Source organism: Hakea prostrata, chromosome 1, assembly GCF_041222555.1.
Source record: "Hakea prostrata isolate BN-2017 chromosome 1, UWA_Hpros_2, whole genome shotgun sequence".
NCBI lineage: Eukaryota > Viridiplantae > Streptophyta > Magnoliopsida > Proteales > Proteaceae > Hakea > Hakea prostrata.
Genome location: NC_142600.1, coordinates 34,297,086 through 34,369,174, shown reverse-complemented (window position 1 = coordinate 34,369,174; position 72,089 = coordinate 34,297,086). Strand labels below are relative to the sequence as shown.

The 72,089-nt window shown below is 37.9% G+C and overlaps 3 long non-coding RNA genes across 6 annotated transcripts; all 3 read right to left on the bottom strand.

The window, feature by feature from the left end:
- Positions 1–15,606: 15,606 nt before the first annotated feature.
- On the bottom strand, positions 15,607–20,234 carry LOC149028811 (uncharacterized). The gene is made up of 4 exons (XR_016170626.1): positions 20,055–20,234; positions 18,913–19,029; positions 18,773–18,831; positions 15,607–16,673 (listed from the first exon to the last, which is right to left on the bottom strand). It is a non-coding gene; the product is annotated as an uncharacterized LOC149028811 (long non-coding RNA).
- A 21,423-nt stretch (positions 20,235–41,657) lies between these two features.
- On the bottom strand, positions 41,658–46,987 carry LOC149028810 (uncharacterized). Its single transcript, XR_016170625.1, has 4 exons — positions 46,799–46,987; positions 45,608–45,724; positions 45,468–45,526; positions 41,658–43,389 (listed from the first exon to the last, which is right to left on the bottom strand). It is a non-coding gene; the product is annotated as an uncharacterized LOC149028810 (long non-coding RNA).
- Positions 46,988–61,175: 14,188 nt separating this feature from the next.
- LOC149028809 (uncharacterized) lies at positions 61,176–65,093 on the bottom strand. Of its 4 annotated transcripts, none has more exons than XR_016170621.1 (5): positions 64,901–65,093; positions 63,726–63,842; positions 63,583–63,641; positions 62,129–62,423; positions 61,176–61,422 (listed from the first exon to the last, which is right to left on the bottom strand). It is a non-coding gene; the product is annotated as an uncharacterized LOC149028809 (long non-coding RNA). The 4 variants fall into 4 exon arrangements; XR_016170622.1 differs by lacking the exon at positions 61,176–61,422 and having other exon boundaries at positions 61,432–62,219; positions 62,318–62,423; positions 64,901–65,088; XR_016170623.1 differs by lacking the exon at positions 62,129–62,423 and having other exon boundaries at positions 64,901–65,081.
- Between the last annotated feature and the right edge of the window lie 6,996 nt (positions 65,094–72,089).

Below are 72,089 nucleotides of genomic sequence, written 5' to 3'. Positions count from 1 at the left end.
GAACAGTATCAGGACACCAAAAATCAAGGAATTAACATAATCCAATGGTCTAAATAGAAAGCCCCAAATTGAGCTACTAAGTTCAAGAGACAAGCATCATAGCATGAATTGAAATTGATTGCATTGACAATGAAAAGGCATGCATTAGCTAAGGAAACTTGTAGAAATTCGATTAGGATCATATGCTAGTGATAAACATGTACATAGCATACTATATATCTCAATTTTGTACAAGATGGCATGATGTTAAGAAGAAAATCAAAGAATGTATATGCTAGGCTTGAAATGGGGGCATATCATCAATAGATAGGTAAGAGGATCATAGGTTAGGCAAGAGTGGACACTTGGAGTGATGGTTGCAAGGTTGCAGCACCATCTCCAAGGTCTCAACAGCAAGAGAGGGATGGAAAAGAATAGAAAAAGATAGAATAGAGAGTGGAATGATGAATCATACCTTGTAGTTGTAGATGGAGACAAGAAACAATGATTAACAATGAGTTTTGGTGGAGTATCCTTCACAAATGCCTAGGAGTTGCTTTGGGAAGCTCCCCCCACGTTCTCAGGAGTGAAAATGATTGCAATAGGGCTCAAAACACGAGGCTAGTATAAATATAATAGGGAATATTCCAAAGAATCATTAACTTGTTTGACTGGGAAACTTTGGTCGATGGCATCGACCAAAGAGGATCGACCAAAATGTTTCTCAGCAGAAAATTAGGTTTAGTTCAGCAACTTCAGACAAGGACTTGGAGGGCTATACAAGGTCAAATTGAATGGGGTTTTCTTCTACAATTCAATCAAGAAGTCTAGTTTTGGGGAATACCTTTGGATTGTGCACGGGAGTTCATTAGGTACTTCAACTAAATCATTCTTCTCCGATGCGTAGACTTTCATTAAACACCGACAATGAACTCAAGTAAAGGTTATCATCATCAATGTCCATGGGCTTGGTCTCCGACTCATAATTATCAATCAAAAGGGTCCATAAGTCTCTTCTACCACCGCTCCGGGTCTTCGGACCTAAAAGCAACAGTGGATCCGGGTTAGGGTTAGGGTTAGAATAGGGCTAGATATTACAGTTATGACAGTGCTAGAGACATCAGCAGGCATGTGTCCCATACCACAGCCTTTTGATATCCCAAGCTAAGATATCCAAATAGAATACCTATTCCATGAGAACCACGTACTATCAACCAACATCATATCACATTCATCATCGACAAAGTGCATGTATAAACAATACAAAGAGCAATCATATAACAAGATTAGCAAGTGAAACATGGTTACAACAACATATGAAATGAAAGATTAATAATAACAGACACTGGACTAGCATGTTCAACTCAATTCATAAAGACAGGATTGTATGCCCTTACCCGCATATAAGTAGTTTGTCCGTAAAAAGTAATCCGTAAACAATTACAAAACTTTCTCTTCAAACAGAGGACACCTATATACAAGGTTACAATAAGGTATAAGTCAAATGAATCAAATTGGATCAAAATAGAAGTCAATTGGTCATTGGAAACCAGCCGATCGCTCAGGCCGGTCGCTTAGGTTGAGCGACCGCCACTAGTGACATCCCTAAAAACAGAGAGTTTCAATCCAAAACTCAGGCTTCTAATCATTTGTTTTCAATCCAAATTTTGAATGATCATAGTCCGAATCTCAAATCTATTACTCCCATAACCACGGGTGATACTAAACCTAAACAAAGACATCAAATTGGTTATCTAGAAACCTCCCTTTTGATTAGATCGGCCCTTTTCACAAAAGCAGGGTTTCGTTTTCGGATTTGATCTCACCAAGATTAACAAAAAGGTAGATGGTGCAATAGAAGGATCAAGAACAACCAAAGGGAAACACTAATCTACTTTTATCATAGCAAGTGGTGAAGCATGAGTGAACAGGGAATCACTTACCTCAACCAGATCAACTATGAATGACAGTAGAACCTTTTGGGACTCTAACAACACTTCTCCACAACCGTCTAACCTCCAAAAATGGTAACCACGAATAAAATATTCGTAAAATAGGCAAGGGTTACTATTTATAGGAGTCAGGGGGCAAAATAGGGCAAAATCCCGCAACCAAAACTAGGCGGTCGCTTGAGGCGGTCGCTTGGTTCAATTGACCGCCACTAGCAACCGCCCCCATGTATTTTGCTATACAAGGGTGCTTTGCTAGGAGGGTTGATGTCCAAGTGCAACCTAACCCTAAAGAAGGCATGGGGGAGATTTTACCTTCATTTTTGACATCTCAGACATCACTTGCCTTCCAGAAGTCCAACTACCAAGCAAGGCAGACTCTTCAGTCAGAGAATCCAGATCCATGGGTTCAGGGTATGGATCATGGACTTCTATCCGGACACTTCACAAATTTACTCGACTAGACAAAAAAAAATACGGGGGGTTGTTACATTGTTTCCCCATGCTCAAATCCGTAAGCTGCCCGATATTGGATCGGATCACAATCCAATCATGCTTAGTGTAACAAAAAAAAAACTTTTGAGGGTGGAAACTTTTTCATTTTCAAAACGCTTCAAACATTCTGGTGAGTTTGAATAAACCTAGGACACTATGGTATACTAATACTTATTTGATATGTTTCTTTGAGTGATGTGCCATTCTGGCCTTCTGGGAAGGTTTTTAGTTTGGGGCTCACGCATGCAGGTATATCACCGGTCGCACAACTCATTTTGCTAGTATGACTTGTGGATGTTAGTGTCTGGGACACAGGTGGTCTATGTATCTGGGATACATAGTGAAGAGATCAATATATATATATATATATATATATATATATATATGGGATATACATGTGTGTCTGGGACACATTGAGAGATTAACACTTGCCCTAGTGCAAGTGGGAGATGTAGGAATTTATTAATATAATTAATAAATTAGATGCCCAAGGGAAAATCTGAAAACTCACAATTAGGGCGGTTACAGAATATAGGTTATATATTTGTAACCACCGCATCACTTGAGTGAGTGTGATTCATTTGTACAAGAGCTTTTCCAGAAAACGGCGGCTCCCATCTCTCTCTCCCTTTCTCCAAGAAATGCAGGAAGGAGAAACTCATTGGAGGTTTCCTTCCTTTGCTTTAGATCACTCATCCATCCTTTTTTCCACACGGCATTTGGGTTGTGGAAATAGTTCCCTTTCCTAGTGATTGTGGAATCGCCCCGGTAGAGCTTTGGTGGTGGAAAGAGAACGTGGATTCAAATTTACTTCTGCTGCGTATACTTTATTTTTGGGAAAGCGAATCCAAGTAAGGATCTTTCCCTTATCAATTATAGATTTGAATATATATGGAGTATTACCAACAGATTATCAGGTGCAACATCTACAACTTTTTGATCATGTGGTGCTAAAGCAACATCATTAGAAGTGACTTGAAAATCAACTACTTCATCTGCCGGATTTTCTTGGCTACCAATTTCAGCTGAGGGTTGAACTTGGGGAAGGACTTGAATATCTGGAAGAAGGGGAACATCAAGAATTAACTGAGCATCAGGGAAAACAGGAAAATTAACAGGAATATTAACAGGAATATCAAGAACATCAATAGGAATATCTGGAACATCAGCAGGAATATCTGCAGCATCAAGAATGTCTAGAACATTAGTAGGAACATCTTCTGGAACGTGTTCAGGTGCAAGGGATAATCCTTCATGATTATCTTCATTAAAAAGTTGATCAGCAATTTGCTCAAGAACTTCACCTGCAGCATAAGCAGCAATTTCTTCAACCACTTTCTTGATTTGGTCAATCAAATTAACTGAAGGGTTCTCACCTCTTGTTTCCTCCTCTAGATTTCATTTGGGAGAATTGTGACCTTCTCAAATGACCTTACCAAAAGGGGTAATTCAGACACATTTGTTTTTGCCAAAAATTCTAAAGAACGAAAGGCTAGAACTTCACTTTCACTGTCAAAAAGATGAACTGGGGAAGGTAGAGTGGAGACTTCACATTTGGAGGGTTGGATAGGCTTGGCAGTCCCCTCTGTATTTCTCTTTTCCCCAAGATTCTCATTAGAGGGAGATGAAGTTCGCACCTTCTTACTTTTTCTCAGAGAAGTCAAATCTTGACTGGAGGAAGGTCCCATGGACTGAAGTTGTCACACCCCGCCCGCCAGGCCCGGTTAACCGCCCGACAACCCGCGGATGTGAACCGTCACAGGATCCATGGTTTTAGTCTATCAATAATAATAAATACAAATACAGATAATCAAGAGCAAGAATAGTGCAATAATTAATAAACAGGGTTACGGAGTCCAAATACTCCGATAAATATCCAAGAAATAATCAAAGGAAAGAATCAAGAATCAAATGTAATATCGAGTTCAGCGGAAGCAAAATAAATAACTAGATAATCTTCATCTTCAGGAGGCTTCATGCTCTGCAAGTCCATGTACCACTGTCTATGCCACATCAGCTTCAAACGAGAAGGCTCTTTCATATGAATCATCTCCAACTTCCGACGTTGTGCAACCATCTGTACAGTTTATATAATACATACAATGAAAGGAATGAGTTCCAACGAACTCGAAGAGAACAAGCAATTCTCATATATATGTCAACACAATCCACGAATGCACATATGAAATGATATGGATGATATGCGAAAATATGAATGCTACTAAGATCTAACTATGCAAGTCTCTAATGGCTGACATGCTTTAAGATATACACCAGCCCTCCTTTGGGTAAGTCTCATCACTCCGATCCGGCAAGGACTGGTTACCTCTGTAGGGATCCTAGGCAAAGGGGTAAGTCCACACTGGCTCTCAAAACCGTGGCTGGGGGTTAAGTCAACACTCTCTCACCACGACCATTGGCAATGAGTACTTGGCGCATGTCGGGGTTTCTAATCCAATGCAAGGTCATAATGGTAACATACTATATGAAGTCCAGATACTTCCCCTATGGCACCAACCAACTCGGTTCAGTATCCTTCGCAACCTAGGAGTAAGAATCCTCACGGACCGGGCTACCTCTGTTGGACTCCACTCCTTAACCCTATGGTCATCCACATATTATTGGGGCGGATGCTCTCATGACTCCTCGCGACACCCGGTCCGCTCCTTGGACGTCCATGAGCCCAACCCTAACATATGCAACCCTACCATTACATGACCAATAGTGGACCACTGAGTCTCCGCACGGACTGGTTACCGCTGTTGGATGAAACATAGTCATGTCACCATTGTCACGGGTCACCCGGCTTCAATTCCCCTGCCGAAAGGGTAATAGCATGTGGGGTACCTAGCCATGCAATTCTAGACTCCCTAAGTATGTCATCAAGTAATCATGATAGTGCTGGAGACATCAGCAGGCATGTGTCCCATTCCACAGCCTTCTGATATCCCAAGCCAAGATATCCCAATGGAATACCCCTTCCATCACAATCACACTACATCACTCTTTATCATATCATGAACAGTTGTGCAATATCATAAAAGATGAAGTACATCAATGAATACCACAAACAACAAGTGTACAATAAGATTCACATACTTTATACAATTACAGCAAGTTACATGATCAAAGAATAGTAAATAGAACAACAGAATCATCATGTATATGTAATTGCATATAAATAAGAATGCATGTCCTTACCTGTAATTTAGTAGAAGTCCTCTAACTTGCAATCCAAAAACTATTATAAGACTTTTATTTGAAACAGAGAACACCTAGGCATAGGGTTACAAGAATGTATAAGAGTCAAGAGTCAAAACAATTCAAAAATCAAACCTACACGATTCTTTCGAAACCAGCCGGTTGCTTGTGGCGGTTGCTTAAGTTAAGCGACCTCCACAAGCGACCGCCCTGTTTCAGACAGTTTCCAACTCCGAAAATCAGACTTTTTATCATCCGATTTCAATCCGTTTTGGGATGATCTTAGTCCGAAATTCAAGCTTAATAAGTCTAGAACAAGGGGGTAACAAGAAACCCTAGAATTAACAAAGATTTATTACCCAAATCATTCCCCTTGATGGGATCCATCCATTAAACAAATGCGGGGATTCGTTTCTGGACAGGATCTCATCAAGAACATTGAAAAGGGAGATACAACAAATCAATTGGGTAACCACTACAAAAAAGGAGATGGGTTCACAACAATCAGAGGTTAAAAAGAAGAGAATTGCAGATGGAGATTCATTACCTTAATCAGAATCATCAAGAATAGAAGAGAAAAGGTTTCATATCATTAACAGCACTTCAGAGATGAATCCCGCACGTTTCCACTGCCGCCTAATCGCCCAAAATAGCAATCCCGAACAAAATAATGCGTTAATAGGGCGAGGGATGCTATTTATAACGAACAGGGGGCAAAATAGGGCATTTTCCCGCAAGCAGAACCGGGCGGTCGCTTAAGGCGGTCGCTTGGTTTAATCAACCGCCACTAGTAACCGCCCCCAAGTATATTGCTATACAAGGGTGCTTTGCTCATGGGGTTGAAGACCAAGTACAACCTAACCCAAATGAAGACATGGGGGAGATCATAGTCCGAAAAATCAATCATAATAGGTTTGTAACAAAGAGGTTAGGGTTTCATCATAACATAAGGTTCATGAAAAGGTTATGATCACGGAAAGAGAGCGAATGATTGTTATCAAGAAATCATAGGAAATCTAGTTTATGTTAACAGAAACATTACCCATGAGGTTTCCCTCACATGGAAGGTTACAAGAGGTTTCCAGAAAGATCATAAAAGGATTAGGGTTTCAAGGAATTTATTTGACTAGGGTTAAGATCATGATGATGATCATAGATCTCAAAGAATAGAATGAGATCATGGAATAGATGGTTGCAAGGATGCATCATCTTTTTCCTGATCTCAAACAAGAACAAGAATGAAGAAAGAATAATTAGAAATCCTAATTAGGTGAAACATGGATCATGAAGAAAATATAGTGATCAAGTTTAGGTTAACACAAATATCACCCAAGGGAAAGAGAAACAAAGAATCAAGATTCACCCATGGGAAAGAGAAACAAAGAATGCACAATCAGAAAAAGTGTTGGGAAGTTTCCAACAAATAAAAGAACAATAGGGTTTCATATATGGTTACCTCTTATAAGAGTTGGTTACCTCTCATGAGCGTTACCCATAATTAATTCTCACAAAAACAACCCGAGATAGATAAAGGAACATCTCATTAGTATTTTAAAATAAAGAATGGAATTAGGAAGGGTCTACTAATGAGAGAAAATAAGGTTCTCAATTAAAGTGAAGGGAAACAAATTCAAATCATACAATTAGGGATTTACTAACAAGAATCCGTGTATCCCACGAAAAGACTAAGGAGAATAAAGATTCACCCTTAGGGCAAGGAATTTACAATCAAGAAAGGTTTTGGGGAGGGTCCAATGAATTAATAGAAAATAAAAGGGTTGCCAATTGTTCCAAAGAAAAACAAGGATCAACTCCTCAATCATGAGGACACAAGGGAAGGTCATGGTAATAATATGAGACCTTCCCCACAATAATAAAGATAGGTAGGAAATTAGGGAAAGTATCATTAAGAGCTTTGGTGGAATCAAATTCAAGGATCATCGCCATATGGCTTCAAGATCATAGAGTGAATTGGGGGATTCACTCTAGGGCTAAAAGAATTAAAGAAGAGGTTATTACAGCAGTGTAATACCCTTCTCATGATCAGAAAATCAGAAGTAGAGAAGAAAGAATGAATTAAAGAAGAAGCGAATTGAATACCAACCTTTTAGAAGAGAAACCGCTGAAGAAACCTGAACAGATACTTGAGGATCTGTCTTGGCTTCGAAGGAGAGGTTCTAGGGATCTTCCCACGTTCTCCCAAGGCTTAGAAACAGATTGAGAGTGAAACACATGGAGTTCCCCCTTTTAAATAGCACAAAGAGTTCAAGAGTTACTAGGGTTTCACCAAACTGACCAAATTGACCCCGATGGTTGATTGGTTGCAAAAGAGGAAGTTCAAAGGTCGATCCCACGCTATCTAGAGGTTTAGAAACATGGTGGGAATAGTTTACCACGAAATTAAAAGAAATAAAGCTTTTGAAAACCTTAAAAACAGATATTTACCAAAATGCCACTGCTTGGACAACTTGTTCAAAAATAGGGATTTAATGGGCCTAACTTCAATATTTTTGGATGGGCTTCTTTCAACACATCATACTACTTACCTAGTATGGAGGGAAGTCTTCAAACCAGGTCCAACTAAGCTTTAGGTCCACCAACCAAGTTCTTCTTCACAAATAAATAGTTCAACACCAAATCAAGTAAGGTTTCCATAAGGAAACACCATCATCAATATCCATGGGTTTTGGGTCAAACACCATATCTTCTACTAAGATGGCCCACAAAGACATCTTCCTAAGATTTTCAAAGATAGTAAAACTGAAATCACGGTCAAACTTCGAAGTCAACATTAAATAAAACCCGACTTCACGCAAAAACGATCGGGTTTCCGGGCTAGATTTGGGCTGGGTGTCACAGAAGTCCTCATCTTTTTTGAGGCCTTTTCTTTACTGGTCTCATCAACTTCTTTCTCCTTTTCAACAAACTTTCTTCTCTTGCTTTTGGTTTTCTTTTTATTCAATTTAACATTAACATGTTAGGATTAGATTGGCATCTTGGAACATAGGATCTCTAACTGGTAAGAGCTTAGAATTGATAGATGTTATGAGGAGAAGAAGGATTAATGTAGCTTGCATTCAAGAGACTAGATGGAGGGGTAAAAAAGCCAAAGAGTTGGATGACTTTAAACTTTGGTATACTGGGGATAAAACAAATAAAAATGGAGTGGGTATAATAGTGGATAAAGATTTAAAAAATGATGTGGTGGATGTTAAAAGAGTGGGTGATAGGATTATTGCTATCAAGCTTGTAATGGAGAAAGAGTTCGTAAATATAATTTGTGCATATGCACCTCAAGTAGGACTAGATGAAAGTCTAAAGCTAGAATTTTGGGAAAATATGGGTGGATTACTGCAAGGAATTCGTCAAGGAGAAAAGATTATCATAGGAGGTGATTTAAATGGACATATTGGAAAAGATCAAAGAGGATATGAGAGTGTTCATGGAGGATATGGTTTTGGAGAAAGGAATGACGAGGGGATTTCAATTTTGGATTTTGCTACTGCTTTTGATCTATCTATTATAAATACTTACTTCAAAAAGAGTGATGAGCATTTAATTACTTTCAAAAGTGGACAGCATAGAAGCCAAATAGATTTCTTCCTAACTAGAAGGACTGATAGATTGTTGTGCAAGGATTGCAAGGTGATACCGGGGGAAAGCTTAACTCACACAACATAGACTTGTGGTCTTGGATATGTGCTTAGTCCCAAGAACACATAAAAGGTCTAAGGTAAACTATCCCAGAATAAAATGGTGGAATTTGAAAGGAGAGTACTCTAAATCCTTCGTTAATGAAGTAGTCAAACAAGGAAAATGGAATTTTAAAGGGGATACCAATGCAATGTGGAATGAGATGGCTATGTGTATTCAGAAGGTGGCTAAAGATGTTCTAGGTGAATCAAAAGGAAAGATCCATTCTTATAGAGAGACGTGGTGGTGGGATAGTGAGGTTCAAGCTGCCATTAGGAATAAAAAGGCTAGTTTTAAGACATGGCAAAGAACTAAGGATGTTGAGGATCTTCAAAGGTATAGGTTAGATAGAAATGAAGCTAAGAAAATTGCGGGAAAAGCAAGGGAAAGAAAGTATGAAGAGTTATACAATAAGTTGGGCACAAAGGAAGGGGAAAAATCTATTTATAAGATAGCTAAGATGAGGGATAGGAAGAGTAGAGATCTTGACCATGTTAGATGTATTAAAAATGGAGATGGTAAAGTATTAGTTTGTGAGGAGGATATTAAGAAAAGATGGGAAACCTATTTCTCTAGTTTACTAAATGAGCATTCTTCAAGCACTTATGTCTCGGACGATTACACTTTTCACCAAGGCACTGGTGTCCGAACTTATATACGTAGAATTTCGATGTCCGAAGTAAAAGAAGCTTTAAGGAGGATGAAACTTGGCAAAACACAAGGTCCTGATGAAATCCCAATTGAAGTATGGAAGAGCTTAGGAACCCATGGACTAGTTTGGTTGACTAAGTTGTTTAATAAGATTATGAGCACGGGGAAAATGCCGGATGATTGGAGGAGAAGTGTTGTGGTTCCAATTTACAAAAATAAAGGAGATATTCAAAGTTGTAATAACTATAGAGGCATTAAATTGATGAGCCATACGATGAAATTATGGGAGAGAATAATTGAAACCCGGTTGAGACACTTAACTACGATTACGGAGAACCAATTTGGGTTTATGCCGGGAAGATCTACAACGGAGGCTATTTACTTAATTAGGAGACTTATGGAAAGGTATAGAAAATGTAGGAAAGACCTTCATATGGTATTTATTGACCTAGAAAAAGCCTATGATAGAGTCCCTAGAGCGTTAATTTGGCAAGTACTAGAGAAAAGAAGTGTTGCAAGTAAATATGTAGATATAGTTAAGGATATGTATGATGGTTCGGTGACTAGTGTTAGAACAAAGGGGGGACAAAGTAAGGAATTCCCGATAACAGTTGGGCTTCATCAAGGGTCAACTTTAAGCCCATATCTATTTGCACTGGTAATGGATGAATTAACCAAAGACATTCAAGATGAGGTCCCCTGGTGTATGCTTTTTGCGGATGATATTGTGTTGATTGATGAGACCCAAGTGGGGATTAATACCAAATTAGACTCATGGAGAGTAGCTTTGGAATCAAAAGGCTTTAAACTTAGTAGATCGAAGACAGAATATCTAGTTTGTAACTTTAGTCATGATCGGGCGATGATGAAGTGGTGATACTTGACGATAAAGAGATTCGTCGTAGTGATTGTTTTAGGTACCTAGGTTCAATCATAAGTAAAAGAGGTGATTTAGAAGATGAGGTTTCCCAAAGAATTAAAATAGGGTGGATGAAGTGGAGAGGTGCATCCGGGGTCTTATGTGATCGGCGTATTCCATTAAAGCTTAAAGGAAAATTTTATAGGACCGTTGTCCGACCAGCTATGATGTACGGTGCGAGTGTTGGGCTGTTAAAAAGAATCATATCGATAAACTCGGTAGCAGAGAAATGAGAATGCTAAGATGGATGAGTGGCAAAACTAGGATGGATAAGATAAGAAACGATCATATTAGAGTTGGTCTGGGAGTTGCTCCCATAAGTGATAAGCTTAGAGAAAGTCGTTTGAGGTGGCACGGCCACGTTCAACGGAGACCTATAAATGCTCCTGTTCGGAGAAGTGATATAATCCATATTGAAGGAACTAGAAGAGCTAGGGGTAGACCTAAGATAACCTTAGGAGAAGTGGTGAGAAAGGATATGTATAGCTTAGGCCTTGTATCTAGCATGGCCTTGAACAGAACTGATTGGAGGGCAAGAATCCATGTAGCCGACCCCATTTAGTTGGGAAAAGGCTTATTGTTGTTGTTGTTGTTGTTGTATGTTCTTCATGAGACCCATCATTGTCTTCATCAAGTCCTCTGTCTCCGACATTCTTTTTTCTTTTTCTTTTCTCAAAAGCAATTTTAGCTTCTTTCTCAGCATGAACCTCCAGCTGAATGTCAGCAATGCTTGGGGATTTCCAAGTTACAATCCCTGGATAAAGTATGAAAGTCAATATGAAAAACTCAAAAAGAAATAAAAGAAAAAGACAAGGAAAAACAAGGAAATGTACCTGGCAAGAGGCCATAACGGGCTAACCCATCATCAGTCTTGTATTCATTAACATCTATTTGAATGCAAGAGGGAAACAAATCCCATGTTTTATGATCAGATTCATTCAGAGGAGGCCTCTGATTTAAAGGAGCCATGGATGTAATGGAATGGAAACCCCATCGGGAGAGATAATTTGGGAAGCGGATGGAACAAAAGAAATATTTTTCTCTCCAGTCCTTGTTATCATGCGGAATGGACGAGTCAGCAAAGACAGAACGATCATCCAGTTCAGCATTGATACTGGTTCTCCTTGAAAATGCAGAAAACCACACTCACTTCCAACTTTTAAAGTGTAATAATTCCTGAAGAGGTTAGCGGAAGGATTGCGTCCCATTTTCTGAACAAATGCCCAAAAAAAATTAACAAGTGTCAAACTGTTTGGGGTTAGTTCGCAAGGACAAATTTTATAGTAGTCAAGAAGGGATTGAGCCCAAGGACTCAGAGGAATCCCAAACCCAGCTTCTAGAGACTTGATATAAATGGAAATAACTCCAGGAGCAATCAGGTGGGCACGATCAGAAGGTTCAGGAACCCAAGCCTTGACTTTTGGAGGAAAGCAGTAATCTTGGAGATAGGAGGATACCTTGGCTTTCTTAATCTTGGCAGGGTACCATTCAGGGGCAATAGTTTTTGGGTTCTTTTTTTTTTTCTTTCTTAGTATCAACAGCTTTGTAAGGAACCAATACCTCATTGTGAGCATATGGAATGGAATCCCAATCTAGATTGGGGGCTTTACTAGGATTGATGGCGGAAAGATCAACAATATGTCCTCTCAAACAGGTTTTGAAGAGGTCTCAACTTCAGGAACAAGACTGGGATTAGTAGGGTTGTCAGGATGATCCATAAAGAAGCAAAATAAAGAAAGATGGGAAAGGAAGGTTCATAAAAAGTTCGACAAAATAATGAAAAAAGTTGCAGGCAACAAAAAAGGCAAAGGCAGAGCTGCGAAGAAAATGAAGAAGAAAGGATGCAATAGAGAAGGAGTAAATATAGGGAGTGCAATGATGTGAACAGCTCTAACTGTTCTTCGTCAATTTTGCAGGTCAAAGTGGATACAAGATCAGGTCAAACCAGATTTGGAGAGATTGGTGTGATTTATGATTCATAACTCTGGCAAATTCTTCTCCAACAACTACAAATGCATTTGAGGCTTAACAATCGCTCTCATACATAGAACGTAAGCTTTAACCGAGTCCACTATCAACACTCCAATGTTAGTGGAGCCATCAACATCTTATAAAAAATCACTGATAAACCTGACCACTAACAAAGTTCACATCATAAACGACAACATCAATCCCTTTAATATAAATGCATTCGAGGTTTAACAATCTCTTTCATACATAGAACATAAGCTTTAACCGGGTCTATCAACACCCCCAATGTTCTTGGATCTATCATCCCATAACTATCATTTCTAATTTCTTCATTTTTTTTCTCTTTGCATCAATTTATATGATCACAACACCTCACATTCTTCTATAACTTCATCATACAAAGCTAATGAGGCATTCCGTGCAAGTGACGTGATCATTCCACCTTTGGTTGAAAACATAACTTTTGCTTCCTTTCCAATTAAAGTAATGGAAGGTCCAACTTAAGATGCTTATCTGAAGTTTAATGCGTGGCCTTCACTTTATTACCAACTTGACCTCCTACAAGAACCAAAGAGAAGAATTTACCCTCGAAGTTTAATGCAAACCACTTGATGTTGTGGATACTTCTAAAAATTGGTAGGCCTAGGGTGCTTATGTCAGATGAGTGTGAGACATAAAGTTGGGCAGCGGGAAATAGGAGTAGGAAATCCAACTCCCTCCCATGAAGGTTGAATACATCTGAATAATAGCTAGAGGTATAGAAATCCTCTCCACCCAACTTGACCGTGCCTTTGTCCTTGTGTCGGGCCTTATTTGAGTGTAGGGGATGGGGTCACGGGCATGTTGGGTGGAGACGATCTGAACTTGTATCTAATCTAGACATCATACAAGTTGCCTTTTGGAGGGCTGGGTGGGGTGGGGGGATCTAGACAACATGAAAACAATCCTTGACTTATTTTTGACAAGAGATAGATCATTCTCATGCATGTTGATATACTTCAGATTAAGCTCATCATTAGGGAGACCAACACCAAGGAAGTGCTAAGAAGACATCCCATTGCCAGGTTGGACCTAGAATCTCTAATCTATTTAACTTATGAGATGTGTATAGCACAACTTAGTAATGAATGCACATTATAGAGGCCTAGTACCTTGAAGATGAGATAAATCCTTAATACTATTGATCTGTCCAAAAACTATTTAGCCTATGGATCCCTTAAAGCTTGCCTGCAAAATACAGAAGCCAATTCCAAAGGTTAAGTTAGCAATGGATCACCACAGAGCTCTGGCTAGTTGCGGAGCTTAATTGAATAACATTAATGAAGGGAAACGATTCAGATACCTTTGCTTTGTGCAGCTTTTAGTTTATATAGGATTTACCTATCATTCTCAATTGTTGGATTTGTTCAAAGCTTCTAATTTCAGTTTCCATTTCCCCATTCCCAATTCGGAGATTTTGTTTTGGCTCTTCCAAGATTTGTCCTCATCTTTACCATTTTTTGTTGTCTCAAATAATGCCTCTTGCTCAAATTGAACTTCTACAATGTACAATATAAGTGATCCATACAAATCTGCTGACATTTCAACAAGTCTCAGCTCTTCATTAGTGGTGATCGTAACCAAATCACCTTTTGGATCCTTGTACATGATGAGAGCTTCCTTTGAGCTTGGAAAGCGATTTTTAACCCTCTCCCAAGCACGATGTATTTAATTTCCTAATCTAATTTAGTTTTTTCTTTTTCTTTTCTTTCTATTTAATGATTGTGATTTTCAAAGTTGTTTTGGTTATTAAGAAATCATAGATTTTTTTGGCTAATAAATGAATCTTAGATTTTGGCGAGAAAGACAAATAAATAGAGGGTATAATGGTCTTTTTAATTTATAATATATAGAAATGTAGAATAGAATTTTTCTAATAATTTTAATTTTTAAAATACAAAATAGTATTAAGAATATATTTATTTTTTTCTCTAATTCAATTTACCATTTTAACAGAGAAGAAGGCACTTAACATTAAGAGACTTCTCAGGGTGGGTTTGTCGATTTATTATATTTTTAGGATAGTAATTGTTGCTATATGTTTTAGAATGTCCTAAAAATTTATTTAATTATATTTTTATTATTTTTTCTTTTTTCAGATTTTTTTTTAGTACAAAGGCACTTTTATATATAGGGATAGGAATCAGAATAGAATCAAAATTACCAAGGTCATGAAGAGATGGATAAAACAATGGCCAAAGAATCAGAAACCTACAGACGAAGCCTTACTGGCATGAGATTCAGCTACTGCATTACACACTATCGTTTATTACTACTGTGATAGAATGGAATGGCCATGAACCTGGAGGCCAAACTCAATACATTCTGGATGACATGATGGATCTCCAAACACAGCTGAGTTCCATCTGCAATAATCAACATTAATGATTGCTTCATCTTCCTTGCACTGCCATGGCCTCAAAATCAAGTCCAAAATGGCAAGTTTATATGCAAATCCCTCAATAGCCAATTATTTCTCTTAGAAGTTAGAACTGTTAAAACCCATACCATATGGATCTCTAAGTATGCACAGAAACATAAAATTGAAGAAACTCACATTTTAACAAATTTGAAATCTAAGTGAGAGCCTTCCCTTGAGAAAACATACAACATACAGATTACCGGTGTTGGACTGATCTGTCAGATAATTGGCACAAAAATGGAGGAATTACTTTGGGGCTTGGCCCCATTTGATTGTTCATCAAATACTGATCTTCACCCACTCTATAACAAACTCTTTCATACATATTACATAAGCTCTAACCGGGTCCTCTATCAACCCTCCAATGTTCTTGGATCCATCATCCCATAATTACAATTTCTAATTTCGATTTATATGATAATAACACCTCACATTCTTCTGTAGTTCATCATATAAAAGCTAATGAGGTGTTTGGACAATATCCTTTGTACATTAATAGAGTAGTACACAGACAGTTTCCTCAAAATTTACAGTCTGGAACACAAACTGGGATCTTTGTACCTACCTATGAACAGAAAACAACTCAAGAAACTTTTCACCAACCACAACATCCCAGTTTGAGAGGGGATGCAGGTAATGCTTTCCTGTGCGGGAGCAGCTCTGTTCTGCCAAGGTTTCCCATACCTGGGCAATGGTTCAATCATGGTGGCAAGAAGTTCAAGGTTTAACATGATTGAGCAGAGAGACAAATTGTTCATCCTAATCGTTTAAGCAGATAAACTTCGACCCTTAGTAGGGAAGAGCAGTCAATATTCTCAGAACTACCTGCAGGGCGCAGCATGGTAAACACACTTGTTCATATGTTCCGCCTATTACTAAATCAGAAACGGATGATGCCAGAACATCAAAAGTAACTTCAGTGGCTCCGGTTACTCATAATATGACAGCCAGTGAGTAGCTTGTTCAAACGACTACCCTTTCAGCATCATTGGCTCAGATATTTGGAAGCAAGCAGCTTCCACAATTAAAAGCTGCTTTAAACCTCCCTAATTCTATTGGCTTTGTTCCTTCCCAGCCAACAGCGGGCATCACAGTTACTTTACTATCCAATAATCCTAACCAAACCACCCAGTCTAAGAAGCCATGTGATCTCAGGGTTAACTTTCAACGATCAAGCAGGCCTGTTGTCACCACCAGCAAACCTCCAGGGTGTTCATCGAGGACTGTTGAACAGAATAAACTAGCTGAACAAATGCCTCTAAAAGGTTCTGATCCATCAACTCACAAGGATAATGCTTCAGATAACATAAGTCTCATGAGTTGGAGAAGCTGGAGTCAGTAGCAGCATATGAGCCTGCAGTTAAGAATAATAAAGTTGACATTAGAAAGCAGTTAAGAATGATAAAGTTGACAATAGAAAGGATGGAAATAATCATTTTATATCATAATTCTGGTGAAAATTCTATTGATCTTAATGCATAATTTTGTCTTAAATCTAAGTTCTTTTATTTTTTTCCCCTCTCCCCCATCTGGAGGCATGTGGAAAGGTACTTGAAGAGCTCAACCATTGCTGAAAAACCTTAGTTTTTAATCTGTTCTTTATATCAAAATGACAATAAGTCAAATCATGGTGTTTTATGTTTTTGTGTGTTTGTGAATTTTGTTGTTCAACACAGAAGTATGGTTATTTATTTTTCCATTTTATATATGTGCTCTCTGTGCCCCTTTTATTTGCATCTAGATATTATGTGATCTTTACTGACGGGTTGGTATGGGCTCATATTTTCTTTTAGTAGATACTTATGGAATAATTAAAGCTAGTTTCTTTAATTGGCAGTATGAGTTGAATTCATTTTGTAACGTTTTGAGACCTTAGGTTAGCTGATCTATCCTGCTTAATTCATTATTTCAAATGAAACCTTTCCTCTCGTAATGCAGCTCTTTCTATTTCTGTTATATGTGCCTGGCTGTTTTTGACAGCATTACTTTTTACCATATTGTGGCATAAAGAAGGTTTCACTTACCCAGCCACTTCAATCTTCATCCATTCATGCCATGTCTTGGAGCTTCAATTGGTTTTCTCATAGTCAAATGCCTAAGTTTCCTCATTTCCTCCTGAAATTTCCCCAACACTTGCTGGTAGGCTAGTTAATTAGCAATAAGGTGTGAATGAGGTAGATTGTAATACGTAGGTGTCATTTTCATATCAGACCTACTGCTGCTTCTTGTCTGACTGAAACTAAAAAATGATCTGCAAAGGCTTGGATGTGTTCACTTTGTTCTTTAAGCTCATTAGTCTCCTCTGCTTCTTTTGTACCCAGTGCTTGCATCATGCAGCCAATACGATATCAGTTTGGGGTATGTTCAGAAAGGTTAAAATCCACATCCATCGTTCAATATGAGTTTGTTTATGGGTAAGGGTTGCTTCCCCTAGTGACCCCCCAATTTCAGCCCGATCAGACCATTCAAACCCTATCTCCCTAAGGTCTGAAAATTCTGCATTTCATCTTCTTCCTTGAGAAGAATTTCTGCAGATTTCTTAGAACTTCCAAAACCCTAAGTTTCAACATTAAGACCTTCTTAAACCCTCTCGTCGAATTACGAACCAGCAAAGACGGACCCAAACCCCCAGCCTAGCCAAACCTATCCTACCCTTAATTAGTGTGGGCTCTTATTCAAGAACCTGGAAGATCTAACCAACACCCTGGGTTATATCATATACATTATCACTGACAATATATAGTATTACATTCAACTTAATTACAATATTTAAAAAAAAAAAAAAAAAAAAACCTTTTCAGTTCAGACAAATCAAATATGCCCTATAATAACTGCTGCCAAGTAGAGGTAGTTATTTATCTGCATACTCACATTAAAAACTGTGGTAATGTAATATCACCGTATAATACATAAATCGCTCACTCAAATGGCAATTATCATGATACCATATTAATTGGCACCAATCAAGATCGATAATTAATGGTGCTGATAGATCTGACAAATGGCAGCGGAAAAATATTATCGCAGTCAAATATATAATATCGCATTTACTTTTTTTGTGATAAATGCCATACCACTGTATAAGAAACAATCATTGGCAATCTACAGTAATTGTTAGCAAATGATAACAAACAGCTGACTATTTATGGCTCCATATATGTTCACATTCTTTTTTAACTTTTAGCTAATCTAAGTATTGAGTATATTTACCTTATGAGATGTAATAAATCTTGTTCTTGTATCTAACATTTGGCTAAATTTCCTTTTGAGTTATAAATGAATCATATGTTTCTGCATCTTCAGGAGCAGTAGAATGTCATTGTGAAGTTCTCACACACATACACAAGTGCACAAGCATGCACATGCACACATACTTATAGAGACACGGCGCTAGAAAGAGATTAAGTTCTAAGTGAAAAAAAAACAATGATTAGGTAAAGGATATAAACAAACCTATATCCTGGTAAATCGTTGGTCCGATTTGCGTGCGCATCCTTGATTTTATTGATTAACTGAGATGGAAACATGCATGGCGAAGTTATTAAATACATTAAGCAAGGATTTAGGATGCTTTACACAGAAACAGAAAATACCTTGTAATTATCATGCCAAAGTTGTGGTTGCTCTATGTCAAACTCTACAAAAGCAATTAGTACGATGAACAAACTAATAGAATGAGCAGGCCCCATGGCCTTTTGGCTCTAAATTATCTGCAAGACAATGATTATAGGGTCATTCATTGTGTATACTAATTTGCATTGTATGAAAAAAGCCAAGATGTCTTGTCTTCATATTTTCAAATAGAGGATAAGGGAAGAAATAAATGCCAAAAAAATTAATAAACACATGCCAATATAATTTACTCAAACCAGTATCTGAGGATAAGCCATTGAGCTTAAGTTTGCATTTCACTTTATCATAAACTCCATCCCTTATTAAGGGATTTCTTCCTCAAATAACAGGCAGGAGCAAGAACTTAGCTTTCAGAATCCAACTTGCTTTGGGTCCTATGGAAAAGTTAAAATGATAAAGCTCATGGAGATTCACCAAAAACTCCTCAACAATTGTTGTTCAATATTATTCAGAACACCGAGGAGTAGTTCAGTTACAATTGTAATACGAAAACGATGTGTAGTTTAAACAAACCTTGAGTTGAGATTAGATGGAAAGCTCCAACTTATAGATGGATTAAAATTAATGTAGATGGATCCTCTTTAAAAATAAATAACTCATATCAAGCACGATTCAATGAAGTAGGTCAAGATTAATTTTGAAAGGAAGAATGCATTTATGCTTTTCAGAATGATTAATTCTGGGCTATGCAATTGGGCCTTTTGAAAGCCATCATAGAAATGGACAACATTTGCATCATCGAGCCGGTAAATTCTGCTTTTAAAGTTCCAACATGGAAAATAAAAACTTCCATTCAAATTGAAAGAGACTGCATGAACCTGTAACTACTCCGGTCAGGTGTTGTTTTGGCGAGGGGGGGCGGGAAAAAAAAAAAAAAAAAAAAAACCACAAAATCGAGATCAATTGAAAGAGACTGCACAGATCAATAACCAGCACAATACCGCAAGAACAAAAGAAGGAGAAGAAGCAATGATTCACGAATATAATGAGGAGAATACAGTGGTAAATCACAACATCTGAGCATAAAAACCACATTTTTCCTACATTAACGAAACGGATCTGAAGTTAGATAAAAACAAAAATTATAGATCTGCGAACTTACATCCTCGATGCGCTCGAAGAGAAATCCCAAGCCTCTTTCGGATCGAACAGAGGAAAATCCACAAGCTCGGATTTTATGCAGATCGCATGCAGTCTCGCTCTTTCAGTTTTGACTTCCTATGCATCACTGTAAAATGTATTTTCTCGTAGATACCCCTCTTCCACAACGTATTTGCTGGCCTTTATTAGTAGAAAATTTTGGATATACATTTCATCGAGGTTTCAAGCTTAAATGTGTTTCTATTTCACTCAAAAAAAAAAAAAAGAGTGAAAATCACAAAATGAAATCCGCATAAACAAGGAATGTGGCTACTTTTAATGGAATCCGAATCCGGATCTTCTCCCCATTAGGGGAACACCGACGGTTTTACCACCATAAAATATAGTGAGGCCCACAGGTGAAAAGTCGAACCATTAAACAAAGATTTGGTTTACATGAATCCAAAGATTTCAAATCCCTAGATTCATGAATCTGAGATTTATACCTATTTGGTTATGAAAATCTCTAAATTCAAGAAATCTAGAGATTTCAAATATCTAGAGATTTATACCTGTTTGGTTACATGAGTCTGGAGATTTCAAATATCTAGAGATTTCAAATCTATGGAGTTATAATTTATAAAATTAGATGTTTGATTGTGGAATGAAATCGTCCTCCTAAAAAATTCTTCCGCTCAAAATCGATGTTTGCCACTGTGCAAATGTATGCTTTTGAAATCTCGAGATCACCCCTTACCATAAATCATATACACGTTTGTGGTGGTAAAAATAATCTCTAAATCATGAAATCTAGAGATTTTTACAACTTTTTCAAAAATCGACATGATCTATTTTATGGGTACTTGAGCTCTTAAAAACATGATCTGTAGATTTATGGGTATGTGGTGAAATCTAGAGATTTTATTGCCACTATAAAAACACTACACATTTGTGCATTCACAAAAATCACATCGACCAAATTTTTTTTAGGATAAATCCACAAATTTTATTCCACAATCAAACAGTTAATTTATGAATTATGACTCCATAGATTTGAAATTTCTAGATATTTGAAATCGCCAAACTCATGTGACCAAACAGGCCCTAAGAAGTGTTGATCATTACCATGTCAATCCTTTCGTGGTATAATACATTGATCCCTTGACCTTTTACATCTATAAATATTGTTATAGCACATCTATTATTAACTTCTAGAAGAGGATGGATCAATAATCTAAAAGGCTAACAAGTTGACACAAAAAACCAAGGTTGAAACAAAATTTTATAACAAATAAAATACATTTAAATAATAAAGCATTAAAATCCTCTTTTTAGTTCTTTGATTTTGTCGTTTGATGATTTGTCTCCCGTGTTTGCCTCCCGTCCTCTTTTTGTTTCTCTTTTTTGTTTCTTTGTTTCTCTCTTTTCTTCCTTTCTCTGTTTCTCTCTGTTTTCTCTCTCCCCCTCTTTTTCTCCTTTTTCTCTCTCCCGTTTTTCCGCTCTTTTCTCTCTGTTTTCTCGTTTTCTCTGTGTGTTGTCGTCTCTTTCTCTTTCCTTTTCTTTTTCCTTCTTTTTTTCCGGTTTTTTCTTTCGCCCTCTTGTTTTTCTCTCTTTTCTGCTGTTTCTCTCTGTTTTCCTCTCTGTTTTTCTCTCTCCGTTTTGTTTTCTCTGTTCTCTCTGCCCTCTCTTTGCTCTCTCCCGTTTTCTCTGTTTCTTCTGTTTCTCTCTCCCGCTCTCCGCTCTCTTTCGTCTCCGCCTCCTCTTTCGCTTTCTCGTCCGTTGGTTTCCTGTCGTGTTCGTGTCTTTGTTTTGTTTCTGTTTTCTTTCTTTTTCTTTTTTCATCTGGGGGCTTCTGGCCGAGGAGCGTTTCTTGGTGCACACGCGGAACAACTCCACTTTGGGTACAAGTTTCCTCGCTTGACTAGTCCCTATCGGCGTCGGTGGCGGTCACCCTTCTCCGCACTTCGTTGCTACCATCGCCATACCGGGTTTCGTGTCCGCCCTGCGGTGTTTGTGGTTCCCCTGTGGGTTTATTGTATCTCCCCCATGTGGGTGTTTGTATCTCCCCCTTGTGGGTGTTTGTTCTAGGGTTGTGGCCATCCATTTGGCTTGACCCCCCTCCCGGCTGCCTCAATGCATGTCACGTTTGGTCATATGCCGCTCCTGGTTCGTTTCGAACTTTGTGTACTCATGCCTGTACTTTTTTTAATTATTTAAAAGAAGTGCTGTTTACCAAAAAAAAAAAAAAAGGATTGTGACAATATTACTTCTTCTTTTTTTTTGGTCGGGGTGAGGGGTGATAATCAACACTATTACTAATTGCCTAGCTCGTTGAATTGTTATAATTTTTATTCCTACTTCCGAAGATGCGGGAAACCAGAATTTCTTTTTTGGTCTAATAAGGTATACATTGTGCCTCTTGCTCACCCCGTAATTTTTTATTATTTTTTTCTTATTCCTCCAATAGTATACAAAATGTTTATTTGAGAAGGTGGAGATACCCTTCTTAGCAGAATCATTTCTCATAAAAGCATGCATATTGTACACACTATCAACCACACCCATCTTCTATTGGTTTACCATTTCATTGATATTATATCAGTACGCATTGGAATCAGGATTGGTAGATTATAATAATAGTATCAGTACTTTGATACAACTACTTGAAACTATGCTTCTCATTATTAGTATGTATACACTGATAGCATGTTGATCCATGTCCACTTTTGTTATCTAAACCATTATTTTTCATTGGTTTCTCTTAAGTCATTTTCAGTGTACCAAGCTTGTTGTCTTCTCATTGAATCTTTTAATTTCCATATGGGAAAACAGTGCTACCTAGTTGCATACCCCCTATAGAAGACTAAATTGGCCAAATGAAAAGGTAGAAATTCAAGCCAAGGTGATCTTCCTAAACATTCTCTTATTAACCAACACATTTGTAGGAGGATCTTGAGGCCTAAGGAATGATCTCTTTCGTTTTTGATGTATTATTATTTCTTATTATTGTAGATACACTTAGTATGTGTTTGGTAATGTTTCTATTATGAGAGACTAGTTTTTGTGCAAAACCATTTTTTAATGTTTCTATGCTAAAAGATTGTTCTTTGCTTAGAAATAGGAGTTCGATAAATCCGTTCTGAAATTGTTTCCATAACACTATTAGAATAAGTTGGTGTTTGATAAACTCGTTATAAGGCAATGTTACACAACATTCCTAAAGGACTCAAAGGCTCAAGGTAAAGCTCTAGGCTTAACTGTTGAAATCATAGATAATAGAGATGAAGAAAAGATCCAGAGAGGAGAACAAGTAAAAAAACTGGAAAAGATCTTTTTCAAACTCAAAGATCTCGAAAGAGGAACGATGATAGGAGCTGAACAAACTGAACAGGATAGGAGACTATTGATAGAGTTTCTTCAAAATAATTTAGACGTGTTTGCATGGTCAGCTCAGGACATGCCATGACTACGCAAGGAAGTAGCAGAACACAACCCCTAGATTGACAACATGACAAAGCCTATAAAGCAAAAACGGAGGAATTTCTCATCAGAAAAACACGAGGCCATAAAAGTTGAAGTTTAGAAACTCAAAAAGTCAGAATTTATTTATCATATTGAATGTCCAAAATGGTTAGCAAACTTGGTAATGGTAAATGGAGGATGTGCGTAGATTATACTGATATGAACAAGACTTATCCAAAAGACTGTTATCCATTACCGTGAATTGATCAGCTAATAGATGCGACTTCAGGTAAAAAAATGTTGACCTTTATGGATGCGTACACTGGTTACAATCAAATAGTTATGAAAAAGGAGGATCAACCCCATACAACGTTTATGACCATTCGGGAAAGCTATTGCTACAATGTGATGCCCTTTGGTTTGAAAATGCTGGAGCAATGTACCAAAGAGGAATGAAGAAACCGTTCACTCATCAGATTGGCCAAAAAATGGAGATGTATGTGGATGATCCTGGTGAAAAGTATGGTCAAAGATGATCATCTATCAAATCTGAAGGAATGCTTTGAGGTTTTAAGAAGAAAGGGGATGAGACTCAATCTAAAAAATGTGCATTCGGGGTCTTGTCAGAAAAATTTCTAGGGTACATGGTCACACAGCTGAGGCATTGAGGCAAATATAGAAAAGATAAAACCTATACTAGATATGGAGCCCCCCAATAGTGTGAAAGCGATTCAAAGCTTGATTGGGAAGGTAGTAACTTTGAGCAGATTTATATCTCGATCTGGAGACAAATGCACACCCTTCTTTAGAGCATTAAAGAATTTGAATGCTCAAAATGAGTTCAAATGAACGGAAGAATATCAAACTTCGTTTGAAGAATTAAAAAGGCGATTGACCAGCCCATAGGTCTTGTCTGAACCAATTCTAGGGGAGGCTTCACAAGTATATCTATCCTCTTCAACAGCAGCGGTGAGTGTTGTGAAATCCCCCAGATTTCTACCCCTTTAACTCTCGGTTTCAAGACCGAGAACCCAGGCCTCGAGTCGGCGACAACTGTGGGCCATTCAAGTCAAACCCGAAGGATTGGAAATGGAACCAATGTTGGTGGATGACCCTTATGATGACTCAACAACTCTCCTAAAGTTTAAGTGAAGAGAGAAGATTAATCATGATGATGTAAAAAGGGTGATTTTGGAACATCTGTAGATCAGTGATGGAGAATCCAATTGATGCGATTAAGGTATCAAATTGAAGATCGTCGAAAGACCTTTCCAACGAGCCAAAAATTACTAAATTTGGAGCCCATTTGAGGGTCCAACAATGGGACGGAAGATTGGGCCATTTGGGTGAACCAACCCCCATCCCGTTTCTATTTAGGGGCAAATTTGGAATTTTGGGTTTTAAGCCCTATTTTAAGTTATAACTCTTCCGAAGGTTTTTGTGATCCGAATCTTTGCAAAATCACTAGGAAAGGTTAGTTTTCTGTAACCCTTCTCTTTAATCATAGTTGGTGAGAGTTTCTCTTATCTTCTTTTGAGAGATCTTTGAAAGGAAATTATGTTAGGTATTTTGGATGCTTTTGTTTTATTGTATTAATGTTCTTTCTTAGTTTATGGGAGAAATGGTACGTTCCCTTGCAAAATATTTCGGAATTTGACTCTCCGGGTCACCCACAGGTGATTTAAGAGAGCCAAAATTGAGCCTTTTTGATCTTGGTCAAATTGGATCAAATTGAAGGTACCCCCGTAGGATCCTTTTACTGCCAATTAACTTCCCCCAAAGTTTTGTTTTGTTATAGACTTCGAATTGGTGGCGAATTAGAGACCATTCACTAGTAAGGTTGAGAACTACCCTTTGTAAAGTAGTGGTAAGGATTTAGATTTTTGTGGGAAGATTTTGGGATATCTTTTGAAACCCACAACTTAACTCCTATTTTTATTTTTTTAATCCCCTTGTATGAATAGGTTTATTTATCTGTTAGTCACCAAACTTGTGAGAGTGAATTCTTGGGCTTTGGAGAAAGGAGTAGAGTAAAAGGTGAGGAATAACTAACCTTGTTATACATAATTAATTGTTGTTATTTTAATTTCTATTGTGAAATAAATTGCTGTAAATTTGTATCTACCATGATATGCATGTGTGTGACTTTGCACGAATGAAATGTAAGAATTATTGTTTGAGTATTTCTCTTTGCTATTGAATCCTATGTTATTGATGTGAATATAGTATGATATTGTATGAGATGAAAGAGGAAGAAAAATTTTAATATCCTTACCTTGTATTTTCTACTAGGGTCGTGGGTTTGCCCATTGCCCTAGTGACTTTATGTGATTGCCTAGGTTATGATTGGGGAATGGGGAATGCCCTTTTGGCATTTCTGTCATAGGACACTAGATGAGGTGTTATGGGACGCATTCCTTTGGTGCCTTTGGCGCTTTCCCTGATTACTATTAACATACTTAGGGCATGTCTAGAAGTGTTTGGCTAGGTAACCTCATGAGTACTACTACCCTTTAGGTAGGGGTATTGAAACCGGTTACCCATGACGTCAGTGGCTGGGTCCTGTGAGCATCAAGCATGCCCACTATTATATGAAATGGTAGGGTTGCATATAATAGATAAGGGTTCATGGGCACTCAAGACCGGTAACCAACCCGTGAGAGGACATGGAGAGCATCTTGTCCATTATATGTGAATGACCATAGGGTTAGGGGTTAATGTAGTCCGAATTGGTTGGTGCCATAGGATACGTTGACTCTAGGTGGGAAAAGATACTGAACCAAGTTGGTTGGTGCCATTGGGGAAGTATTCTTGACCATACGTAGTACGAGACCGTATGACTTTGCATTGGGTTTAGAGTAATCCTTAACACGTGCTAGATCTTATACCGATGGTGATGTGAGAGAGTGATGACTTATACCCCAGCCACGGATTGATGTGACTTGACCCAACAACCACGGAAAACCCAACAGACGTGCTTTGGTGCCATGAGGGAAGAGTGAATGAGACCGCCCAGAGGAGACTGGTGAATGACTTAATGTGTGTCTACTTTAGAGACTACATTATAGAGTTAGGAACCTCATATCATCACCATGCATTTGTTTGTTTATATTATTGGTTACATAATTGTCTTATGAATTATAATGTGGAAATTGGATGGATGTATGACATGAATGTTAGTTACCTCACTAAGTTCTATGAACTCATTCATTTATTTTTGTTTGTTCTTTAGACTGCTTTACAGGTTATGAGGACCCCTTCTACGTTGAGGATCCTTTGATGAATGGCTACCAGGAGGGCATTGTTGGAGAAGAAGTGGAAGCTCATGACGCTTCATGCTCATGGCAGGACTGCTCTTATTTAGTTTCTTTTCCTTAGAGCTTCCTTAAATGATTTTTCGCTGCAACTTTAAATATTCTTTCTCTTCTAGGACTTTGATGTTTATTTTTGATTTGAAGTAATGGATGATTGTAATCTTTATTTCAGATTTGATAATTTATTACTTGAACTTGATTTATTCTTGTCCGTTTAATTATGCTATATCATGTTTTGTATGGATTTGTCACTGAACCTAGATCTTGCGGTGTATCACCCCCACAAATATTTGGGTATGATCGGATCCGGTTGGGTGGGGTGTGACAGAAGTGGTATCAGAGCCTAGGTTCATACAAGTCCTAACATTATATGATACAGTAGGGACATTCTGAGTCATCGATCCATAAATAACTCTACTAAATAGAAGTGAATAATATGTTTAACATGAACTTAGGGCAAATTTGATCTTAACAGTTGCATAATGAATCCAACTGAAATAAAATACAATAAGTATATGAAACACAAAGTCATGAAGGTCATTAATTAAACAAAAGCATAAAGCACAATAAAGCATATGAAATATTAAAGTGCATAATTGATAAATACTTGGATTCTAAAATATCATAACCCAATATCAAGCGAAAGAGCGTGGATAAACACTCATAATAAAATATGTGTTTGAAACATAATAAAGCCAAGTGAAGTAACCCGGGGCATCTGCGATAGTAAAAGATAGAGCCAAGATTGCTAACGCCTAGGCGAAGGCGGAAGCATTTTGGAAGAAGGAAATTCTCCCAAGGTTCTCCATAATTCTCCCTCAATTTCTTCGTGCTAGGTGGGATCCACTCCAAATGTCTAAAGATACGGGTCAAGAGAAGCTCGTGTCCAAGGTTGGATACCTCGTGGTGCTGCATGTCGAAATGGTGTAAGCAAATCAATGGGATATTCAATATGTAAAGCAAAATGTTATGAGGAGAAAGTTTACATTTGATTTCGCGAAGAAGATGCCATCAAATTTCGGGTTCGAGTGTCGCACGAGGTTAGATTTGAGCTAGAAGTGTAGAGGAACCACCCCCAAGGCAAAAGAGAAGGTAAAAAGGGTGGAAAAAGGTTGAAAAAGAGTTGAAATATGGGTTTTTGGGGTGTGAGCACACGCACGCACAACGCAGCAGGAGTGCGCCGCGCAGGCGCAGATGGCCACGCGCGGGCGCAGTGCTTACGCAGATGGTCGTGCCAGCGTGCAGAAAGGTCTGTCAAAAAAAAAAAGTTTGTTTTTTTTGCTTTGGTAGATCTCTGATTCCAGAGAATTGCTGGTTGTGTGGGCGTCGCTTGAAGCACCCGGCCAACCCCCGGGTAATTTTTATAAAAAGAAAAAAAAAAAGAGTTAAAAAAAAAATAATTTTGGGCCTCTAATTTCAGAAACCTCTCGGTCCCCTTTGGAAATAAACTTTTTGGGCATCTGATTTCAGAAACCCCAGTCCCCTTGGAGATTTATATATATAAGAATTTTTTTTGTTTTGGAAATCCTTCTAAGCACTTCAATTGGTTTTATACTTGCTTTTGGTTCAAACAATTGGTTGGTTTGTTGGTGGTTAATACAAAAGATGGGTGTATTAAGTTGGTGTTTTGTGAATTGGAGAGTAATGAAATCTTATGGTCTTGTCAGAATAGTTAACTTGAGAAACCGAGCAGTCGGAAACGGGAGTGATGTAGACACACCTAATGGTTCAAATCAAGAAGAAGAGAATAGCGTTCCTCCACCGGCTACTGAAACGCCCCTTCCTCAAGGTGGTGACTTACCCAGTGCACACCAATGGCCACGACGCAGGATGTGTTCAACATCATGTCCAACGTGATGTAGAAGCAACAAGTGCAAATACTTGTGGTATTAACAGTAAGCAATTCGACGATGAGAGATTCAAAGAATTATGCGCACATTATCACATGGAGTACATAAATGCTTCTGTTGCCAACCCACAATGTAATGGGCAAATTGAAATAACAAATAGAACCCTTCTTAAGGGATTAAAAGGCGGCTAGATGAGGTAAATGTTCAATGGGCAGAAGAATTACTATATGGACTCTAGGCATACAAAACTACTGCTCGAACTCCTACAAGAAAGACACCTTTTAAGTTAATGTATGGATCTGAAGCTTTGGCTCTAGTGGAAGTAATAGCAAGATCAGAAAGATCAGAAGAGTTTGATCCAATAATGAATGAAGAAGGTCTAAAAGCAAACTTGGAGTTCATAGATGAAGTCAGAGAAAATGTGTTGTATCGGAACATAGAATATCAGCGAAGAACAGTAGCCTACTCCAATGCAAAGATCATGCCTAGATCTTTTAGAGTTGGAGATTTGCTTATGAGGAGGAAATCAGCTTCAAATCTCAAAAACGTTGGAAAGTTATCAACAAATTGGGAAGGCCCTTATGTGGTGATCAAGATCATTAGCTCAAATACTTATTGGCTCATAGACTTGCACGGAAATCGATTGAGACGACCTTGGAATGTGATTCATTTGAAGAAATATTATCAATGGTGTACGTAGAAGTTTTTTAGGTATTTATAACGATCTTGTACTTGGAATTATTGCCACTCGTAGTGAAATTCACGAAGGCTTCTTATCAGCCAATTTTTTCAAAAGCCTTCTCATCAACCACGAAGGTTTCTTGTCAGCCAATTTTTTCAAAAGGCAGAACATCAGCCATGAAGGCTTCTTATTAGCCAATTTTTCAAAAGGCTTCACTTCAGCCTCGAAAGCTTCTTATCTGCCAATTTTTTCAAAAGGCTTCTCATTCAGCCATGAAGGCTTCTTATCAGCCAACTTTTTAAAAAAGAAATACTTTTATAATTGTAGATCTTCCAAAGGAGGAGAAAGTATAACTATGCTATTACTATTTTCTTTGCAAAATTATAGTAAAGTAAAAAAGAGAGAAGAAGAAGATTCCAATGGAGTCAGCATCATCACCAAAAGATAATGTTATGGCTGGGCATCATCATTCTCTTCATCTTCAACAGGGTCTTCATCCACGGATTCATAACTTCTAGAATTGGAACTTCCAACTTCAAGCTATCATCATTGGCCTTATCAGTAACCTTTCTTCGAATTTTTCTTCATCAGTGGTGTCTTCACTTTCAGCTTCTTCTGAAGTGCTATCATCTATAGGATGACTAATCTTTCGAACGGAAAAGAAAGTTCTGGTTGGGAGAAATCGAGGGGCAATCTTTTTGAAATCCAGATTGGGGTAAATCTTAAGTGCTTCACCCCAAACTTCATCGCAACAAGTTTTTGCATGTTTTTGTAGAATCCCATGAAGGAAGGGTTGTCTTCAGCCTGACCGATAGCTTTAGCAACGGCCTTGGCAGAGTCTTCATAATCGTTGCACATTTTTTTCCTATCTTCCTCAAATTTACTTTCCTCTTCCAAGGTAGCCTTCTCTTGGAAAGTGTTGTTCAGACTAACATATAAGTTATCCCTTTCAATCTCCAGACCAGTTTTTCTGAGAGAGAGAGAGAGAGATCGACAATTTCTTACAATTACTAATTTCCTTTGTCCAAACTAGAATTCTCTTTCTCGATCTTGTGGAATTTGATTAGCAATTCATCTCTCTCTACTTCAAAACTTCTTGACCATGCTATAGCTCTGTCCAGTCTCTGAAGAATTTCTTCTCTCTCATGAGTAGCAAGCTTGGCCCTCTCTAGAGCATCATTTCCAAGGCTTCCAGTTGAATCAGTTATTCCTTTTGTTTCTGAATGGAATATTTCAAACTAAAATTTTCCTCCTACAATTCATCATAGTGGTTAGAACAAAAGATAAAGTCATCTTGTAAACCATCAATTTCATAATTCAAATCTTTTTCCTTGATTTTAGCAACCTCCAATCTTCACTCGAAAATACCTAAACTACTTTTGAGATCTTGTACCTCATTAATCAATTCAAAGTTCCTCTTGACCAACTTTTGGCTTTCGATAGAAAGAACTTTTCTCTTTCTAGTACCTCAGAAAAGGCATTGAAAGCAGCACTAGAGTACCTGCAAAGGGGAAAATGAATAGATCAAAAAGGCCAACTCGGAATGTTAATAACAGGATTCAGAATAGAAGATTGATCATAAGTCAACAAAAAGAAGAGAAAATTTTAGGAAATTCTTACCCCCAAGCGTGTGAATATAGACAGTAATCATTCATGGCAGCAGTTTCCCCATTGTCACGAGGAATTATGCCTTTAGTACCCCATTTGTAGGCAACCTCCCAATTCCAATTGGTAGTATGATTTTCTTTCAGATTCCATGTGAGTTTGAAGTGGTCTCCGAATTGGCGGCACTCTAGCTATCTTCAGGAAGAGCTTAACCTAATTGATGATAAGGTGTAGCATCAACAACTTCTTGATCATGTGGTGCTAAAGCAACATCATTAGAAGTGACTTGAAAATCAACTACTTCAGCTACCAGATTTTCTTGGCTACCAGTTTTAGCTAAGGGCTGAACCTAGGGAAGGAATTGAATATCTAGAATAAGGGGAACATCAAGAATTAACTGAGTATTAGGGAAAACAGGAACATTAACAGAAATATCAAGAACATTAGAAGGAATATCTGGGACATCAGCAGGAATAGCTGGAGCATTAGGAATATCTGGAACGTTTGCAGGAACATCTTCTGTAATGTGGACGGGTGCAAGGGATAATCCTTCATGGTTATCTTCATCAAAAAGTTGTTTAGCAATTTGCTCAACAACTTCACCGGCAGCATAAGCAGCGATTTCTTCAATCACTTTATTAATTTGGTCAATCAAATTAACTGAAGGGTTTCCTCCTCTAGATTTCTTTTGGGAGAAGTGTGACCTTATCCAATGACCTCACCGAAAAGGGGTAAGTCATACACAATTGTTTTTGACAAAAACTCTAAAGAACGGACGGTTGGAACTTCACTTTCACTATCGTCAGAAGGATGAATTGGGGAAGGTAGAGTGGAGACTTCACGATTAGAGGGCCAGATAGGCTTGGCTGCCCCCTCTATATTCCTCTTTTCCCCAAGATTCTCCTTCAAGGGAGATGAAGTTTGCACCTTCTTAACTTTTTCTCTAGAGATGTCAAATCTTGACTGGAGGAAGGTCCCATGGACCGAAGTCTCCTCTTTTAAGTCTTTGATGAGCACATTTATTTGTGAAATCTTAGGGCATAAAGCATGCATTTTACACACTTAGAATGGAGCTACCTTTGGTTTTATGTTGTTTTTGTAGATTTTAGAACTTTTCAAGATTTAAGCAAATATTTGGAGTCTTGGGTATGAATCATTCAATTTTACACATCAAGAGGTGGGCCTGATCTAGAACATGATGGGCTAGAGATGTGATTATGGGCCAACTCCAAAATATTTTAGAGATAAAGAAGCAAATTTTGATCTCCAATTGAGATTATAAATTATTAATCAAATCTACAGAGATATTATTGAGATAGTCTTAATGGAGATAAGAGCCCTTGCATACTTCAATATCTTATTTGGGATTTGATCAAAGAAATAAAAAGAGGAAAAAGAATTATATTCGGAGAAGGAAGAGGGAATAATTCCGTTTTTGAATGTCTTTGTCCAATTTCTATTAAGCCCTTCATCGAACGGTCATCCAATGTCCAATTGAGCTGATTTTTGGAGGAGAGCTTCAAGACTTCTTGATACTCAAATCCAACAGTGGAATTGTGCATTTGATCTCTCTAACCCAGTCCGATTAGTATGCCAAAACCCTAATTGGTTGAGTCAGATAGGAACTCCGAGTTTGATTAAAATTATGTCAAAATTCAATCCCATGTAAACTCTATAAAAGGAGAGCATACTCCATTAAGGAAAAACGTGTTTTAGAGCTTAGGAAGAGCACATTTTCTTTTCTTTTCAGTTTATTTAAGCTCTCTCTAGTTTTCTTTGCTTGCTTTTGTGAGATTCTAATTTCTATATTGAATGTTTAGGTTTAATTTTTCTATGTAATGTAATGCAATTTCAAGTTCAAGTTTCAAGTTTCAAGATTCAAGATTCGTTTTTCTTTGGGTCTAGCAAATGCAGATCTAGATCATTCTAGATCTAGATCTGGTTGTTAGGGTTGGTTGAGATTCGAATCGTTTGTTCAATTCTTTTTTATTGTTTGAAGTTCAAAGATGCAAGTAAGTAACATTCTTCAATAATCTTCTCTCCCCCCCCCCTCCAATCCCGCTTCTATCTACCCAATATTCTTAATTTTGGATTTACTTTCAGCATTTATTTATTGTTCTTTCTTATCCTGGGTCCTTGATCAAAGATGCCAACAGTCGTGCATCTCTTTGGTTAAGGTTTCCTTTTTCCTATTATATTGCTCTATTATTTACTTTCTATAATTTACTTTCAATATTTATTTATTGTTCTCCCTTCCCCTGGGTCCTTGATCAAAGATGCCTACAATCGTGTCTCTCATTGGTTAAGGTTTCCCTTTTCCTTTTATTGCTTTGATTATTTCATTTCTGCAATTTTTTTTTCTTCTAATATTCGTTCCCCCGATCAATGGACTGTAAGCTACGGAAAAGGGTCCACAATCATAGTCATTATAATTATACTCCCCTTCCCTAGATCCTTAGCTGACACTTGGATCACTTCCCTTTTATTTTTATTTATTTATTGTTCGCATTTTTTCTACCTTTTATTAATTATGTGTTGGTTATGTTTGCTTTATTTTTCGTCTCAATTCAATTGCATTAGATGTATGGATTAGGATCACTCGTTTAATTTAATTAATAAGTTAAAATCTTTGAATCATTGCACTCTTGCATTATCATTAAGAAGTTAATTCTAAAGTGGCATATCTCCTTGAGACCGACCCCTTAGCTACATGATATCATGCCCTTGTGGTTATTTTTAATTTCACAAACAGTCCTCATCTTTTTTAGGCATTTTCTTTGTTGGTCTCATCAATTTCTTTTTCCTTTTAACCAAACTTTCTTCTCTCTTTTGGTTTTCTTTTTCTCCAATTTGACATCATCATGTTCTTCATGAGAACCATCATTGTCTTCATTAAGTCCTTTATCTCCAGCATTCTTTTTTCTTTTACTTTTCTCAGAAACAATTTCAGCTTCTTTCTTATTATGAACCTCTTGCTGAATGTTAGCAATGCTAGGGGCTTTCCAAGTTCCAACCCCTGGAAGTCAATATGAAAAACTCAGAAGAAAAAAGAAAAGAAAAGGACAAGGAAATGAAAGGAAATGTACATGGTAGGAAGCCATAACAGGCTAACTCATCGTCAGTCTTGAATTCATTAACATCTATTTGAATGCTAGAGGGAAACAAATCCCATGTTTTATAAGCATACTCATCCAGAGGAGGCCTCTGATTCAAAGGAGCCAAGGATGTAATGGAATGGAAACCCCATCAGGAGCGATAATTTAGGAAGTGGATGGCACAAAAGAAATATTTTTCTCTCCAGCCCTTGTTATCATGCGGAATGGACAAGTCAGCAAAGATAGAACGGTCATCCAGCTCGATACTGATACTGGTTCTCCTTGAAAATGCAAAAAACCACAGTGACTTCCAACTTTTAAAGTGTAATAATTCCTAAAGTGGTTGGCTGAAGGACTGCGTCCCATTTTCTGAACAAATGCCCAGAAAGAATTGACAAGTCTCTAACTATTTGGGGTCAGTTGGCAAGGACAAATTTTAGAATAGTCAAGAGGGGATTAAGCCCAGGGATTTAGAGAAATCCTAAACCCAACTTCTAAAGACTTGATATGAATGACAATAACTCCAAGAGCAGTCAGGTGGGCACGATCAGAAGGTTTAGGAACCCAAGCCATGAATTATGGAGGAAAGCGGTAATCTTGGAGATAAGAGGATAACTTGGCTTTCTTAATCTTAGCAAGGTACCATTCAGGGCCAACAATTTTCGGGTTCTTTTTCTCTTTCTTAGTATCAACATCTTTGTAAGGAACCATTACCTCATAGTGAGCATATGGAACGGGAACCCAACCTGGATTGGCGGCTTTATTGTGACTGATGGTGGAAAGACCAACAATATGTTCCTTTGAAACAGGTTTTGAAGAGATCAATAGTGTTATCAGGATGATCCATGAAGAAGCAAAAGAAAGATGGGAAAGGAAGGTGTTGCTTGTATCTAAAGATGCTATGCAATTGCATGTGTCGCAATCAAGTAATAAATATTAAGTAGAGTATCGATCCCATGGAGAATTTTATCTTTAACTTTCAATGTAAAAGTAAAACTGATTTAAATAAGATTAACAAGATTGATTTGTGATTGATGGACTAAATAAACAAATGACAAGTAATTAAACCTGAGAACCTAAATGGAAAATATGCAATAGAATGACCTTTAATGAATGATATGAGTGTTGGGAATCAATTTCCCCTCCCCTAAATTTATAATGCAGATACTATAGCAATACTAAAGCACAAAGTATATCAAGACCCTAGAACGAAAAGACATAATGGCATTTTCCAATCCACATATGCATTAGCATCCTAATTCAAAATCCTCATATTCTTATGGAGAAATGAAATGATAATGCAACTTATACCCAATTCCAATCATGGCAACATGAGGCAAGTGAGTAATCCTACCCAACCTACTAATTAGCTAAATCCAAATAAAGATAAAGGCAACGCACACCATTCAACAATCATCTAGACTCAATTAACCTTCCAGTTAGCTAAAATCACAGGATTCATTCATGGATGATTAGTCAATAAATGAAATTAATCAATAACTAACATGTTGAATTCATTGATAATATATTGTACTGCAGTAAAACTAAAGAATATTGAATAATTACAACTCAAAATACCAGTTCAGGTACTCTTATCATCCCAACACAGTAAGAACTTAGCTCATATCAGAATTCAAAAGCAAAGAAATTTATATAATCATCAACATCGTTCAGCTAGAGTATGAGAAAATATAATTATAAAACCGAGTAGAAAACTGGAGATGCAATACTTCAACACGAGCTCCAGCCTTCTTCTCCAACAGGTCTGTTTCTTCCACACGAGCTCAGCTCTTCTCCTCTTTCCTCCATTGTAAATCTGCCTCTCTTCCATTTTGTCGCCTCTTTCTCTTTTCCCCAAAAATTCCCCCAGTGATAGGGTAGAAATCTCAACTATAGGATTAGAATGTTTCCTTCTGATATCCAAGGCTGAGAACATTCACGTATTTACAAGAAGAAAGTCCCATTTAGTTAGCCCTTTTTAGTCATTTCTACGTGAGTTCATTCTGTAAATATTATGTTCCGTGATGCTATAGCCTCTTTACATCAAAGTTAGAAGACATGTTCTTCTTCTCTTATGGGTCTTCACCTACAACGCTAAGAGAAAGAGGGTCAAATTCATCCATTAATTGAAGAAAAATTCATGCAAGAATGACATAAAGGACTTTACAATACTTAAAATGTTAAGACTCACTAAAACAACATTTAATGACAACTAACACTAAAACAAAGATAAAATACTCTTAAATCAAGCTATCTCAAGTATAAAACTACAAAACTTAACTCTATTTCATAGAGTTATCAAAAGGTTCATAAAAAGTTTGACAGAATAATGAAAAAAAGTTGTAGGCAACAAAAAAGGCAAAGATAGAACTGAGAAGAAGATGAAGAAGAAAGGATGCAACAGAGAAGGAGTAAATATAGGGATTGAAACAACTTGATTGGAACTCTTAAATTTTGGAGGGAAAATATGATGATTCAAATCAATGATTGTAACTGATCAGAATCAACATCTAAGAAACAAAAGGTTGAGTTACCCAGATTTAGGAATAGAGCAATTGAACACGTGGAGAAGATGGATATCAAGAAAAAGGCATTGAAACCATATGTCAGAAGATCAATCATATCCGCTTAAAACGAAGGTTAGAATTTGTGAGGAGATGGTGAAATGTAGACAAGCTGAGGTCTTCATCAGATATTCAAACCGATTTTTGGGGCTTAAGTTTATTTTTGAAATACTTACAAAGATTGAGCATTTCCAAGGCAAGAAGATACAATTCCAAATAAGTTCAAACCGCAAGCCAAAATTCTAGTTTTGAAATTTAATTATGGTTTTGGAACATCAAACGTTGGTGAGTCTAGATCTCGCCACGTGGGCAGCAAGTTCCAAAATGAATTTTCAAGTTGAATGATTAACTTCAAAGGCAGAGGATTGGCTCTAATGAATTCAGTATTCATTGATGAACTCTCCATCTCGGAGAAGAATTTGATGATACCTGATGAACTTCGTTAATCAAATGATAAGCTCGGGACCCTTGATGAGCTATATAAATCAAAAGATGAACTCACGATTCCTGATGAACTCAGTTGATCAAAGGATGAGCTCAAAGTTTTGATGAGCTCTATATATTGAAAAATGAGCTTAGAATTTTTGATGAACTTTTTCAACTAAAGGATGAACTCAGCGTTTGAATAAATTCTCTTGACTAGAGATGAGCTCAAATACTGAAGAATTCTCACAGCCCAGATCAGGTGAAGAAATAAACTCGAGGTGATTAGACAAAGGCAATTATGACGATTAGAAGGAAAGCTTAAACCTCCTAACCAGAGTCTCAATTCGACTTCGACTTGGTAAGCGGCTTGGGGGCTCATGTTGTGGATAAATTACCTAGAAGCCGGTTTGCATTGAAGTCGACCGGCATTAACCAACGGTTTAAACCAAAACACGAGATCAAACTAAAAGCCACTCAATGATCTAATCGTTTTTTTTTTATTTCTCCATTGTTCAATCGATGGCTTAGGCAAGATTAAGTTAGTCAATGGAATCTATAAATAGGACTAAAGCTTAGGTAAAGGGTAACACACTCTCATTCACTCAAACATCCTACACTTTCTTGATCTTAAATATTGAAATCTCTCTGGAGCTCGCAACCCTAATCCTTTTTCACTCATTGACTTGATTGTTTGAGACAGAGTGCCAATCCAATCGCGCCTGTTTCTAATTATCGACAATTTTGTTAGGATAAGCTGGGTAAACCGGGTCAAACCAGATCTAGAGAGATTGGAGTGATTTATGATTTATAACTCCGGCAAATTCTGCACCAACAACTACAAATGCATTTGAGGCTTAACAATCGCTCTCATACATGGAAAGTAAGCTTTAACCGGGTCCACTATCAACACTCCAATGTTCTTGGAGCCATCAACATCTTATAGCAAATCACTGATAAACCTAACCACTTACAAAGTTCACATCATAAATGACAACATCAATGCCTTTAATATAAATGCATTTGAGGTTTAACAATCTCTTTCATACATAGAACATAAGCTTTAACCAGGTCTATCAATTATTCTTGGATCCATCATCCCATAACTACCATTTCTAATTTCTTCACTTTTTTTCTTTGCATCAATTTATATGATCACAACACCTCACATTCTTCTGTAACTTCATCATACAAAGCTAATGAGGCGTTCCGTATAAGTGACGTGACCATTCCACCTTTGGTTGAAAACATAACTTTTGCTTCCTTTCCAGTAACAGTAATGGAAGTTCCAACTTAAGCTGCTCATCTGAAGTTTAATGCATGGCCTTCACCTTATTACCAACTTGACCTCCTACAGGAACCAAAGAGAAGAATTTACCCTCGAAGTTTAATGCAAACAACTTGATGTTGTGGATACTTCTAACAATTGGTAGGCTCAAGGTGCTTGTGTTAGATGAGTGTGAGACATAAAGTTGGGCAGCAGGAAGTAGGTGTAGGAAATCCAACTCCCTCTTATGAAGGTTGAATAACAACATCTGAACTAATAGCCAGAGGAGTAGAAATCTTCTCCACCCAACTTCACCAAGCCCCCATCCTTGTGTCGGGCCTTATTTGAGTATAGGGGATGGGGGCACGGGCATGTTGGGTGGAGACGATCTGGAGTTGTATGTAATCTAGACAACATACAAGTTGCCTTTTGGAAGGGGGGGGGGGGGAATCTAGACAACATCAAAACAATCCTTGACTTATTTCTAACAAGAGATAGATCACTCTCATGCATGTTGTAATAGTTTAGATTCAACTCGTCTTTAGGGAGACCAACACCAAGGAAATGCTAGGAAGACATCCCATTGCTAGGTTGGGCCTAGAATCCCTAATCTATTTAATTTTTGAGATGTGTATAACACAACTTAGTAATGAATGCACATTATAGAGGCTTAGTACCTTGAAGACGAGATAAATCCTTAATACTACTGATGCGTCCAAAAACTGTTTAGCCTTTAGATCCCTTAAAGCTTGCTTGTAAAACAAGGTTGGACATGGGCCAACACCGTATTCAGGAAACCACCTCCAAAGGTTAAGTTAGCAATGAATCACCACAGAGCTATTATTTCCATAACTGTGAGTTCCTTCATCCTCACGCTACCTGCTGGTTCCTCCTTTGGACCAATCCAACCGGGTTCCTTGACCTGACCATGGTTGAACCCGGTTTGCTACTATTATATCCTCATCATGAGCCCCCCCACGCCATGTGATCGGGATGAAACGACCAATTTCTTGGTTTGCATTTTCTCTATCGTGATCATCGAACATAGTAGGTTGGAAACCAAACGTCCTCTCGTTCTCCAAACTTCACATTTATTACTTTTATATGCGCAACGATATGTTCATCGAGCCGTATCCACTTTCGTAAATGATGCCCCTTACGCCACATGGCCCTAGGGAGCAGCGCCATCATGATGGCCTCTTCTCAAACCATCAGAGTCCTGCAGCCGTTGATTCCCAAACAATCTCGTTCGTTGAATACAACCACTCGACTTCATCCTTGTCCGTTGATTGAAGTTAATATCATTCATCCAAAACCTTGTAACATCTATTCAAACCCCCTTTACATTGCCATTTCGTGAGCTCGCTTGTGCTTGAAGTCTTCAGCAAGTTCTTCGAAACTACAAGTGTTCCAATTCCGATATAATACTTCCTGCATCTACAACTCGCTCTAGAATCAAGTAAGTTTCTTGTTCTTCAACTCTCTTCCTTCTTCCATCTCCTTATTTTTCTCTTTTTGGGTTCATGATCTTTCCCATAGAATCACTTAGGTTTTCAATCCTTCTCCTTTTTCAACCAAACTTTAGAACATTTTCTTCCTTTTTCAATGGGTAGTGGCAAAACCTCTGATGATGATTCCGTCAATCGAATGATTGACGGAGATGATTTGGCTAACCAACCCATCCCTTCGGCTTCGGTTGATCTATCGGGCAATAAGAATGCGAGGATCATCGATTGTTGGTTGTCCTCCATTCACTCAAACCCTAGGGAACAACTAGGGAATGTTGCTGAGGGTATAATCATTTCACCCTCCCCTTACCGAAAGCAAAAGGCTTCTCATCAAGCGATTGCTGGGAGTTCCCGACTATCAAAGAGGCCTGCAAATTTCCCCTCCTTCTATTTTCCAATATTCCCCACACTAAAGTGGAAGAAATCTCCTCCAACTTCTCTCTTCCTTTCTCGTATCTCCTTCGGGTTCCTAACCCGGATGAGAGGCTGATTCTAACCCTCCCGAAGAGTTCTTAATTTATGTTGATACTCTGAAGAGTGGGGTGAGATTTCCCTTCTACTCTACTCTCTTGCTGAAATTCTTAACCATTAAGACCTTTGTCTTAGTATGCTTCTCCCGAATAGCTGGAGACATATTATAGGCTTCGTCGAATTGTGTCTCGACCTCAAAATCACCCTTCACTTTCTCTGTTCTCCCAATTCTACTATCTTAGTAAGTCCAACCCTCAGGGTTGGGTCTTTTCTCCAAGCGTCCCAAGAGTGAGCTAGGATGGTCGGGCAGCACCCTTGCTGAAGGGACTTGTCCATCAAACCATAAGGGGTGTCGCCATCGATATTTATTTTTTCGAGCACCACCTTCCGAACTTAACTTCCCGATCACCTGGAGCCACCGAAACTCCTACACCTAGGTGAATCGTCCTCTTCCCATCTCACCTGTAGAGGACAAGGCCATTCAAAAGATAAAGGCTATTTGAGTGCATCAGTAGATCCATGGCCTTGCCATGGAGTATGAGGCAGTTCTTTTGTGGTGGGGTTTGGCCCGTGGTGACCTCCCGATCCCTTATAACTTTGTCCCTGTTGTTTTATGCATATTCTTTATTGTACTAACCCTCCTTTGTTTTGCAGTGCCTCCCAAGTATAATCCAAAGGCTATTAAGGCCTTGGCTAACCAAGGCTTTGAGGCTGCCGAGGATCGGGCAGCCCAACCAAAGCTTACGCTGAAGGTTGTTTCCAATGCCCCTAAGGGGCTTCTGAAGGTTTGACAATAACCTATTGCCTAGGGAAAAGAACTTGTTAATGTCGCCAAATCCACCTACGAAGACGTCAACCTAGCCAAGAGGAAGAAAAACTTGGCGGGCGATGCTGCTTCTAAAAGGAGCAGGGTCGAGCAGGGGAGTGCTTACATCCCCCCTGGAAGTTGAAGGTTCGGGAATCTGGTCTCCCGTGATACTGACTTGGCCGTTGATTGGGGTGTCAACGCCCGAATGCCAGGTAATTGAGAGGTCCTAGACTCTATGGAGGATGAAGAGCTCGTATGCTCTTCCATCAGGTAAACTTTTTGGTTGTTGTTTTTGTTCGTCCTTAATTTTTTTTCTTTTGCCTTATCCTTTCTTGCTAACTTATTCTTTGTCTGTTCTCCAACTCCGATGCATCCAAAAATTCTTTAGCCTTCGGATCCCTTAATGTTTGCCTGCAAAACAAGGTTAGACGTGGGCCGACTCTACGGTCGGGAAGCCAGCTCTGAAGATTAAGTTAGCAATGGATCACCACAAAGCTCCGGCTAGTTGCAGAGCTTAATTGAATAATTTTAACGGAGGGTAACAATTCAAATACCTCTCGGGGTGGGTTTGTTGATTTATTATATTTTTAGGATGTCAATAATTGTTGCTATATGTTTTGGAAGGTCCTTAAAATTTTATTTTATTATTATTTTCTTTTTAGAAACGGCTCTATATATTTAAGAATGACCCACGAATGGAATCAGAATTACAAAGGTCATGAAAACATGGAAAAAACATGGCCAAAGAATCAGAGCCTTAATGGCATGAGATTCAGCTACTGCATTACACACTATCGTTTATTACTACTGTGATAGAATGGAATGGCCATGAACCTGGAGGCAAAACTCAATACATTCTGGATGACATGATGGATCTCCAAACACAGCGGAGTTCCATCTGCAATAATCAACATTAATGATTGCTTCATCTTCCTTGCACTGCCATGGCCTCAAAATCAAGTCCAAAATGGCAAGTTTATGCAAATCCCTCAATAGCCAATTATTTCTCTTAGAAGTTAGAACTGTTAAAACCCATACCATATGGATCTCTAAGTATGCACAGAAACATAAAATTGAAGAAACTCACAATTTTAACAAATTTGAAATCTAAGTGAGAGCCTTCCCTTGAGAAAACATACAACATACAGATTACCGGTGTTGGACTGATCTGTCAGATAATTGGCACAAAAATGGAGGAATTTACTTTGGGGCTTAGCCCCATTTGATTGTTCATCAAATACTGATCTTCACCCACTCTATAACAAAACTCTTTCATAGATATTACATAAGCTCTAACCGGGTCCTCTATCAACCCTCCAATGTTCTTGGATCCATCATCCCATAATTACAATTTCTAATTTTGATTTATATGATAATAACACCTCACATTCTTCTGTAGTTCATCATATAAAAGCTAATGAGGTGTTTGGACAATATCCTTGTACATTAATAGAGAAGTACACAGACAGTTTCCTCAAAATTTACAGTCTGGAACACCAACTGGGATCTTTGTACCTACCTATGAACAGAAAACAACTCAAGAAACTTTTCACCAACCACAACATCCCAGTTTGAGAGGGGATGCAGGTAATGCTTTCCTGTGCGGGAGCAGCTCTGTTCTGCCAAGGTTTCCCATACCTGGGCAATGGTTCAATCATGGTGGCCAGAAGTTCAAGGTTTAACATGATTGAGCAGAGAGACAAATTGTCCATCCTCATCGTTTAAGCAGATAAACTTCGACCCTTAGTAGGGAAGAGCAGTCAATATTCTCAGAACTACCTGCAGGGCGCAGCATGGTAAACACACTTGTTCATATGTTCCGCCTATTACTAAATCAGAAACGGATGATGCCAGAACATCAAAAGTAACTTCAGTGGCTCCGGTTACTCATAATATGACAGCCAGTGAGTAGCTTGTTCAAACGACTACCCTTTCAGCATCATTGGCTCAGATATTTGGAAGCGAGCAGCTTCCACAATTAAAAGCTGCTTTAAACCTCCCTAATTCTATTGGCTTTGTTCCTTCCCAGCCAACAGCGGGCATCACAGTTACTTTACTATCCAATAATCCTAACCAAACCACCCAGTCTAAGAAGCCATGTGATCTCAGGGTTAACTTTCAACGATCAAGCAGGCCTGTTGTCACCACCAGCAAACCTCCAGGGTGTTCATCGAGGACTGTTGAACAGAATAAACTAGCTGAACAAATGCCTCTAAAAGGTTCTGATCCATCAACTCACAAGGATAATGCTTCAGATAACATAAGTCTCATGAGTTGGAGAAGCTGGAGTCAGTAGCAGCATATGAGCCTGCAGTTAAGAATAATAAAGCTGACATTAGAAAGCAGTTAAGAATGATAAAGTTGACAATAGAAAGGATGGAAATAATCATTTTATATTATAAATCTGGTGAAAGTTCTATTGATCCTAATGCATAATTTTGTCTTAAATCTAAGTTCTTTTATTTTTTTCCCCTCTCCCCATCTGGAGGCATGTGGAAAGGTACTTGAAGAGCTCAGCCATTGCTGAAAAACCTTATTTTTTAATCAGTTCTTTATATCAAAATGACAATAAGTCAAATCATGGTGTTTTAAGTTTTTGTGTGTTTGTGAATTTTGGTTGTTAGCTTGTTCGACACAGAAGTATGGTTATGTATTTTTCCATTTTATATATGTGCTCTCTGTGCCCCTTTTATTTGCATCTAGATATTATGTGATCTTTACTGACGGGTTGGTACGGGCTCATATTTTCTTTTAGTAGATACTTATGGAATAATTAAAGCTAGTTTCTTTAATTGGCAGTATGACTTGAATTCATTTTGTAACGTTTTGAGACCTTAGGTTAGCTGATCTATCCTGCTTAATTCATTATTTCAAATGAAACCTTTCCTCTTGTAATGCAGCTCTTTCTATTTCTGTTATATGTGCCTGGCTGTTTTTGACAACATTACTTTTACCATATTGTGGCATAAAGAAGGTTTCACTTACCTAGCCACTTCAATCTTCATCCATTCATGCCATGTCAAATGCCTAAGTTTCCTCGTTTCCCTCCTGAAATTTTCCCAACACTTGCTGGTAGGCTAGTTAATTAGCAATAAGGTGTGAATGAGATAGATTGTAATACGTAGGTGTCATTTTCATATCAGACCTACTGCTGCTTCTTGTCTGACTGAAACTAAAAAATGATCTGCAAAGGCTTGGATGTGTTCACTTTGTTCTTTAAGCTCATTAGTCTCCTCTGCTTCTTTTGTACCCAGTGCTTGCATCATGCAGCCAATACGATATCAGTTTGGGGTATGTTCAGAAAGGTTAAAAACCACATCCATCGTTCAATATGAGTTTGTTTATGGGTAAAGGTTGCTTCCCCTAGTGACCCCCCAATTTCAGCCCGATCAGACCATTCAAACCCTATCTCCCTAAGGTCTGAAAATTCTGCATTTCATCTTCTTCCTTGAGAAGAATATCAAAACCCTAAGTTTGAACATTCAGACCTTCTTAAACCCTCTCTTCGAATTACGAACCAGCAAAGACGGACCCAAACCCCCAGCCTAGCCAAACCTATCCTACCCTTAATTAGTACGGGCTCTTATTCAAGAAGAACCTGGAAGATCTAACCAACACCCTGGGTTATATCATATACATTATCACTGACAATATATAGTATTACATTCAACTTAATTACAATATTAAAAAAAAAAAAAAAAAAAAAAAATTTTCAGTTCAGACAAATCAAATATGCCCTATAATGACTGCTGCCAAGTAGAGGTAGTTATTTATCTGCATACTCACATTAAAAACTGTGGTAATGTAATATCACCGTATAATACATAAATCGCTCACTCAAATGGCAATTATCATGATACCATATTAATTGGCACCAACCATGATCGATAATTAATGGTGCTGATAGATCTGACAAATGGCAGCGGAAAAATATTACCGCAGTCAAATATATAATATCGCATTTACTTTTGTTGTGATTAATGTCATACCACTGTATAAGAAACAATCATTGGCAGTCTACAGTAATTGTTAGCAAATGATAACAAACGGCTGACTATTTATGGCTCCTAAAATTTTATATATGTTCACGTTCTTTTTTAACTTTTAGCTAATCTGAGTGTTGAGTATATTATTTACCTAGAATTTATGAGATGTAAGAAATCTTGTTCTTGTATCTAATATTCGGCTAAATTTCCTTTGGAGTTATAAATGAATCATATGTTTCTGCATCTTCAGGAGCAGTAGAATGTCATCGTTATGTTCTCACACATGTACACAAGTGCACAAGAACGCATGTGCACACACACATACAGAGACACAACGCTAGAAAGAGATTAAATTCTAAGTGAAAAAAAAACATTGATTAGGTAAAGGATATAAACAAACCTATATTCTGGTAAATCGTTGGTCCGATTTGCATGCACATCCTTGATTTTATTGATTAACTGAGATGGAAACATGCATGGAGAAGTTATTAAATGCATTAAGCAAGGATTTAAGATGGTTTATACAGAAACAGAAAATACCTTGTAATTATCATGCCAGAGTTGTGGTTGCTCTATGTCAAACTCTGTAGAAGCGATTAGTACGACTAACAAACTAATAGAATGAGCAGGCCCCATGGCCTTTTGGCTCTAAATTATCTGCAAGACAATGATCATAGGGTCATTCATTGTGTATGCTAATTTGCATTGTATGAGATGTCCTGTCTTCATATTTTCAAATAGAGGATAAGGGAAGAAATAAATGCCAAAAAAATTAATAAACATATGCCAATATAATTTACTCAAACCAGTATCTGAGGATAAGCCATTGAGCTTAAGTTTGCTTTCACTTTATCATAAACTCCATCCCTTATTAAGGGATTTCTTCCTCAAATAACAGGCAGGAGCAAGAACTTAGCTTTCAGAACACCGAGGAGGAAATTTTTCCTTGTGTCCAACTTGCTTTGGGTCCTATGGAAAAGTTAAAATGATAAAGCTCATGGAGATTCATCAAAAACTCCTCAACAATTGTTGTTCAATATTATTCAGAACACCGAGGAGTAGTTCAGTTACAATGGTAATACGAAAACGATGTGCAGTTTAAACAAACCTTGAGTTGAGATTAGATGAAAGCTCCAACTTATATAGATGGATTAAAATTAATGTAGATGGATGGATCCTCTTTAAAAATAAATAACTCATATCAAGCACGATTCAATGAAGTAGGTCAAGATTAATTTTGCAAGGAAGAATGCATTTATGCTTTTCAGAATGATTAATTCTCGGCTATGCAATTGGGCCTTTTGAAAGTCATCATAGAAAGGGACAACATTTGCATCATGAAGCCGGTAAATTCTGCTTTTAAAGTTCCACCATGGAAAATAAAAACTTTCATTCAAATTGAAAGAGACTGCATGAAATCCTGTAACTACTCCGGTCATGAGGTAATCTTAGATCAGATCAAGCCAAAGGAGGAACCGATAAAAAAATAAAAAATAAAAATAAACCACAAAATCGAGATCACTTGGAGCCCAAAAACGAGGACACAGATCAATATCCAGCGCAATACCGCAAGAACAAAAGAAGAAGGAGAAGAAGCAATGATTCAAGAATATAATGAGGAGAATACTGTGGTAAATCACAACATCTGAGCATAAAAACCACATTTTTCCTACGTTGACGAAACGGATCTGAAGTTAGATAAAAACAAAAATTATAGATCTGCGAACTTACCACCTCGATGCGCTCGAGGAGAAATCCCAAGCCTCTTTCGGATCGAACAGAGGAAAATCCTGAAGATCCACAAGCTCGATTGGTTACAGGATTTTATGCAGATCGCATGCAGTCTCGCTCTTTATTAGTAGAAAATTTTGGATATACTTTCATCGAGGTTTTAAGCTTAAATGTGTTTCTATTTCAATCAAAAATAAAAAATGTGAATCACAAAATGAAACCCGCATAGAAAGAGATTTTATCGTGTACTTTCATTTAGGCCTGTTTGATTACATGAATCTAGAGTTTTGGTTGTAAAAATCTCTAGATTCATGAAATCTAGATATTAACCTTTTTACACTAAAAACGTGAATTTTTAGATTTATGGGTAAAAAGTGAAATCCAGAGATTTCAAAAAGCTATACATTTGTATATTCACAAAATCACGTCGATCAAATAGTTTTTTAGGATGAATCTACATATTTCATTCTACAACCTCACATTTAATTTTATAAATTATGACTCCATAGATTTGAAATCTCTAGATATTTGAAATCTCCGAACTCATAAAACCAAACAGGCCATTAACCAATTACAGGGTAATCAAAAACCTTATGTTTTCTATTTTAAACCTCAATTTCTTATACATACATAGATTTTTTTATTTTTTTATTATTTTATGATAAAGAGAAATTTAGATTTAGATTATAGTAGTAGCTACATCTAAGATGAGAGGTAGTGTCTTTATAATTAGACCCTATGTTTATTATAGTCAAATTGAGTATCCAGTCTCTTGTAGTGTCCTGTTTTAGATTACAAACTTCTAGTTTCGATGTGATGGGCATCATCATCGCTAATAAAGGAAAAAAAGTGGGTGATAGTTGTGGTATCGCCTTGCCTCTAGTGTGCCTATGGTGAGATGCTTATCAAGAGTTTGATCACACCAAATGTACTATAATTGTACATTATGTTGATGACCTTTTTGTATTATATAGTCCAAATAGTTTCAAATAAGTACTTCAAAAGTTACCCCGTTGGGCCTTGCCTTGTTGTAGATCCCTAATGATTCTATTCTAGATCAGTCCTACGCTCCATCTCTCGCCCTGTGGCTCAGTAAACATGCCTACACATAAAAGTGTTGGTAAGTTTCCAAAATTTGTTTGTGAAGTCAAACATTTAAGGCAAGTTGTTGATGAATTGGCATCATTATTTGTTAGTTCATCTAAATGATTTTGACATAGGTTTTGGTCCCTTATCCAACTATTTATTTTATATAGAGTCTGAGTTGGGTTTAGATTTTTATTGTTAGTTAGTTTATCATTCCATTCTAGCCAAATAAAGCAGCATGTGATTATAAAATTTGAAAGAAAAAAAAACCATTTTCTTTTGTATTTTTATCCATATTACACGGTCATGAAGGAAAGAAAAGCAAAGATTAAGGAGAGAGTTGTTTCTTATGAATTATGTTCGCAGTCTTTGCGGTCCCGCTGCCCATATTCTCTTTGTCCAATCACATGATATGAAGAGATGCAAATTCGATTATTCGGAGTTGTTGCATAAGACACATATTAGGCTTGTTGCCATTCATTAGGAGAGAATCTTCTTTGTTGGTAGACCTGCATTTAACAGACGCCAAAATAATATTTTACATTTTGGATGTATTGGTAGCTTTCATAAAAATCTCCACCAATGGGCATAGTTGGCTATTGGATCATGACTATTCATCTTAGTTAGTGCAATTCTTGCTAGTTTTGCAGTAAATTCACCAGTTGTTGATAAGAGTGACAGCCATGAGTCCGAAGTTTGGGGTGGGTGAATTGAAACAATTGACAATGATGGAGGTGAAGGTATTAGGCTTGTGTGATTCTGTTGAAGTGCCTCCCTATTGCTTTGTTGTTCATAGACTTCTCTGACTGTAGCTTGCCTTTTCCCTATTAAGGGGTTGAAGTCCCCTACCATATGGTCTGTTGTTAAATCTACCCACGAGTCAAACCAAAAATATGTGTTATTCTCGTCCCCAATTTTCCTTTGTACCATTAATCGAAGCATTGGGATGATACTTGTAATGCTCTTCCATATCCAGGATCCATTTTTATGTTGAACTTTGGGGTCGAAAATGGACAAATTGGGGTAGTATTTTGCTTTGATGATTTCTCCCCAAAGAGAGTTAGGATAGTTGAGGAGCCTCCATCCTTTCTCGAGTAATAGGGCACTATTAATCTGCTCCATACGCTTAAACCTTAGTCCTTGTCTATTTGGATTTACAACATCTTTCTTGCTCACTCCAACAAGAGAATGCAACATATGCATCTCGAAACTGAAAAATATCACCGACTCAAAAGAATGCACCGTCTCAAAGCAAAAGCAACAACTGGGGTGTTTATCCGTTCTCTCTCTCTTCCCTTTTCTCGCTTTCCTGCTCACTCTTGCAACCAAGCGTAAACTTCTAACCTGAGAGGCGTCGAGCTGGAGCTGTCTACCATCGTGAGCGGTGGAGCCTAAAACACTTATGTCCTCGAGATTTTCCCTTTTATTGTTTGATGAAGCTAAATAAACTCTGATTTCTCTTGTCTCCGAAGTGGATGCTCGATCTAAACTTCGAACGAGTTTAATGGGATTTATGATTTGTACGAAGGTGTCTTGCAACCAACCACCACTCCAATGGGTTTAATGGCAACTTCATCAATATCCCTTTTGTTAAAACTCCCTGTTCCCAAGCTGATTCTATACAACCTTTATATGTGTTTTTCCTTTTCTAGATCTATACTAACGTCTGCTCTGTCGAGTGTTGTGCTTGTTTTGGCTTCTTCTTGCAGTGAGAATGGGAAGATATAGCGACCATGTTTCCCCACATCATGGACGACACACAAAACACCTCCCTTGCCGTGGCCCGCCGACTCATTCAATTTTGTGGAAAGACCTCTTTCGGATACTTGGAAGGCATTGCATCCTTCAAGTATTCATCCTAAGGCTGCTGGAGAGCCATCCCAACGTAGAAGGCCCCTGAGTCACTCCTTGTTTGGGTATGCGATTGGATACCCTAGCAAGCATATCACCATCACCTGGCAAAGACTCGTTGAGGCATGGACCCCTCTGGGAGCTATGGAGGTTGTTAGTGTTGGGACAGATACTTTCAAAGCCGCATTTCATTCTTAAGACATGAGGAATAGAGTTGTTTCACTTTCTCCATGGTGGTTGGAGCATTACATTCTCCACCTCAACTTGGAGCCTCTACGTGAAGGAAGGCGAAATACTCATCTCCCCCTATCGCTGTGTTTGGATTCAGCTTAATGGCATAAGCATTGATTGCTACAATTATGAAAGGATCAGGAAGGTTGCAACAGGTTTAGGCAAGGTCATTGATATCTAGATGCAAGCATATGTGGCTAGACTCTCTGTGGATGCTGCTAGAGTTAAGATCATGTTCAACATTAATGAAAAGGTTACTCCTACTATTTCAATAAGAAATGCAAAAGATGAACAACTGAATCTACAAGGTTGGTATGAATTTAGAGTGTTGTGCTCCAAATGTGGAAAAATAACACATCAGATGAGGTATTGCAAGTCTAGTGATGATCAAAGGGAAGATGGAAAATAGAGAGGTTTTGATGAGCATGCCCCTCTCTCGGTTGAAGTTGGACCTTATGTTGGACTAACAACCGAGCCTCTCCTTACAGGAGTGGCAAGGCTTCACTCCACAAGAAACCTGGGAGAGTTGTTCAATCTCCTAGCTGATGATGATGGGCAGAGGCAAGCCGAATAAGCAACAACCCTGCCAACCTGTGGACTCAATCCATTTTTCGAACCAACTTTAAGATGCTGAAATTACCGAAGGGAAGAATATCTACTATGAAAGTAACACCCATATTGGAAAAGAAATCTTCAAAAGCGTGGAAGCAACTAAGAGGGCAAATCCTCTTCAGGAATTTTTACTTGGCAAACCGAATGTTGTTTCAAGCCCGAAAGGAAAAACTAATGAAGCACTGCCAAACCTTAATCTGCTGTTAGATGGTATTAAGGAAAAGGTTGATGAATCCTCTCAGGTCGAACTCCTTACTCAACCAAAAGTTCAAGAAATGGTGAATAAGTTCAAGCTAGAAGGGAAAGAAGTGATCCACTCAATCAGGGCAAACACAGTGATCTTTAAATCGATTACCTACTGTAAGCACAAAGAGAAGAAGTTCAGAAGGGCTGATAAGGGACAAGATGAATAGAGGTATGGGGATAGATGTGGGGAAATAGAGAGCATACGGTCTTCCCATCTCAAATGCTGAAGAGTCACTGATCTGACACCCTTACTGCAGGAAGCCCTCCCTAATCTGGACCCTATGGACATCCTCCTTTGCAACCTGGAAACAACTCACATGAATTGCTTTGAACCCATCACTGTCCCGAATATGTTTGTTAGTGGGGTCCACCTTAAAATATGGTAACATCATTGTTCAAGGCATTACTCACACTATGGAACCTGGCCACAATGCTCACGATGGGATGACAGCACCAGCTCCACACGTCGCTCAAGTCTCCCTATCATCATTATTCATGTTTCTTTAGTTATTGCTTGGTTTTCTTTATTTCACTTCTTGCAATCCTTCATTGTTGAACTAAAAAAATCCATTTATGTTTAGAAATCAATTTTATGCCTAGGCTTGTATACCTAGGTGGGAAATCTCTCTGGTTATTTCTTGAATTTGTTATTTGCTATTGGTTTAACTGGTGGTTTGAATCTCACATTTATGTCTTGTAAAAACTCTTTCTTGGAGTTGTCTTGGTTGGAGGGTCTTGTTCTCTTGAGCTCGGTGTCCGTTTTTTCTCTTTAGCTTGTCGAAAGGAGCTGGTTGGAGATAAAATGAACATCTTGTCATGCAATGTTAGGGGTAGGAATGGAAGATTTACACAACAATGTATATCTAAAATTCTCAAAAAATTCCGCCCTAAGATCACTTTTCTCTGTGAAACAAAATGTTTGAATCACCTTACCTTTATGGAGTCCCATAAAAAACTGTTCAATGGATATGAACTCTTGTGTTTCAACAACAACGAAGGGTCAAAGGGCCTAAAGGGGGGGGGTATCTGTGTTCTTAATAATAATGACCCGAAAATGGCCTCACTTTTCTATGTTGACAAAGGGTTCTTTATTCTACTTTGTTTTGCCCATTCTTTGTCCTAGTACGTTGTATGTCTTTATGCTCCCCCCCCCCTCTTATGCCAAAAGAATTAAATTTTGGCACAAAATTCAATTTCAGATCGGGACTTTAGATAAACCGATTATTCTCATCGGAGATTTCAATAAAGTCATCAACCAATCATACAAAATTGGAAACCATTTTAAGGCATCTCTAGCTTTACCCTCTCTTAAACACATTATTTCTCCTTTTCCCTCATTGAACTATTGGGACATGGGGATTGTTTTACCTAGTCTACAAGTAGACACCTCCAACCTTGATCAAAGAAAAATTGGATCTATGCTTTGCATGCCCGAATTGGAGTGCCTTGTTTGTCAAACCCCACTTGCCGGTCTCGGTTACCCGCCCGACAACCCGTGGGAGTGATTTGTCACAGGATCCACGGTTTTAGTCTATCAACAATAATAAATACAAATAAAGACAATCAAGAGCTAGAATAGTTCAATTAATGAATTAAAGGATTACAGGAGTCCAAATACTCCAATAAAATAATCAATGAGAGAATAATAAATCAAAAGAATACGAGTTCAGCGGAAGCAATCAAAAAGAACTATATGATTTTCTTTCCAATTTCCTTTTCTAAAGCTAAAAACTTAGACTCATGTTTACCAAGATGAGGGGTTCTCCAATTCTCTCCAAACGATGAGCAAACTGCCTAGCAACTTGTCTCCTCCGCCCATCAATGGGTGCGATAAGCACATTCCATGCACTCGCAGGAGATCCCGCATAGGCTATCTCCATTTCCCATTGTCGGTGCCCCATCTTTTTCATACGGGAAGGTTCCTTCATAGGAAACCAATCCATCTTCCGACGCATTTCCTCCATCTGCGCAAGCTAATAAAACATATACAAATTAAGGAATGAGTTCTGGAGAACTCAGTAAGAACAATAACAATTCCCATCCATATGTCCAAACAAATCAGAAATGCATATATGATATGTATGAGTGCAAAGTATGAATGCTGCTAAGATCTAACTATGCAAGTCTTTAACAGTTGACATGTTTTAAGATATACACCAGCCCTCCTCTGGGTAGGTCTAGTCACTCTGATCCGGCAAGGACTGGTTACCTCTATAGGGATCCTAGGTAAAATGGAAAGTCCACACCTGGCTCTCAAACCATAGCTAGGGTTAAGTCAACACTCTCTCACCATGACCATTGGCATGAGTACTGGCGCATGTCGGGGTTTCTAATCCAATGCAAGGTCATACAGGAAACATACTACATGGGGTCTAGATACATCCCCTATGGCACCAACCAACTCGGTTCAGTATCCTTCGCAACCTAGGAATGATAACCCTCACAGACTGACTACCACTATTGGACTTCATTCCATAACCCTATGGTCATCCACATATTGTTGGGGCGGAATGCTCTCATGACTCCTCACGACACCCGGTCCGTTCCTTGGATGTCCATGAGCCCAACCCTAACATATGCAACCCTACCATTTATATGACTAACAGTGGATCATCGTCACATCACAGTCATCACGGGTCATCCGGCTTCAATTTCCCTACCGAAAGGGTAGTAGCATGTGGGGTACCTAACCATGCAACTCTAGACTCTACCTAAGTATGTCATCCAGTAGTTATGACAGTGCTGCAGACATCAGCAGGCATGTGTCCCATACCACAACCTTCTGATATCCCAAGCTAAGATATCCAAATAGAATACCTATTCCATCAGAACCACGTACTATCAACCAACATCATGTCACATTCATAATCGACAAAGTGCATGTATAAACAATACAAACAACAATCATATAACAAGATTAGCAGGTGAAACATGGTTACAGCAGCATATGAAATGAAAGATTAATAATAATAGACGCTGGACTAGCATGTTCAACTCAATTCATAAAGACAGGAATGTATGCCCTTACCTTCATATAAGTAATTTGTCCATAAAAAGTAATCCGTAAACAATTATAAAACTTTCTCTTCAAACAAAGGACACCTATATACGGGGGTACAATAAGGTTTAAGTCAAATGAATCAAATCGGATCAAAACCAGAAGTCAACTGGTCACCGGAAACCAGACGGTCGCTTAGGTTGAGCGACCACCACTAGTGATCGCCCAAAAATAGAGAGTTTCAATCCGAAACTCAGGCTTCTGATCATTTGTTTTCAATCCAAATTTTGAATGATCATAGTCCGAATCTCAAATCTATTTCTCCCATAACCACGGGTGATACTAAACCTAAACAAAGACATCAAATTGGTTATCTAGAAACCTCCCTCTTGATTAGATCAACCCTTTTCATGAAAGCAGGGTTTCATTTTTGGATCCGATCTCACCAAGATTAACAAAAAGGTAAGCGGTGCAATAGAAGGATCAAGAACAACCAAAGGGAAACACTAATCTTCTTTTATCATAGCAAGTGGTGAAGCATGAGTGAATAGGGAATCACTTACCTCAACCAGATCAACTATAAATGACAGTAGAACCTTCTAGGACTCTAATAGCACTTCAAATCTACTTCTAGCACTTCTCCACAGCCATCTAACCTCCAAAAACGGTAACCACGAATAAAATATTCGTAAAATAGGCAAGGGTTACTATTTATAGGAGTCAGGGGGAAAATAGGGCAAAATCCCACAACCAAAACCAGGCGGTTGCTTGGTTCAATCGACCGCCACTAGCAACCGCCCCCATGTATTTTGCTATACAAGGGTGCTTTGCTAGGGGGGTTGATGTCCAAGTGCAACCTAACCCTAAAGAAGACATGGGGGAGATCTTACCTTCATTTTGGACATCTCCAGATATCACTTGCCTTCCAAAAGTCCAACTACCAAGCAAGGCAGGCTCTTCAGTCAAAGAATCCAGATCCATAGGTTCAGGGTATGGATCATGGACTTCTATCCGGACACTCCACAAATTTACTCGACTAGACCTTCGGGTTCTCGGACCTGCAATACGGATCCTGGGTTAGAAATATGGGAGTTGTTACATTGTTTCCCCATGCTCAAATCCGTAAGCTGCCTGATATTGGATCGGATCACAATCCAATCATGCTTAGTGTAACAAAAAAAAACTTTTGAGGGCGGAAACTTTTTCATTTTCAAAACGCTTCAAACATTCTGGTGAGTTTGAATAAACCTAAGACACTATGGTATACTAATACTTATTTGATATGTTTCTTTGAGTGATGTGCCATTCCGACCTTCTGGGAAGGTTTCTAGTTTGGGGCTCACGCATGTAGGTATATCACCGGTTGCACAACCCATTTTGCCAGTATGACTTGTGGATGTTAGTGTCTGGGACACGGGGACGGATACATAGTGAAGAGATCAATATATATATATATATATATAGATACATAGTTAAGATATCAATATATATATATATATATATATATATATATATATATATATATATGTGTGTATATCTGGGATATACATGTGTGTTTGGGAAAAATTGAGAGATTAACACTTGCCCTTGTGCAAGTGGGAGATGTTGAAATTTATTAATATAGTTAGTAAATTAGATGCCCAAGGGCAAATCTGAAAATCACAATTAGGGCGTTACAGAATATAGGTTATATATTTGTAACCACCGCATCACTTGAGTGAGTGTAATTCATTCGTACAAGAGTTTTTCCAGAAAACGGCGGCTCCCATCTCTCTTTCCCTTTCTCCAAGAAACGCAGGAAGGAGAAACTCATTGGAGGTTTCCTTCCTTTGCTTTAGATCACTCATCCATCCTTTTTTCCACATGGCATTTGGGTTGTGGAAATAGTTCCATTTCCTAGTGATTGTGGAATCGCCCTGGTAGAGCTTTGGTGGTGGAACAAGAACATGGATCCAGATTTGCTTCTGCTGCGTATACTTCATATTTGGGAAAGCGAATCCAAGTAAGGATCTTTCCCTTATCAATTATAGATTTGAATATATATGGAGTATTACCAACAGATTATCAGGTGCATCATCTACAACTTCTTGATCATGTGGTGCTAAAGCAACATCATTAGAAGTGACTTGAAAATCAACTACTTCAGCTACCGGATTTTCTTGGCTACCAGTTTCAGCTGAGGGCTGAACTTGGGGAAGGACTTGAATATCTGGAATAAGGGGAACATCAGGAATTAACTAAGCATCAGGGAAAATAGGAACATTAACAGGAATATCAAGAACATCAGTAGGAATATCTGGAACATCAACAGGAATATCTGGAGCACCAAGAATGTCTAGAACATTAGTAGGAACATCTTCTGGAATGTGTTCAGGTGCAAGGGATAATCCTTCATGATTATCTTCATCAAAAAGTTGATCAGCAATTTGCTCAAGAACTTCACCTACAGCATAAGCAACAATTTCTTCAACCATTTTCTTGATTTGGTCAATCAGATTAACTAAAGGGTTCTCACCTCTTGTTTCCTCCTCTAGATTTCATTTGGGAGAAGTGTGACCTTCTCCAATGACCTTACCAAAAGGGGTAAGTCAGACACATTTGTTTTTGGCAAAAATTCTAAAGAACGAAAGGCTAGAACTTCACTTTCACTGTCAAAAGATGAACTGGGGAAGGTAGAGTGGAGTCTTCACATTCGGAGGGCTGGATAGGCTTGGTAGCCCCCCTCTGTATTTCTCTTTTCCCCAAGATTCTCAATCGAGGGAGATGAAGTTCGCACCTTCTTACTTTTTCTCAGAGAAGTCAAATCTTGACTGGAGGAAGGTCCCATGGACTGAAGTCTCCTCTTTGAAGTCCTCATCTTTTTTGAGGCCTTTTCTTTACTGGTCTCATCATCTTCTTTCTTCTTTTCAACAAACTTTCTTCTCTTGCTTTTGGTTTTCTTTTTCTTCAATTTAACATTAACATGTTCTTCATGAGATCCATCATTGTCTTCATCAAGTCCTCTGTCTCCGACATTCTTTTTTCTTTTTCTTTTCTCAAAAGCAATTTCAACTTCTTTCTCAGCATGAACCTCCTGTTGAATGTCACCAATACTTGGGGATTTCCAAGTTACAACCCCCGGATAAAGTATGAAAGTCAATATGAAAAACTCAAAAAGAAATAAAAGAAAAAAACAAAGGAAAAACAAGGAAATGTACCTGACAAGAGGCCATAATGGGCTAACCCATCATCGGTCTTGAATTCATTAACATCTATTTGAATGCAAGAGGGAAAGAAATCCCATGTTTTATGATCAGATTCATCCAGAGGAGGCCTCTGATTTAAAGGAGCCATGGATGTAATGGAATGGAAACCCCATTGGGAGCGATAATTTGGGAAGCGGATGGAACAAAAGAAATATTTTTCTCTCCAGTCCTTGTTATGATGCGGAATGGACGAGTTAGCAAAGATAGAACGATCATCCAGTTCAGCATTGATACTGATTCTCCTTGAAAATGCAGAAAACCACAATCACTTCCAACTTTTAAAGTGTAATAATTCCTGAAGAGGTTAGAGGAAGGATTGCGTCCCATTTTCTGAACAAATGCCCAAAAAAATTGACAAGTGTCAAATTGTTTGGGGTTAGTTCGCAAGGACAAATTTATAGTAGTCAAGAAGGATTAAGCCCAATGACTCAGAGGAATCCTAAACCCAGCTTCTAGAGACTTGATATAAATGGAAATAACTCCAGGAGCAATCAAGTGGCCATGATCAGAAGGTTCAGGAACCCAAGCCTTGACTTTTGGAGGAAAGCAGTAATCTTGGAGATAGAAGGATACCTTGGCTTTCTTAATCTTGGCAGGGTACCATTCAGGGCCAACGGTTTTCGGGTTCTTTTTCTCTTTCTTAGTATCAACAGCTTTGTAAGGAACCAATACCTCATCATGAGCATATGGAATGGAATCCCAACCTAGATTGAGGGGCTTTACTAGGACTGATGGCGGAAAGATCAACAATATGTCCTCTCAAATAGGTTTTGAAGAGGTCTCAACTTCAGGAACAAGACTGGGATTAGTAGGGTTATCCGAATGATCCATAAAGAAGCAAAATAAAGAAAGATGGGAAAGGAAGGTTCATAAAAAGTTCGACAAAATAATGAAAAAAGTTGCAGGCAACAAAAAAGGCAAAGGCAGAGCTGCGAAGAAAATGAAGAAGAAAGGATGCAATAGAGAAGGAGTAAATATAGGGAGCGGAATGATGTGATCGGCTCTAACTGTTCTTCGTCAATTTTGCAGGTCAAAGTGGATACAAGATCAAGTCAAACCAGATTTGTAGAGATTGGTGTGATTTATGATTCATAACTTTGGCAAATTCTTCTCCAACAACTACAATTGCATTTGAGGCTTAACAATCGCTCTCATACATAGAACATAAGCTTTAACCGGTTCCACTATCAACACTCCAATGTTAGTGGAGCCATCAACATCTTATAACAAATCACTGATAAACCTGACCACTTACAAAGTTCACATCATAAACGACAACATCAATCCCTTTAATATAAATGCATTCGAGGTTTAACAATCTCTTTCATACATAGAACATAAGCTTTAACCGGGTCTATCAACTCCCCCAATGTTCTTGGATCCATCATCCCATAACTACCATTTCTAATTTCTTCATTTTTTTTCCCCCTCTTTGCATCAATTTATATGATCAAAACACCTCACATTCTTCTATAACTTCATCATACAAAGCTAATGAGGCATTCTGTGCAAGTGACATGATCATTCCACCTTTGGTTGAAAACATAACTTTTGCTTCCTTTCCAATTAAAGTAATGGAAGGTCCTACTTAAGATGCTTATCTGAAGTTTAATGCATGGCCTTCACTTTATTACCAACTTGACCTCCTACAAGAACCAAAGAGAAGAATTTACCCTCGAAGTTTAATGCAAACCACTTGATTATTGTTGTGAATACTTCTAACAATTGGTAGGCCCAGGGTGCCTATGTTAGATGAGTGTGAGACATAAAGTTGGGCAGCGGGAAATAGGTGTAGGAAATCCAACTCCCTCCCATTAAGGTTGAATAACATCTAAATAATAGCCAGAGGTGTGGAAATCCTCTCCACCCAACTTGACCATGCCTTCATCCTTGTTTCGGGCCTTATTTAAGTGTAGGGGAATGGGGTCACGAGCATGTTGGGTGGAGACGATCTGAACTTGTATGTAATCTAGACATCATACAAGTTGCCTTTTGGAGGGTGGGGGGGGGGGGGGGTTCTAGACAACATGAAAACAATCCTTTACTTATTTTTGACAAGAGATAGATCATTCTCATGCAGTTGAAAATTCGGTTTGTCGATTTATTATATTTTTAGGATGTCAATAATTGTTGCTATATGTTTTGGAATGTCCTTAAAATTTTATTTTATTCAAGGTTTAGTAAGGATCCCTTAAAGCTTGCCTCGATACGGATCCAGGTGGATTTTTAAGAGATCGTAGTCGGCCAATGAATACATTAAGAAGTGCGATTGAAATATCGCTCGGCTAATGTATTTTAGTGTGATTTAATGGAAATATCGTATCGAGATGTCCGATCGTAAGTTCATCGGTTGGGTCAAATCCATGGAGCCTACTGATCCAGGTTGAGCTAGCACTCCATATAGGATGTGTCGTGGGCAAATTACTTTCAAACCTCTGGATTTTATTATTATTTTCTTTTTAGAAACGGCTCTATATATTTAAGAATGACCCATGAATGGAATCAGAATTACCAATGAAAACATGGAGAAAACATGGCAAAGAATCAGAAACCTACAGACGAAGCCTTACTGGCATGAGGTTCAGCTACTGCGTTACACACTATCGTTTATTACTACTGTGATAGAATGGAATGGCCATGAACCTGGAGGCCAAACTCAATACATTCTAGATGACATGATGGATCTCCAAACACAGCGAAGTTCCATCTGCAATAATCAACATTAATGATGATGCAAGAACATCAAGTCCAAAATGGCAAGTTTCGGATGCCACTACCATCTCGCTCAATAGCCCCAATTGATTTCTCTGTACAAGCTAGCGGAACTGTTAAAACCCATACCATATGGATCTCTATGCATGCACAGAAACATAAAATTGAAGAAACTCACAATTTTAACAAATTTGAAATAATCAAATTTTAGCGAAGTTCCATCTGCAATAATCAACATTAATGATTGTTCATCCCTGCACCCCATGAACATCAAGTCCAAAATGGCAAGTTTATGCAAATCCCTCAATAGCCAATTATTTCTCTTACAAGTTAGAACTGTTAAAACCCATACCATATGGATCTCTATGCATGCACAGAAACATAAAATTGAAGAAACTCACAATTTTAACAAATTTGAAATCTAAGTGAGAGCCTTCCCTTGAGAAAACATACAACATACAGATTACGGGTGTTGGACTGATCTGTCAGATAATTGGCACAAAAATGGAGGAATTTACGTTGTGGCTTAGCCCCATTTGATTGTTCATCAAATACTGATCTTCACCCACTCAATATCTTACACAAAACGCAACAACCTCCCAATAACAGACCGGCTTGAACAAACTCTTTCATAAATATTACATAAGCTCTAACCGGGTCCTCTATCAACCCTCCAATGTTCTTGGATCCATCATCCCATAATTACAATTTCTAATTTCGATTTATATGATAATAACACCTCACATTCTTCTGTAGTTCATCATATAAAAGCTAATGAGGTGTTTGGACAAATATCCATGTACATTGATAGAGTAGTACACAGACAGTTTCCTCAAAATTTACAGTCTGGAACACCAACTGGGATCTTTGTACCTACCTATGAACAGAAAACAACTCAAGAAACTTTTCACCAACCACAACATTCCAGTTTGAGAGGGGATGCAGGTAATGCTTTCCTGTGCGGGAGCAGCTCTGTTCTGCCAAGGTTTCCCATACCTGGGCAATGGTTCAATCATGGTGGCAAGAAGTTCAAGGTTTAACATGATTGAGCAGAGAGACAAATTGTCCATCCTCATCGTTTAAGCAGATAAACTTCAACCCTTAGTAGGGAAGAGCAGTCAATATTCTGAGAACTACCTGCAGGGCGCAGCATGGTAAACACACTTGTTCATATGTTCCGCCTATTACTAAATCAGAAACGGATGATGCCAGAACATCAAAAGTAACTTCAGTGGCTCCGGTTACTCATAATATGACAGCCAGTGAGTAGCTTGTTCAAATGACTACCCTTTCAGCATCATTGGCTCAGATATTTGGAAGCGAGCAGCTTCCACAATTAAAAGCTCTGCTTTAAACCTCCCTAATTCTATTGGCTTTGTTCCTTCCCAGCCAACAGCGGGCATCCTAACCAAACCACCCAGTCTAAGAAGCCATGTGATCTCAGGGTTAACTTTCAACGATCAAGCAGGCCTGTTGTCACCACCAGCAAACCTCCAGGGTGTTCATCGAGGACTGTTGAACAGAATAAACTAGCTGAACAAATGCCTCTAAAAGGTTCTGATCCATCAACTCACAAGGATAATGCTTCAGATAACATAAGTCTCATGAGTTGGAGAAGCTGGAGTCAGTAGCAGCATATGAGCCTGCAGTTAAGAATAATAAAGCTGACATTAGAAAGCAGTTAAGAATGATAAAGTTACAATAGAAAGGATGGAAATAATCATTTTATATTATAATTCTGGTGAAAGTTCTAGTGATCCTAATGCATAATTTTGTCTTAAATCTAAGTTCTTTTATTTTTTTTCCCCTCTCCCCATCTGGAGGCACGTGGAAAGGTAGTTGAAGAGCTCAACCATTGCTGAAAAACCTTAGTTTTTAATCTGTTCTTTATATCAAAATGACAATAAGTCAAATCATGGTGTTTTATGTTTTTGTGTGTTTGTGAATTTTGTTGTTAGCTTGTTCAACATAGAAGTATGGTTATGTATTTTTCCATTTTATATATGTGCTCTCTGTGGCCCCTGATATTTGCATCTAGATACTATGTGATCTTTACTGACGGGTTGGTACGGGCACATCTTTTCTTTTAGTAGATACTTATGGAATAATTAAAGCTGGTTTCTTTAATTGGCAGCATGACTTGAATTCATTTTGTAACGTTTTGAGACCTTAGGTTAGCTGATCTATCCTGCTTAATTCATCATTTCAAATGAAACCTTTCTTTTTGTTATGCAACTCTTTCTATTTTTGTTATATGTGCCTGTCTGTTTTTGACAACATTACTTTTTACCAAATGATTGAAACTAGGATTGAGATACCATATGATGGCATAAAGAGGGTTTCACTTACCCAGCCACTTCAATCTCCATCCATTCATGCCATGTCTTGGAGCTTCAATTGGTTTTCTCATAGTCAAATGCCTAATTTCCTTGTTTCCCTCCTGAAATTTCCCCAACACTTGCTGGTTAGGCTAGTTAATTAGCAATAAGGTGTAAGTGAGATAGATTGTAATACGTAGGTGTCATTTTCATATCAGACCTACTGCTGCTTCTTGTCTGACTGAAACTAAAAAATGATCTGCAAAGGCTTGGACGTGTTCACTTTGTTCTTTAAGCTCATTAGTCTTCTCTGCTTCTTTTGTACCCTGTGCTTGGATCATGCAGCCAATACGATATCAGTTTGGGGTATGTTCAGAAAGGTTTAAAACCACATTCATCGTTCAATATGAGTTTGTTTATGGGTAAAAGTGACCCCCCCATTTCAGCCTGATCAGACCATTCAAACCCTATTTCCCTAAGGTCTGAAAATTCTGCACTTCATCTTCTTCCTTGAGAAGAATTTCTGCAGATTTCTTAGAACTTCCAAAACCCTAAGTTTGAACATTCAGACCTTCTTAAACCCTCTCTTCGAATTACGAACCAGCAAAGACGGACCCAATCCCCCAGCCTAGCCTAACCTATCCTACCCTTAATTAGTGCGGGCTCTTATTCAAGAAGAACCTGGAAGATCTAACCAACACCTTGGGTTATATCATATACATTATCACTGACAATATATAGTATTACATTCAACTTAATTACAATATTTAAAAAAAAAATAGAAAGAAAGAAAAAAAAAAAAAAAAAACTTTTCAGTTCAGACAAATCAAATATGCCCTATAATCACTGCTGCCAAGTAGAGGAAGTTATTTATCTGCGTACTCACATTAAAAACTATGGTAATGTAATATCACCATATAATACATAAATCGCTCACTCAAATGGCAATTATCATGATACCATATTAATTGGCCCCAACCAAGATCGATAATTAATGGTGCTGATAGATCTGACAAATGGCAGCGGAAAAGTATTACCGCAGTCAAATATATAATATCGCATTTACTTTTGTTGTGATAAATGTCATACCACTGTATAAGAAACAATCATTGGCAATCTACAGTAATTGTTAGCAAATGATAACAAACGGCTGACTATTTATGGCTCCTAAAATTTTATATATGTTCACGTTCTTTTTTAACTTTTAGCTAATCTAAGTATTGAGTATATTTACCTAGAATTTATGAGATATAATAAATCTTGTTCTTGTATCTAACATTTGGCTAAATTTCCTTTTGAGTTATAAATGAATCATATGTTTCTGCATCTTCAGGAGCAGTAGAATGTCATCGTGAAGTTCTCACACACGTACACAAGTGCACAAGCACGCACGCGCACACATTTACAGAGACACAGGCCCTAGAAAGAGATCAAGTTCTAAGTGAAAAATAAAAAACATTGATTAGGTAAAGGATATAAACAAACCTATATTCTGGTAAATCGTTGGTCCGATTTGCGTGCGCATCCTTGATTTTATTGATTAACTGAGATGCAAAAAACATGCATGGTGAAGTTATTAAATACATTAAGCAAGGATTTAAGATGGTTTATACAGAAACAGAAAATACCTTGTAATTATCATGCCAGAGTTGTGGTTGCTCTATGTCAAACTCTACAAAAGCAATTAGTACGACAAACAAACTAATAGAATGAGCAGGCCCCATGGCCTTCTGGCTCTAAATTATCTGCAAGACAATGATTATAGGGTCATTCATTGTGTATGCTAATTTGCATTGTATCAAAAAAGCCAAGATGTCCTGTCTTCATATTTTCAAATAGAGGATAAGGGAAGAAATAAATGCCAAAAAAAATTTAATAAAGACATGCCAATATAATTTACTCAAACCGGTATCTGAGGATAAGCCATTGAGCTTAAGTTTGCATTTCACTTTATCATAAACTCCATCCCTTATTAAGGGATTTCTTCCTCAAATAACAAGCAGGAGCAAGAACTTAGCATTCAGAGCACCAAGGAGAATATTTTCCTTGTGTCCAACTTGCTTTGGGTCCTATGGAAAAGTTATAAATAATAAAGCTCATGGAGATTCACCAAAAACTCCTCAACAATTGTTGTTCAATATTATTCAGAACACCGAGGAGAAGTTCAGTTACAATGGTAATACGAAAACGATGTGTAGTTTAAACAAACCTTGAGTTGAGATTAGATGGAAAGCTCCAACTTATAGATGGATTACAATTAATGTAGATGGATCCTCTTTCAAAATAAATAACTCATATCAAGCACGATTCAATGAAGTAGGTCAAGATTAATTTTCCAAAGAAGAATGCATTTATGCTTTTCAGAATGATTAATTCTCGGCTATGCAATTGGGCCTTTTGAAAGTCATCATAGAAAGGGACAACATTTGCATCATGAAGCCGGTAAATTCTGCTTTTAAAGTTCCACCATGGAAAATAAAAACTTTCATTCAAATTGAAAGAGACTGCATGAACTCCTGTAACTACTCCGGTCATGAGGTAATCTTAGATCAGATCAAGCCAAAGGCGGAACCGATAAAAAAACCCACAAAATCGAGATCACTTGGAGCCCAAAAACGAGGACACAGATCAGTATCCAGCGCAATACCGCAAGAACAAGGAGAAGAAGCAATGATTCACGAATATAATGAGGAGAATACTGTGGTAAATCACAACATCTGATCATAAAAACCACATTTTTCCTACATTGACGAAACGGATCTGAAGTTAGATAGAAACAAAAATTATAGATCTGCGAACTTACCACCTCGATGCGCTCGAGGAGAAACCCCAAGCCTCTTTCGGATCGAACAGAGGAAAATTCTGAAGATCCACAAGCTCGATCGGTTACAGGATTTTATGCAGATCGCATGCAGTTTCGCTCTTTATTAGGTTCCTAGCCAATGATATGGCCAATATAAGGGTGTCAATGCAAACGCAGAGCTGTTCTGGGCTTCTACGAGGTGAAACCACCACCTCTTAGTTAAAGAGGTCGTGGGTTCGACTCTTACTAAGGCATATTAATATCTTCATCCCTTTATAAAAAATTAAAAAAAAAAATAAATAAAAATGGCGTCCATCGGGATGGTTTCACTTTGAATACAAAAAATCAAAACTGTATTACGGAACGATTTTGGAACGATTTTGGTATTTGTAAAAACGGTTCGGTACGATTTTGGTATTAAATCAGTACTGAAAAGCGTTTTAAACACGGTCTCTAGTGCGGTACAATTTTAGTACAAACGAACTCATGCCACTTTTGTTATTAGTTCATTAAGATCCTAATGAAATTGCGATCAAACAATCTATTAAATATGATATTAACAAAGACAAAACAAATAAATTTAAGAAGATGAGTGAAAGACAAAACGAAAAACTAAAATAGGCAATTAGGGAAAGGGTAAAGGTAAAATATTTAAGGGCCTGTTTGATTACATGATTATGAAAATTTCAAATATCTAGAGATTTCAAATCTATATATTTCAAATCTAAGGAGTCATAATGTATAAAATTAACTATTTGGTTAACCGAATATGTGAAATGAAATCTGTGGATTTATTAGTAATTTTTGTGAATGCGCAAATGTTTAGCGTTTTTATAGTAGGGATGAAATCTCTGGATTTCACCCCATACCCATAAAATCTACAGATTCACGTTTTTAGTGTAAAAAGATGAATATTTAGATTTCATGAATCTAGATATTTTCACAACCAAACGTGTATAAATCTCACATTCATGAATCCAGAGATTTCAATTCTCTGGATTCATGTAACCAAACAGGCCCTAAGGGAATGCTGAACGGACGTGTGAATATGTTAACTAAACAAGTCTAAATTTCTACTGTCAGATCTGTTGACTAAATCTAGATCGTCCAACAAAATTCCTATTTTTTCAAAAAGAAAAGAAGAAGACAACGCTCTCTAGAAAACCAACCTTTTTCTTCGAAGTCTCTCTAGAAAATCAGTTGTGTTGAACCTGTAGAAGAACTATATTAAAGAAGAAACAAAGGAAAAAGAAAGACGGTACTGCCAACGATAATCGACAACCCGTGATATTAGTTTAAATTTAATTGACCCATATATAATGGGAGAAAAAATAGAAATTTTATAGGACGACTCATATTTAATTTAACAAATCTGATGTGAATATTTAGAACCGTTCAACTAACTTATTCACAAATCCGTTCAGCTACACTTTAGCTAATATTTAATTATAAAATAACATTAACATTTCTTAATTTGGTACCATACCAATTTGGTATGGTTTTGGTACATACCAACGGTATGAGTACCCAAAACCTGAACCGTACCAAAGAAATTCAGTTTCGGTACATACCGTACCAAATTTTGAATAGTGAGGTAGGGTATGGTTTTAGACGGCGCGGTTCAGTATGGTTAAACGGTTTCAGTACACAATTGACACCCTTAGGCCAATCATTTTGTTTCTCAAGTTCCTTCAACACAAAATTGCTCCTTTTGGGTATGCATGATTTTAGTCAATTTCGTATAATTATTATACATTTTTATATGACATACATATATTATGTACTTACATTTAACCAATTATAGGGTAATCCAACAAAGCTTATGTTTTCTATTTTAACCATCAATTTCTTGTACCTACAGAGATGGGGCACGTATGGATGAGTTCAAGTATCCAGATGAGATCATGGGTGCAAAGCTGTATACTTGAGTTGATGTTAACAATGGGTTTGTGGATGTGAAGTGAGATTTAGGACTTAGGATACTTGGCTTTGAACCTTTGACCTCTTCATTAAAGGTGTTGATCATTGCTAAGTATGTCAATCCTTTGTTGTATAATAGATTGAACCCTTGACCTTTTACATCTATATTTATTGTTATAACACATCTATTATTAACTTCTAAAAGTGGATGGATAATTAACCTAAAAGGCTAACAAGATGACACGAAAAGCCAAGGTTGGAAACACACAAAAATTGTTCAGCTATGCACATAAAGTTTTTTATATTTCAAAAAAAGTAAAGCATTAGAAACTCTTCTACACCCATCTTCTATTGGTATTTACCATTTCACTGATATTATATCAGTACGCATTGGAATCAGGATTGGTAGATAATAATATTGGTATCAGTACTTTGATACAACCACTTGAAACCATTGTTGGAAATATATTACCACAGGACAATCGTATAAGACAAATAAAGCAAAATTAGAAAACTTATCTTGACTCAAATGGCATGAATGATCTCTTTGGAAAGCATCGTAGTATACATCAAGTGACACACCAAAGGTGACAGAGTTGAAACGTACCGATAGTAGTCCGCACCTTTTTCTTTAAGGTATTTAAATGCCTCGAATAATGCACACGGATCAAGAATGCATTTTCACCCACAAGATCAGTCAACCCCTCCATCGCAAACGGTGCACTTTCATAATTGATGGACTAAGGGATCCGTAAAGCTATATTCACCAAGTCGTTTTCTATGACACAACTTAAAGAAAACCAATGATTCTCAAAAATGTTTTTGTGCGATAAAAACAAAACATCTCATACCTTTATATAGAAGAGTAAGAGACACCATCAAAGGTTGTCTCCTAAAGAACAAACCTCTCCCCTTAAGGCATGTTTGTTAGCAAAGACACCTATTGGCCATTTAGGTGTCTTTTAGGAAAGAGACCCAACCTTTAGGAAAATAAATTGTTTGAATTTTCAAATAAAATTATGAAAATTACAACAACCATGCTTCTCATTATTAGTATGTATACATTGATAGCATGTTGATCCATGTCCACTTTTGTTATCTGAACCATTATTTTTCATTGGTTTCTCTGAAGTCATTTTTGGTGTACCAAGCTTGTTGTCTTCTCATTGAATATTTTAATTTCCATATGGGAAAACGGTGCTACCTAGTTGCATACCCCCTATAGAAGACTAAATTGGCCAAATGAAAAGGTAGAAATTCAAGCCAAGGTGATCTTCCTAAACATTCTCTTATTAACCAACACATTTTTAGGAGGATCTTGAGGCTTAAGGAATGATCTCTTTCGTTTTTTATGTATTATTATTTCTTATTATTGTAGATACACTTAGTATGCGTTTGGTAACGTTTCTATTTTGAGAGACCAGTTTTTATGCAAAACCATTTTTTAATGTTTCTATGCTAAAAGATTGTTTTTTGCTTGGAAATGGCGTTTGATAAATCCATTCTAAAATTGTATCCAAAACACTATTAGAATAAGTTGGTGTGAAAACTTGTTCTAAGGCAATGTTACACAACATTCCTAAAGAACTCAAAGGCTCAAGGTAAAGCTCTGGCCTTAACTCTTGAAATCATAGATAATAGAGATGAAGAAAAGATCCAGAGAGGAGAACAAGTAAAAAAACTAGAAAAGATCTTTTTCAAACTCAAAGATCTCGAAAGAGGAACGATGATAGGAGCTGAACAAACTGAACAGGACAGGAGACTATTGATAGAGTTTCTCCAAAATAATTTAGACGTGTTCGCATGGTCAGCTCAAGACATGCCATGACTAAGCAAGGAAGTAGCAGAACACAGCCCCAGGATTGACAGCACAACAAAGCCCGTAAAGCAAAAAAGGAGGAATTTCTCATCAAAAAAACATGAGGCCATAAAAGTTGAAGTTTAGAAACTCAAAAAGTCAGAATTTATAAATCAAATTGAATGTCCAAAATGGTTAGCAAACTTGGTAATGGTAAATGGAGGATGGGTATACTAATATGAACAAGATCTATCCAAAAAATTGTTATCCATTACTACGAATTGATCAGCTAATAGATGCGACTTCAGGTCAGCAAATGTTGACCTTTATGGATGCGTACTTTGGTTACAATCAATACTTATGAAAAAGGAGGATCAACCCCATACAACGTTTATGACAATCCGGGAAAGCTATTGCTACAACGTGATGCCCTTTGGTTTGAAAAATGTTGGAGCAATGTACCAAAGAGCAATGATCAGATTGGCCGCAATATGGAGGTGTATGTGGATGATCTCCTAGTGAAAAGTAAGGTCAAAGATGATCATCTATCAAATCTAAAGGAATGCTTTGAGGTTTTAAGAAGAAAGCGGATGAGACTCAATCCTAAAAAATGTGCATTCGGGGTCTTGTCAAGAAAATTTCTAGGGTACATGGTCACACAGCGAGGTATTGAGGCAAATATAGAAAAGGTAAAAGCTATACTAGATATGAAGCCCCCAAATAGTGTGAAAGAGATTCAAAGCTTGATTGGGAAGGTAGTAGCTTTGAGCAGATTTATATCTCGATCTGGAGACAAATGCACACCCTGCTTCAGAGCATTAAAGAATTTGAATGCTCAAAATGAGTTCAGATGAACGGAAGAATATCAAACTTCATTTGAAGAATTAAAAAGGCGATTGACCAGTCCACCGGTCTTGTCTCAACCAATTCTAGGGGAGGCTTTACAAGTATATCCATCCTCTTCAACAACAACTGTCACATCCACCCAGCCGGTACCCTATCTGGCATACCCGGGAATGTGATCCACAGTCCAAGGATCAAGCATCGAGGGACCATGCCTCCCACATACGCGATAACACAATCATGAACAATAATAATCAAGGTAAAAGCAATAAATAATAGATATCATGAATAAGATAAGATCAACTAATCAGAGTGCGGAAATAATGAATACCAAGTGTATAAGTGTAATCATAAGGATGAGAAAATGAGTGAAAGACACTCTCTCAAGGCAGCGGAAAAGTAGTAAAATCAAGTTAAGTTACAATCCTATATTTAAAGAGCAACTCAAAGAAAGTTAATTACATATCCCAAATGTTTAACAATAATCCAGGGAAATGGGGCACTAAGCAAGGGTTTCTTCTATCCTAATGATCGTCTCCTCATAGGTGTGGACGAAGAAAGCCCAGCACGGCCGCTCCCTCACTAAAGTGGGGCTAACCCTAGTACGTAGAGTAATCCTCTTCGGCACCATAACTCTGATCTTCACCGTAGCTACCACCCGGAGGGTAGTATGAGGAATCAAAGTCCGTCTCGTAGAGTGTGCCATCAAAGTCTTCAATACCTGTAGGAAAATCTAACAACATTTGCACAAAAGGAATGAGTTCAAAAGAACTTCAGCAAGGCAATTATTCCATAATTCAAAATCATATAAGTACAAATCATAACATAAGGCAATGTGATATGAAACATATGATGCGAGTATGATTCTAACTCTATGAATGCTAGTCTCTATGGTAGACATGCTTTAAGCCATAACACCATACTTCTTTGGGTCATCAGTCACTCTCCCTCAACCAATTCCGTATCTTGGGACTGCCGTAGTAGTTGGGTAAAGTCCTCTCAAACCATGGTAGGGGATTCGGTCACCACTCTCTCACATCACCATTTGGTATAAGTATTGGCGCATGTCAAGGTAAAGCCTAGCCCAATGCAAGTCATCTACTCAGTCATATCAACTCAGATCCAGATACGTCCATTCCTTGCCCTAGGCGATCCTTTCCGGTATCCTTCACACTAGAGTCAGCGTAATCCCGGATTACAGACTCATCAACCCTATTGGTCATCCACAAATAGTAAACGGGAAGCTCTCACGTCCTCTCACGGGTTGGTTACCGGTCTTGAGCGCCCGTGAGCCCAAGTCTAGCTATTTGCAACCCTACCAATAAATGGCCCCTTTCGGGTATCCGTAGCATGGTTTATGTCCTCCCCGGGTTGGTTACCGGTCTTGAGCGCCCATCAAACCATACACTACCACGAGTCGTTCGGTCTCAATGCCCTTCCGATTCGGGTCTGACACGACAAGGACAATCCTATGTATGTCATCCAATAACCCGAGAAAGTGTCGATAGGCATCTTCGGAGAACATCCCATACTATTCCCTCCGATCCCAAGTTATACCTAGGCAATCACATACCCAAGTCCATCATATCTCATACATTTGACACATCATCATGATAAAAGTTAAATTATAACATCGAATTGGTCCATCATGAATACAAGTAACAAGAATAATAAATCATTATGACAAGAGTATATGAATCGCAATACTACTGTTCTAAAACATGTATAGCAGTCCTATAATAATCAAAAGTAATTAAGAGATTATTCACTAAGTATAATCACCAAGGCATAAGTTCATAACCTATGTGTTTATGGAGATAACCTTCCTTACCTTAGGTTGAGTTGATGATGAATCAAGAATTACCAAGGAATGATCCAAAAGTAGTGTTAAGACCCTAAACAAACATAAATAAGAGGTTAGAGAAGAAATCAGGAAGATCGGATGTCGAACGGATCAAAACTGGCTGAGGTTGCTGTCAGCAACAATTTGGTCGATGGTCCTTGGTCGATGGCATCGACCAAAGAGGATCGACCAAAATTGTCTTCGGGGCTGCATAATGGGTTTTGGGGATTTTGGTCCGAAATTGGTCTTCCAGGATTCGGATCGATCCGGAACTTGGAGGGATGCTTAAGAACAGTATGAGGACACTACAAATCAAGGAATTAACATAATCTAATGGTCTAAATAGAAAGCCCAAATTGAGCTACTAAGTTCAAGAGACAAGCATCATAGCATGGATTGAAATTGATTGCATTGACATTGAAAAGGTATGCATTAGCTAAGGGAACATATAGGAATTTGATTAGGATCATATGCTAGTGATAAACATGTACATAGCACACTATATACATCGGTTTTGTACAAGAAGGCATGATGTTAAGAAGAAAATCAAAGAATGTATATGCAAGGCTTGAAATGGGGGCATAGCATCAATAGACAAGTGAGAGGATCATAGGTTAAGCAAGAGTGGACACTTGGAGTGATGGTTGCAAAGTTGCAGCACCATCTCCAAGGTCTCAACAGCAAAAGAGGGATAGAAAATGATAGAAAAGAATAGAATAGAGAGTGGGAGTGATGAATCATACCTTGTAGTTGTTGATGGAGACAAGGAACAATGATTAACAATG